Raw genomic sequence first — 72,089 nt, 5'->3', positions numbered from 1 at the left:
AACTTCCAAGACTGAACCAGGAAGAACTAGAAAATATGAACAGACCAATCACAAGTAATGAAATTGAAACTGTGATTAAAAATCTTCCAACAAACAAGGTCCAGGACCAGATGGCTTCACAGGTGAATTCTATCAAACATTTAAAGAAGAGCTAACACCCATCCTTCTCAAACTCTTCTAAAAAATTGCAGAAGAAGGAACACTCCCAAACTCATTCTGCGAGGCCACCATCACCCTGATACCAAAACCAGACAAAGATCCCACAAAAAAAGAAAATTACAGACCAATATCACTGATGAATATAGATACAAAAATCCTCAAAAAATACTAGCAAACAGAATCCAACAACACATTAAAAGGATCATACACCATGATCAAGTGGGATTTATCCCAGTGATGCAAGGATTCTTCAATATAAGCAAATCAGTCAATGTGATACACCATATTAACAAATTGAAGAATAAAAACCATATGATTGGGACTTCTCTGGTGGTGCAGTGGTTAAGAATCCGCCTGCCAAGGCAGGGGACACGAGTTTGAGCCCTGGTCCTGGAAGATCCCACATGCCACGGATCAATGAAGCCCATGCACCACAACTACTGGGCTTGCACTCTAGAGCCTGTGAGCCACAACTACTGAGCCCACGTGCCACGACTACTGAAGCCCACGTGCCTAGAGCCCATGCTCCACAACAAGAGAAGCCACCGCAATGAGAGGCCCACGTGCTACAACAAAGAGTAGTCCCTGCTCACCACAACTAGAGAAAGCCCACACGCAGCAACAAAGACCCAACGCAGCCACAAATACATAAATAAATAAATTTATTTTAAAAAATTTAAAATAACCCATTTGATCATCTCCATAGATGCAGAAAAATCTTTTAACAAAATTCAACACCTATTTATGATAAAAAACTCCCCAGAAAGTGGGCATGAGGGAACTTACCTCAACATAATAAAGACCATATATGACAAATCCACAGCAAACATCATTTTCAATGGTGAAAAACTGAAAGCATTTCCTCTAAGATCAGGAAGAAGACAAGGATGTCCACTCTTGCCACTATTATTCAACATAGTTTTGGAAGTCCTAGTCATAGCAATCAGAGAAGAAAAAGAAATAAAAGGAATCCAAATTGGAAAAGAAGTAAAACTGTCACTGTTTGCAGATGACATGATACTACACATATAAAATCCTAACAATGCCACCAGAAAACTACTAGTGCTAAGCAATGAATTTGGTAAAGTTGCAGGATACAAAATTAATGCATAGAAATCTCTTACATTCCTATACACTAACAAGGAAAGATCAGAAAGAGAAATTAAGGACATGATCCCATTCACCATTGCAATAAAAAGAATAAAATACCTAGGAATAAACCCACCTAAGGAGGTAAAAGACCTGTACTCAGAAAACTATAAGACACTGATGAAAGAAATCAAAGATGACACAAACAGATGAAGAGATATACCACTTTCTTGGACTGGAAGAATCAATATTGTGAAAATGACTATACTACCCAAAGCAATCTACAGATTCAATGCAATCCTTATCAAATTACCAATGGTATTTTTTACAGAACTTGAACAAAAAATCTTAAAATTTGTATGGAGGCACAAAAGATCCTGAATAGCCAAAGCAACCTTGAGAGAGAAAAAAAAAAAACAGAGCTGGAGAAATCAGACTCCCTGACTTCAGACTATACTACAAAGCTACAGTAATCAAGACAATATGGTACTGGCGCAAAAACAGAAATATAGATCAATGGAACAGGATAGAAAGCCCAGAAATAAACCCACACACCAATGGTCAGCTAAGCTCTGACAAAGGAGGCAAGGATATACAATGGAGAAAAGACAGCCTCTTCAATAAGTGGTGCTGGGAAAACTGGACAGCTACATGTAAAAGAATGAAATTAGAACACTACTTAACACCATACACAAAAATAAACTCAGAATGGATTAAAGACCTAAATGCAAGACCGGACACTATAAAACTCTTAGAGGAAAACATAGGCAGATCACTCTTTGACATAAATCACAGCAAGATCTTTTTTGACCCACTTCCTGGAGTAATGGAAATATAAACAAAAATAAACAAAGGGGACCTAATGAAACTTAAAAACTTTTGCACAGCAAAGGAAACTATAAACAAGATGAAAAGACAACCCTCAGAATGGGAGAAAATATTTGCAAATAAATCAACGGACAAATAATTAATCTCCAAAATATATAAACAACTCATGCAGCTCAATATGAAAAAAACCAAACAACCCAATCTAAAAATGGGCGAAAGACCTAAATAGACATTTCTCTAAAGAAGACATACAGATGGCCAAGAGGCACATGAAAAGCTGCTGAACATCACTAATTATTAGAGAAATGCAAATCAAAACTACAATAAGGTATCACCTCACACCTTTCTAGACTGGGCATCATCAGAAAATCTAAAAACAATAAATGCTGGAGAGGGTGTGGAGAAAAGAGAACGCTCTTGCACTGTTGGTGGGAATGTAAATTGATACAGCCACTAAGGAGAACAGCATGGAGGTTCCTTAAAAAACTAAAAATAGAACTACCATGTGACCCAGCAATCTCACTACTGGGCATATACCCTAAGAAAACCATAATTCAAAAAGACTCATGCACCCTAATGTTCATTGCAGCACTATTTTCAATTGCGAGGTCATGGAATCAACCTAAATGTCCATCAACAGACAACTGAATAAAGAAGATATGGTACATATATACAATGGAATATTACTCAGCCATAAAAGGGAATGAAATTGGGTCATTTGTAGAGATATGGATGGACCTAGAGACTGTCATACAGAGTGAAGTAAGTCAGAAAGAGAAAAACAAATATCGTATATTAATGCATATATGTGGAATCTAGAAAAATGGTACAGATGAACTGGTTTGCAAGGCAGAAATAGAGACACAGATGTAGAGAACAAACGTATGGACACCAAGGGGGGACAACAGGGTGGGGGTGGGATGAACTGGGATATTGGGATTGACATATATACACTAATATGTATAAAATAGATAACTGATAAGAACCTGCTGTATAGCACAGAGACCTCTACTTCACTTCGCTGTACAGTAGAAACTAACACAACACTGTAAAACAACTATACCCCAATTTAAAAAAATTAAAGAAAAAATAAATTAAAAAAAATTAAAAATTAAAATTATGAGTTGGACAATTGTTAGAAAAAAAAAGATGTTCATCTCAACATTTTTAAAATACTGTATAATGGCTATTTTATGGTATCTTCACATAGTGGACCTGTGTAATCATAAAAATGGTTTGGATGTTTATTGTCATGGAAAGCTACCATGCAATTTATTAAGTTAAAAATGCATGTTATCACTAATCATTAGAGAAATGCAAATCAAAACCACAACGAGGTATCAGCTCACACCAGTCAGAATGGTCATCATCAAAAAATCTACAAACAATAAATGCTGGAGAGGGTGTGGAGAAAAGGGAACCCTCTTGCACTGTTGGTGGGAATGTAAATTGATACAGCCACTATGGAGAACAGTATGGAGGTTCCTTAAAATGCTAAAAATAGAACTACCATATGACCCAGCAATCCCACTACTGGGCATACACCCTGAGAAAACCATAATTCAAAAAGAGTCATGTGCCTCAATGTTCATTGCAGCTCTATTTACAATAGCCAGGACGTGGAAGCAACCTAAGTGCCCATCGACAGATGAATGGATAAAGAAGATGTGGCACATATATACAGTGGAATATTACTCAGCCATAAAAAAGCAAAATTGAGTTATTTGTAGTGAGGTGGATGGACCTAGAATCTGTCATACAGAGTGAAGTAAGTCAGAAAGAGAAAAGCAAATACCGTATGTTTACACATATATATGGAATCTTAAAAAAAAATGGTTCTGATGAACCTAGGGACAGGATAGGAATAAGGAGGCAGATGTAGAGAATGAAGTTGAGGACACGGGGTTGGGGGAAGGGTAAGCTGGGACGAAGTGAGAGAGTGGCATTGACATATATACACTACCAAATGTAAAATAGATAGCTAGTGGGAAGCAGCTGCATAGCACAGGGAGATCAGCTCAGTGCCCTGTGACCACCTAGAGCAGTGGGATAGGGAAGGTGGGAGGGAGACACAAGAGGGAGGAGATATTGGGATATATGTATATGTATAGCTGATTCACTTTGTTATACAGCAGAAACTAACACACCATTGTAAAGCAATTGTACTCCAATAAAGATATTAAAATGCATGTTACAAAATAGTGATTCAATATATCATTTAAAGAATTTAACGATAGAAAAAGCATGGAAAATATTCACCAAAATGATGATTGTATCTAGATGACATGATTAATTGTTATTATTTTTTGGTTGTGTGATCTTGAGAAACAAATGTAACCACTCTGTACCTCTCGTTTTCTTCAGTAACAAATGGAGGCAATGAAACTTCATAATAATATATGTAAAGCACTTAGAAGAGTGTTGAGCACACAATAAGTACTCAAAATATGTTAGCTGTCATAATCATTATCCTGTCTGCGTTTTATAATTTTGTGAGTGCATATGTGTTAATGTTATAATCAGGAAAGATACTAAATTTTTTAAAAAGACGATTCACATGCGGGAGGAGGGAATTGGATTTGTTCCCCTCTATAACAATAGTAAATCAGTTTCCATTTACCAAAAAAATTCAATGGTCAGATCTTTTTAATGTTTAATTTTCTGACTATTCTAAACAAGAATTCACTTAGCATTTATGGTTTAAGTCCAGTATTAGGTTTCTTAGAGTCAATTCAGGCTAAAGTGTAAAAATTAAACATTATTAAGTCTGACATATAAGAGTTCAAAATATGTTGCAGGTGTAACAAAAGGCAATTAAAAAATCGTATTGACACTTTGCACCACAGCTTTTGGTAGGTAAGGGATTGTTTTTGTTTGGAACAAAGACACTTAGGTAAATGTTTGGGTAAATGGTGGATACTGAAGCTTGGAGCTTGGGTGTCGATTGGATCAGTGTTTTACAGAGGAAAGGAATTTGGTGCTCTTCAGTGTGAGGGGAAAGATGGGAAAAGGGGAAAATTTAGGGCAGGAGAAGAGAAGAGGGAAAGAGAGTGGAGGGGAGATTGAGGGCCGTGAGAAGAAGGGAGGGAAGAGGAGGGAAGAGGTAGAAAAAAGAGGCTGGTTGGAGGACTGGAGGAAGGGAGTCCGCACAGGACTTCACAGAAAGTCGTTATGGGCAGTCGGTGATAGGATGGACCCCGGTGATTCTGTAAAGTCTGTGTATTTTGGTTGGTGGAAAATGATGAAAAGGATAGAGTTCACGTCTATGTAGATGCTGGTTGGACAGAGACAACATGTGTAGATGCAGAATTTTGGGGTCATGAGATGGCATAAATTTCCAGAAATTAACAGAAATCTTGGATAACCCTGGGCCATGAAACTTGGTCTCAAGGCAATCTAGATCTCAAGGGACAAGGGAGGGAGGGCTCCAGGTAGCAGCATCCAGATTACATAAAGATGTGTGTGTGTGTGTGTGTGTGTGTGTGTGAGAGAGAGAGAGAGAGCGCACCTGCAAGTGAGAGCAAGAGAGGGAGAGAAATTCACATATGGGAAGAGAATTGGGGAATGGAGAGAGAAATCAGTTGTGCTTATGAAAAACCCAGCTACAGTTATATCTGTAATCCTGTAATAGTCACATTTCATGCAAATATAGACTCTCTTCTGGTTTCCTCCCTGCTTCCGATTAGTTGAATGTATTGCCCAATATCCCTGACAAGTAGATACCTCAAGTCGTAGGAAACTCAGTGCTTTTTGGGGTAGTCCTTTCCATTTTGAAAAACGTCTGTGATTAGGAAGTTCTTCATATTAAACTGAAATTTTCATTCATTCATTCATCTAACTAACGTTTATTAAGTGTGTACTACGTGCCAGGCATTGTTCTGTTTACTGGGGAGGCAGAGGAACTGCGGGGACAGTGCCCGGGCAGGAGTGGTGGCAACTGCAGCAACCTGCACCCACCAGCAGGGGCAGAGGCCACAGGGCAGCAATGCCAGATCAGTGCCAGCTACTGAGGAGACTTTTAGTGGCCACTGGGAGAAAGGGAAACCACCCAGAAGCTGCCCAGGGGAAGGGATTTGCAAGGGTCTAGAGTTCCAGCAACTACAATAACCGGAGGCTGCTGTTATCATGTCCCACTTTTCAGAAGCTATACACACTCCTTACATCCCATCCTATGCTGGTATGGTCAGGTTAACACAGGTTACACTACAAACCACATCTCTGCAATTCTATTCTTGCGCTATTTTATGCCATGGTGGGTCAATTTACATTACAAATCTCAACTGTCAAGATCTGAAGTTCTAAGACTCTTATCGTTTGCTGGTGTCAGTCCTAGATTTCTGCCGCTTTTAAAAGTGATGAGCAGTATCTTCATCCAATCTATTTTTCATTATATTCACTAAAATATTGCAAAAGAAGAATTTGAGATCAGATCCCGAGACATCATCAACATGTGCAGGGAGAAAAAAGATCTTTTTGACAAAATTTGGATTGAACATCAGATACAAATCAACACCACATATGCCATCATCCAGCCAGTTTCTGTTCATTTGCCACAAAGATATCATGAGAGACGTTGCCAAGGGCTTTGATGAAATTCAGACATTTGCAGTATTACCACCAGTCTCCAAAGCTTATCAAAACAGGAAGTGGGCGTGTCGGGCCCAGATCTTTCCTTGTGATTGCAGACTATCTCATGGTGATCACGTCTTCATTTTCTAAAAGCTTACACACCACTCTTTGACTAATTCATAATAGAATTTTGCTTAAGATGGTTATTACATTTATTTACCCTGAACTGTCTGCAGAAGTTTCTTTCTTTTATGAAAATTAGAAGTGTTAGCTCATTTTCAGTTCTTCCACTATTCTGTGTGATTTTCAAAAATAATTATGTCAATGGTTAAGTGATGTTCTGCAAGTTTTTTAAGGTCATATATCTAAGACAAGAAATAAGAATTTAGAGTTGCTACTTGCTTTTTATAGCCTCCTCATTATCTTGGCCTCTGTTTTCTTCTTACTAATGTTCAGCACATCCTATTCCCACCCTCCTCCATGGGATTCAGGCTTGACTGGGAGAAACACTAACCAAGTAGCTGCTGCCAGAGGATGGGACCAAAAAGCTGAAGCGAAGGCTTGATTGTCTGATTTAGATGAGAGCAGTGAAGGACAGTGAGATGAGGGCAAGCTAATTAATGTCCATCAGGAAAGACAGAGCTAATGCATAGCAAATAGAAGGTCAAAGTTGGGGTTCAAAAGCAAGCCAGGCCTGGACTTCCCTGGCAGTCCAGTGGTTAGGATTCGGCACTTTCACTGCCGTGGGCCCCAGTTCAATCCCTGGTCGGGGAACTAAGATCCCACAAACCGCACAGCACGGTCCCCCTCAAAAAAGCAAGCCAGGACCAGGAAAGAATGGTGTAAGGCTATTCTGTCAAATTCAGTGGCCACTAATCACGTGGGCTCCTGAGCACTTGAAATGTGGCTAGCACCACTGAGGAACTGAATTGTTAATTTCAGTTTAGTTTAAACTAATTTATTTTGAAATTTAATAATTGAACCAATGTAAAAATTTTTTCATTAAATACAACTCCATTGTTCTGAGAAGATTACATTGCACCTTAACCATCGAATCATGTAAATGTTACTGTAATGTTGTAGTGTGCACGGTGGGCCTGTGTCTTTTCTAGCATTACACATAAACACATCACCAATCTAGGTGGTGTCAACAAAATGATTTAAATGTTTTTTCCTACACATTGATGTAACATTGTAACACAATTATTTGGATGTTTATACAGAAAGCACCAGTTACAGTGATACCTATGTAAATTGTAATTGGTAATCAAATGGAAATACTTATTACTTCAATTAAAACATAGTTATATTATTGTTCTAATTTAAAAATTAAGTATGGACAAAATTTTAAGTTTAAAACTAGGGCATACTAGTGATGTAGAATCAAATGGAGATGCAGAAGCCAGTCCTACAACTAGAGCAATAAAGGAAAAAAAGACTAGGGGAAGATGTGTCCCAAATTTCACAAGTCATGGCAATTGCAGCTTTTTGTGGCCAAGCAAAACGAAAAAGTGGTTTGCTTGATGTATGAGTGTTCTTTAAGATAATAAAGCAGACAATATTAGAGACATTATCAGAAAATACATGGTGTATTTGATAAGTTTCCTCTCAACAGTCAAAAAGATTTGAAAAGAATAGACTAAATTAGTTGCCAGAAGTCAGAAATGAATATCCAACAGCAATTTAAAAAATCATGTCTAACAGGGTTTGAGCTTGTAACTTTAGCTAGATAATAAATGACTTAGATTCTTGCACAAAGGAGAAAATCATTTTTAGATGGAAACATGGTAAAAGAAATTATTATTTCACTTATGGAAATATTATAAAATTATTAGGAAAAGAGTAAAAATCATATTTCATAAAAAATAAACTATCTTCAATGAAGTCACCGAACAATTGCCCATGGAATACAAGCCCTTCTTAAGAATATCAAAGATCGATTGATTCAGAACTGGAAAGACTGCAAGTACTTTTCTTTAACACATTCCAAGTGCTTAGGATGTCATGCCTAATTAATACTTTGGTTATGTTTAGTCTCAGAGGACTTCCAAACTTATGAAGAAGTGTTGTCAACTCATAGACTAAAAAGCAAAATTTGTGGCATAGATATATTTGAAATTTTTATGACTGTCAAAGAAGAATTTCAGCTAAATATGAAAAAAATTTGTTTATATCATGATGGAGGTGCTTCAGCTCTTACGTCAAAAATCTGGATTTATAGGAATTTAAAAATAAGAGACTGATGTTTCCCTTATTGCTTTCTTCCACAAAATGATACATATTGAAAATATTTGTGCTCAGTTTTCTGAATCAGACTCATGGAAAGTGTCATGGATACAGTTATTAAAATTGTTCCATATATACATGCCAATGCTATGAATCAGCACCAGTTTATGGCACTGTTGAAAGAAGTAGAAGACCCTGAATTTAATGATCTTGTGTTATTTACCAATGCTCATTGGTTGAGTTGTAAAAGAATTTTACCAAGATTTACTATGCTGTTAACCCCAATTCAAGATTTTCTTGAAACAAAAGAATATTTGCCACATTTTCAATAATGGCAGACAAAACTTGGCAGTTATGATTTACGTTTTCTCAGTCATATCACGCTGCATGTGAACAGGCAAAACTTGAAGCTCCAAGGAATAGAACAGCTTATTTGTAATCTAGATCTATAGATATAAGAATTAATGTTGATATTGAAATTTTTCATAATACTAGTTAATAATGATTTTACACATTTTTCTAATATGAATTAATAGGCAGAATATTTTAATTATAACCAAGAGTGTTATATAAATTGTCTGAAAAAAAATCCAAAAAAATTTGAAGAACATTTTGTTTGCTAATGATAAATTTAGAGTTTCTTTGCTTCCTCCCCCTCCAACTTTATTGAGATATAATTGACGTATAACATTGTGTAAGTTTAAGGTGTACAATGTGAGGATTATGCAATGATTACCACAATAAGGTTAGTTAACACATCTATCACTTGACATAATTACCTTTTTTTTTCTTTTTGAGGAGGTGGTGTTGAGAACATTTAAGATCTAGTCTCTTAGCAACTTGCAAGTATACAATACAGTATTGTTAATGATAGTCACCACACTGTACATCAGATCCTCAGAACTTGTTCATTTTATAAGTGGAAGTTTTTACACTTTGACCAACAGAGTTGCTTTCAATTTACGCAATACCCCCTTTGAATTTGAAGTTAACACTGAATTGTCTTGTTAGTGAACTTACTAACCTTTGACATAGTTTTGAAATTGATATGCTTTTAAGGATGTCAAACCTTAGAGTTTGTTTTATTGCGTGATGTTTGTGTAAGAAAAATTATTGAAAACTGTAAGACATCATCAATCAGCTAATTATTAACTGTACACTTAAACTAGGTGGACATATAATCTAAAATTTAAAAACTAGTTTCAAAAAGTAGACAAAAATTTAAGATCATGAGCTTTTCAATATGGCTTATATTTGTAGTTTCATATTGTTAAAAAGTGCTTCAAATGTACAGCTGGAAAGTTGCTCTTTATACTGTAAATATTGCTGGGGGTAATATCAGATTGTAAACTGTAAAAACTAATTATTTTTATGGAATGATAAAGTTAACATTGTGATAACCAGTTTTCAATTCTCACTCGAACTGTTGATATAATTTTAATAATCTAAATAATCTGTTTTATAACCAACAACATTCTACTGAATTCAAGCTATGAATGTTGCATGATCATATCTCTGAGTGGGCCTGAATGGTGAGACCTGGAACCGATTCAGGTTGGTGTTAATGACCTGTACCTGCAGAGGACGTGTTCTCGGTAACCTAGTCTTTTGAGCACACTGCACATGAGAACTTAAAGGTTGGCATTCAGCTCTTTCCTGTTGTCTGACCGTGTAAACCAAACATCTCTCGTAACCTCTCTTCACTGATGGCTTCAGGTCTGTTGATCTTATTCCCAAGAATCGGTATAGACACATTAGAAATGGTTTCAACTGTCATTAGTGAATCAAGTTCTTCTTTTGATTCTAACAGCCTTTTATGATCTGCACAATCCACCAGAAGTGTAATGCCATTGATAGCAGGAAGGTAGTTTTTCCACACTCTTTGAGCTTGAACATGTTCACCCAGATCAAAAGTTGCAAAGGTCATGCCAGTAATCGTTAGTTCTTTTGAAAGGGGAGGTAACGTTGGGACATGTGTCCAAGTCTGTCATCTTTTAGCATATATAGCAATGTTGTTTTTCCCACATTATCCAATCCAAGAAATACCAATTTGCCAGTTCTCTTATATAATCCTAAAAACTGTAGCATTCTGCTGAAACCACTGTATATCCAACCAAATATGAAGGACCTATCCATACCTTAGAGTCTGCAACTGAAGACAATGCTATTCCTTGCTTGGCATTGGCCCTACAGCCTCTGAGACTGAACTGCAAATTGTGATGATTGCTTGATGTGCTTTTGCTTCAAAGTCAAATCAATTCCTCTTGGAAAAGATGAACAAGTTTTGTCAATGTGGATGCAAATATTAAAAGAAAAGAACTTTTCATATTCAATTTAGTTATTTGAAAAATTTTAAGTATGTTTGGAACAACTTGGGTATGTGATACTACCTTCTCAACTTTGAATTTTTAAAAATCTTAAAATTAAAAAAAATGTTAAGGGCTTACCAGGTGGCGCAGTGGTTGAGAGTCTGCCTGCCAATGCAGGGGACACGGGTTCGAGCCCTGGTCTGGGAAGATCCCACATGCCGCGGAGCAACTAGGCCCGTGAGCCACAACTACTGAGCCTGCGCATCTGGAGCCTGTGCTCCGCAACGGGAGAGGCCGCGACGGTGAGAGGCCCGTGCACCGCGATGAAGAGTGGCCCCCGCTCGCCGCAACTGGAAAAAGCCCTTGCACAGAAACGAAGACCCAACACATCCAAAAATAAATATAAATTAATTAATTAATTAAAGAAACATTAAAAAAAAATGTTAAAATCAACTCAAGTATTTTGATGTAAATTTACATCTGAATTGAGATGTGCTCTATGTGTAAAATACATATGGACATTGAAAATGTAGTACAAAAACAGTAAAATATTTTTATATTGACTCCATGTTGAAATGTTAATATTCTGGATATATTGAGTTACTTAAAATAAGTGACAATTTCACTGCTTTTCACTTTTTAAAAAGTGAAAAATTTTAAATTACATATATGGCTCACATTATATTTCCACTGGACAGCATGAGTCTAAGGCTCTTATCATGAACAGTGTAGGAGTGTCAAGAACTCACCTTTTCATATATACATGGGGATGTGAAGCTACTTCAAAGGACTAGAAGCAGAGTAGACAATTTTACACCTTTCCAGGTCTGTTGGATTGTCAGCTCAAAAGTGGGGTGCAGTACTGTGCTGGCACGTGTTTAACAATTGGTTCTCTGGGGTAAAAAAAAATCCCTGTTTTTTACTATTATCTACTTTCCATGGTATAAATATTCCCACCATGGCCCATTTCAAGCTACCAAGTGGACATCGCTGCGAGTTTGGAAGAAATACTGATAACTGGCTCTTGCCAGCAGGTAGCAGCCAGCTTCAGTACACCACTAGCTGGGACTATCTATTATTCTTCATTGTTTCTGCAGTATCTCGCATAGAGATCAACAAAGAGTAAGCCCATTTTAAGTATTTGTTGAATGAACAAATGCTTCTGCTAGCTACAAATCTCCTGTTGTTTCAGTTTTCCCCTGATCTTTTAACTTTTCTGAAATGTACATTCCTAAAGTTGAGGGTAGACGTATGACTACAATAAGCATTCTCTTATTGAATGTGTTGTGCTGTCCAGATCTCCCTTAGCTCTGAGTCATTCATTATCCCAGCTGTTGGGAGTATTATGTGCTGATGTTGTTCAGCTGAAACTCTCCGAAGGAATTCTACGGCTCTGAAAGAAGCTGCCTCCCCCATGGTTTCCCAGGCAGCTCTCTGCATCTAATGACTTGTTAATGTGGGAGTCCAGCTCTGGCCCCTTCAGTTAGAGACATTTTTGAAGAACCATCCAAGTTTGAAAGTTTCCTGTGAGACCTGCTGCGACCTCTGTTGCAACTATATTATGACTCAATCTATACCTCTGCTCAGCCCTGTTTCTTTCATTCCTTCGTGCAGGTGGTCTCTGAAAGCACTGCCCCATACCCCACCTGCACACCATCTCCAACTCAGGGTCTGTTTGTCAGAGAATGCAACCTACAACAGTCGTAACAAAAAACATCAAAGACAACTTTGCTCCTTTCACTCAGGGTCAGTGTGATTTTTAGTCAACCAGTTCTGCCATGTTGGTTACAATGAGGGCCAGATCTTACCACTTCCTCTGTCTTATAGAGATGAAATTTACAAGCAAGGTAAGTTAAGAAGTTCTATTTGAGAAGATTCCTAAGAATTTTCATTGTGGATGAATTTAAAAGCATGAGTTAGCAGTGGGGGGGGGGGACCTTCAAGATGGCACAGGAGTAAGACATGGAGATCACCTTCCTCCCCACAAATACATCAAAAATACATCTACATGTGGAGCAACTCCTACAGAACACCTACTGAATGCTGGCAGAAGACCTCAGACTTCCCAAAAGGCAAGAAACTCCCCACATACCTGGGTAGGGCAAAAGAAAAAGAAAAACAGAGACAAAAGAATAGGGACGGGACCTGCACCTCTGGGAGGGAGCTGTGAAGGAGGAAAAGTTTCCACACCCTAGGAAGCCTCTTCACTGGCAGAGATGGTGAGTGGGCGGGGTGAAGCTTTGGAGCCACGGAGGAGAGCTCAGCAACAGGGGTGCAGAGGGCAAAACGGAGAGATTCCCACACAGAGGTTAGGTGCCGACCAGCACTCACCAGTCTGAGAGGCTTGTCTGCTCACCTGCCAGGGTAGGTGGGGGCTGGGAGCTGAGGCTCGGGCTTCAGAGTTCAGATCCCAGGGAGAGGACTGGGGTTGGCTGCATGAACACAGCCTGAGGGGGCTAGTGTGCCACAGCTAGCTGGGAGGTAGTCCGGGGAAAAGTCTGGAACTGTCTAAGAGGCAAGAGACCATTGTTTTGGGGTGCACAAGGAGAGGGGATTCCCTCCCTGTGTGCCCACAGAAGGCAGAACACCACCTAAGCAAGCTCCAGAGACGGGCGTGAGCCGTGGCTGTCAGCTCGGAGCCCAGAGACAGGCATGAAATGCTAACGCTGCTGCTGCTGCCACCAAGAAGCCTGTGTGCAAGCACAGGTCGCTATCCACACCTCCCCTCCCAGGAGCCTGTGCAGCCCACCACTGCCAGGGTCCTGTGATCCAGGGACGACTTCGCTGGGAGAACACAAGGTGTGCCTCAGGCTGTTGCAATGTCACGCTGGCCTCTGCCACTGCAGGCTCACCCCGCATTCCAATTATGACTACCGTACCCCTCCCTCCCCTGGCCTGAGTGAGCAAGAGTGCCCTAACCAGACACTGCGTTAACTCCCTCCTTTCTGGGTGGGGAACAGATGCGTGAGGGCAACCTACATGCAGAGGTGGGGCCAAAACCAAAGCTGAACCACAGGACCTGTGTGAACAAAGAAAAGAAATGGAAATTTCTCCATGCAGCATCAGGAGCAGCAGATTAAATCCCCACAATCAACTTGATGAACCCTGCATCTGTGGAATACCTGAACAGAAAATGAATCATCCCAAAATTGAGGCGGTGGACTTTGGGAGCAAATGTAGACTTGGGGTTTGCTGTCTGCGACTGATTTGTTTCTGATTTTTCTGTTTATCTTAGTTTAGTTTTTAGCGCTTGTTATCATTGGTGGATTTGTTTATTGGTTTGGTTGCTCTCTTCTTTTTATTACTATTATTATTATTATTTAAGTAATTTTTTTCCTTTCTTTTTTCTCCTTTTCCTTCTGAGCCGTGTGGCTGACAGGGGCTTGGCGCTCCAGCCTGCTGTCAGGCCTGACCCTCCGAGGTGGGAGAACGAGTTCAGGATATTGGACCACCAGAGACCTCCCAGCCCCACATAATATCAATCGGCGAGAGCTCTACCAGAGATCTCTGTCTCAACACTAAGACCCAGCTCCACCTGACAGCCAGCAAGCTCCAGTGCTGGACGCCCCATGACAAACAACTAGCAAGACAGGAACACAACCCCACCCATTAGCACAGAGGCTGCCTAAAGTCACACTAACTTCACAGACACCCCAAAACACACCACTGGACGTGGCCCTGCCCACCAGAAAGACAAGATGCAGCCCCACCCACCAGAAAACAGGCACCAGTCCCCTCTACCAGGAAGCCTACACAAGCCACTGCACCAACCTCACCCACTGGGGGCAGACACCAAAAACAATGGGAACTACGAACCTGAAGCTTGTGAAAGTAGACCCCAAACACAGTCAGTTAAACGACATGAGAAGACAGAGAAATATGCAGCAGATGAAGGAGCAAGTTTAAAACCCACAGATCAAACACATGAAGAGGATTTAGGCAGTCTACCTGAAAAAGAATTCAGAGTAATGATAGTAAACATCATCCAAAATCTTGGAAACAGAATGGAGAAAATACAAGAAACATTTAACATGGACCTAGAAGAACGAAAGAGCAAACAAACAATGATGAACAACACAATATATGAAATTAAAAATTTTCTAGAAGGAATCAATAGCAGAATAACTGAGGCAGAAGAACAGATAAGTGACCTGGAAGATAAAATAGTGGCAATAACTACCACAGAGCAGAATAAAGAAAAAAGAATGAAAAGAATTGAGGACAGTCTCAGAGACGTCTGGGACAACATTAAACCCACCAACATTTGAATTATAGGGGTCCCAGAAGAAGAAGAGAAAAAGAAAGGGACTGAGAAAATATTTGAAGAGATTAGAGTTGAAAACTTCCCTAATATGGGAAAGGTAATAGTTAATCAAGTCCAGGAAGCACAGAGAGTCCCATACAGGATAAATCCAAGGAGAAACACGAAAAGACACTTATTATTCAAAGTATCAAAAATTAAATACAAAGAAAAAATATTAAAAGCAGCAAGGGAAAAGCAACAAATAACATACAAGGGAATCCCCATAAGATTAACTGTTGATCTTTCAGCAGAAACTGCAAGCCAGAAAGAAGTGGCAGTACATATTCAAAGTGATGAAAGGGGAAAAGCTACAACCAAGATTACTCTACCCAGCAAGGATCTCATTCAGATTTGATGGAGAAATTAAAACCTTTACAGATAAGCAAAAGTTAAGAAAATTCAGCACCACCAAACCAGCTTTACAACAAATCCTAAAGGAACTTCTCTAGGCAGGAAACACAAGAGAAGGAAAAGACCTACAAAAACAAACCCAAAACAATTAAGGAAGTGGTAATAGGAACATACATGTTGATAATTACCTTAAATGTAAATGGATTAAATTCTCCAACCAAAAGACACAGACTGGCTGAATGGATACAAAAACAAGATCCATATATATGCTGTCCACAAGAGACCCACTTCAGATCTAGGGACACATACACACTGAAAGTGAGGGGATGGAAAAAGATATTCCATGCAAATGGAGATCAAAAGAAAGCTGGAGTAGCAATTCTCATATCAGGCAAAATAGACTTTAATAAAGACTAAAAATAAAGAGACAAAGGAGGACACTACACAGTGATCAAGGGATCAATCCAAGAAGATATATCAATTGTAAATATTTATGCACCCAACATAGGAGCACCTCAATACATAAGGCAAAGGCTAACAGCCATAAAAGGGGAAATTGACAGGAACAAAATAATAGTAGGGGACTTTAACACCACACTTTTACCAATGGGTCAGATCATCCAAAATGAAAATAAATAAGGAAACACAGCTTTAAATGACACATTAGACAAGACGGACTTAATTGATATTTATAGGATTTTCCATCCAAAAACAACAGAATACACTTTCTTCTCAAGTGCTCATGGAACATTCTCCAGGATAGATCATATCTGGGTCACAAATCAAGCCTTGGTAAATTTAAGAAAATTGAAATCATATCAAGTATATTTTCTGACCACAACACTATGAGACTACATATAAATCACAGCAAAAAAACTGTAAAAAATACAAACACATAAAGCTAAACAATACGCTACTAAATAACCAAGAGACCACTGAAGAAATCAAAGAGGAAATCAAAAAATACTTAGAAACAAATGACACTGAAAACACAACCACCCAAAACCTATGGGATGTAGCAAAAGCAGTTCTAAGAGGGAAGTTTATAGCAATACAATCCTACCTCAGGAAACAAAAATATCTCAAATAAACATCATAACCATACAGCTAAAACAACTAGAGAAAGAAGAACAACAATTTAAAAAAAAACCCCAAAGTTAGCAGAAGGAAAGAAATCATAAAGGTTAGATCAGAAATAAATGAAAAAGAAATGAGGAAACGATAGCAAAGATCAATAAAACTAAAAGCTGGTACTTTGAGAAGATAAACAAAATTGATAAGCCATTAGCCAGACTCATCAAGAAAAAAATGGAGAAGACTCAAATCAACAGAATTAGAAATGAAAAAGGAGAAGTAACAACTGACACTGCAGAAATACAAAGGATCATGAGACATTACTACAAGTAACTATATGCCAGTACAATGGACAACCTGGAGGAAATGGACAAATTCTTACAAAAGCACAACGTTCCAAGACTGAACCAGTAAGAAATAGAAAATATAAACAGACCAATCACAAGCACTGAAATTGAAACTGTGATTAAAAATCTTCCAACAAACAAAAGCCCAGCACCAGATGGCTTCACAGGCAAATTCTATCAAACATTTAGAGAAGAGCTAACACCTACTCTTCTCAAACTTTCTAAAATATAAGAGAGGGAGGAACACTCCCAAACTCATTCTACAAGGCCACTATCACCCTGACACCAAAACCAGACAAAGATGTCACAAAAAAAGGAAACTACAGGCCAATATCACTGATGAATATAGATGCAAAAGTCCTCAACAAATTACTAGCAAACAGAATTCAGCAGCACATTAAAAGGATTATACACCATGATCAAGTGGGGTTTATTCCAGGAATGCAAGGATTCTTCAGTATATGCAAATCAATCAATGTGATACACCATACAAACAAACTGAAGGATAAAAACCATATGATCTTCTTAATAGATGCAGAAAAAGATTTTGACAGAATTCAACACCTATTTATGATAAAAACTCTCCAGAAAGTAGGCATACAGGGAACCTACCTCAACATAGTAAAGGCCATATATGACAAACCCACAGCCAGCATCATTCTCAATGGTGAAAAACTGAAAGCATTTCCTCTAAGATCAGGAACAAGACAAGGTTGCCCACTCTCACCACTATTATTCAAAATAGTTTTGGAAGTTTTAGCCACGGCAATCAGAGAAGCAAAAGAAATAAAAGGAATACATATCAGAAAAGAAGAAGTAAAACTGTCAATGTTTGCAGACGACATGATACTATATATAGAGAATCCTAAAGATGCTGCCAGAAAACTACTAGAGTTAATCAATTAATTTGGTAAAGTTGCAGGATACAAAATTAATGCACAGAAATCTCTTGCATTCCTATACACTAACGACAAAAAATCTGAATGAGAAATTAAGGAAACAGTCCCATTCACCATTGCACCAAAAAGAATAAAATATCTAGGAATAAACCTACCTAAGGAGACAAAAGACCTGTATGCAGAAAACTATAAGACACTGATGAAAGAAATTAAAGACAATACAAACAGATGGAGAGATATACCATGTTCTAGGATTGTAAGAATCAGCACTGTGAAAATGACTATACTACTGAAAGCAATCTACAGATTCAATGCAATTCCTGTCAAACTACCAATGGCATTTTTCACAGAAATAGAAGAAAAAATTTTACAATTTGTATGGAAACGCAAAAGACCCTGAATAGCCAAAGCAATCTTGAGAAAGAGAAATGGAGCTGGAGGAATCAGGCTCCCTGGCTTCAGGCTATACTACAAAGCTACAGTAACAAGACAGTATGGTACTGGCACAAAAACTGAAATATAGGTCAATGGAACAGGATAGAAAGCCCAGAGATAAACCCACGCACCTATGGTCTCCTTATCTTTGATAAAGGAGGCAATAATATACAATGGAGAAAAGACATCCTCTTCAATAAGTGGTGCTGGGAAAACTGGACAGCTACATGTAAAAGAATGAAATTAGAACACTCCGTAACACCATACACAAAAATAAACTCAAAATGGATTAAAGACCTAAATGTAAGGCCAGACACTATAAAACTCTTAGAGCAAAACATAGGCAGAACACTGTATGACATAAATCACAGCAAGATCATTTTTGACCCACCTCCTAGAGAAATGGGACCTAATGAAACTTAAAAGCTTTTGCACACCAAAGGAAACCATAAACAAGACGAAAAGACAACCCTCAGAATGGGAGAAAATATTTGTAAACGAAGCAACTGGCAAAGGATTAATCTCCAAAATATACAAGCAGCTCATGCAGCTCAATATTAAAAAAACAAACAACCCAATCCAAAAATGGGCAGAAGACCTAAATAGACATTTCTCCAAAGAAGATACACAGATTGCTAACAAACACATGAAGGATGCTCAACATCACTAATCATTAGAGAAATGCAAATCAAAACCACAATAAGGTATTGCCTCACACTGGTGAGAATGGCCATAATCAAAAAATCTACAAACAATAAATGTTGGAGAGGGTGTGGAGAAAAGGGAACCCTCTTGCACTGTTGGTGGGAATGTAAATTGATATAGCCACTATGGAGAACAGTATGGAGGTTCCTTAAGAAACTAAAAATAGAACTACCATATGACCCAGCAATCCCACTACTGGGCATACACCCTGAGAAAACCATAATTCAAAAAGAGTCATGTGCCACAATGTTCATTGCAGCTCTATTTACAATAGCCAGGACATGGAAGCAACCTAAGTGTCTATTGACAGATGAATGGATAAAGAAGACGTGGCACATATATACAATGGAATATTACTCAGCCATTAAAAGAAACAAAACTGAGTTATTTGTAGTGAGGTGGATGGACCTAGAATCTGTCATACAGAGTGAAGTAAGTCAGAAAGAGAAAAGCAAATACCGTATGTTTACACATATATATGGAATCTTAAAAAAAAATGGTTCTGATGAACCTAGGGACAGGATAGGAATAAGGAGGCAGATGTAGAGAATGAAGTTGAGGACACGGGGTTGGGGGAAGGGTAAGCTGGGACGAAGTGAGAGAGTGGCATTGACATATATACATCATCAAATGTAAAATAGATAGCTAGTGGGAAGCAGCCGCATAGCACAGGGAGATCAGCTCGGTGCTTTGTGACCACCTAGAGGGGTGGGATAAGGAGGGTGGGAGGGAGACGCCAGAGGGAGGAGATATGGGGATATATGTATACGTATAGCTGATTCACTTTGTTATACTGCAGCAACTAACACACCATTGTAAAGCAGTTATACTCCAATAAAGATGTTAAAAAGAAAAATAAATAAATAAATATAAGCATGAGATTGCTGTCTGAATAGTTAGAATCCTCATAACTAATATGTCTTAAAATTTTTGATTTACTACTTGGAATGTTGTGATTTTTACTATGTCATTGTAGGAAATACCGACTTACTGCGATGATTGACCTCAGCCCCATTCAGCATTTTTGCACCTATCAGAACAACAGGAATAATTGCCCAACGTTGAAGCACTCCTAATCATATAAGAGGGGGGCTATTTTCAAAACTCCTTTATTGATAAAACCTGACACCTCAAGTATTCTCAGTTTCTGAGCCAACATATTGTACTTTAATTTAATGCTTTTCATTTTATGAGAAAATTTCTCAATCTACCCAAAAAGCAAATTTATCTACTTTTTCCTTTCCAAATTCATGTTTTTTCAAGTATAAAAATAGAATAACATAAAGTCAGGTAGTTCTATCCAATTATTGAATAAAATTCTATAGACCATTTTAGAGAAGTCCATTGCATGAGTCAGAATTTTTTTTCTTTAACAATGCCTTTTGCCATATATTAGATTAAATTGTGTTTTCCTAATTTGATCTGCAGACTAAAACAAAAGCAAGTTATATGAAATGAAATAATAAGAATTTGCTTTATCTTGTAATTTCTGATCTTAATTAATCATAAATGAATATTACCTTCTAAACACTTAAAAATCATTTTGTCAACATATTTGCCAAACATCCAGAGGAGTAGTCTCTTATTTAAGGTTTTTTTCCTATAGTACCTGATATGCAAATACAGTCTAGTAAAATATGTCAAAATGTTCTTCATAAACTCACTTTATCATCACAATAGCTCCACATCTAACATTTATTCTCATTGTCATAATATACTTCTAGAGAAATCAAAATTTTTATTGGTAGTTGTAAATGACTTTTCAAGTATGTCTAAGGGATAATCTGTTATTGAATAATCACTGATGATTCCTATTTGGTTATGGGCACCTTAAACTACTGAATCTGAGGCTAGGTGTCTTTCAACATTTCTGGAAAAGTCTCAGCCACTACCTCTCTATTGGATTTTCCTGTCTCTTTATTATCTCTTTCTGGACCTTGAATTAGACAAACACAAGACCTGTCCTCCATGTTTAACAACATTTTCATTTTTCCACTTCTTCATCTCTCTATGCTACAATCTAGTAGTTTCTACAGGCTGCTTATCCAGTTCACTAATTATTTCTTCATTAGCAGTTTGAGTATTTCATCAAGGTTTTAATTTCAATGATTATTTTTCAGCTTCTAGAAGTTCTATTTTGTTCTTTTACAAATCTTCCTGTTTGTTTTTTTATAATCTCTTGCTCCTTACCCATGTTTTCAATTCCCTCTTTTATTTCTTTAAACATCTTAGATGTACTTCTTTTATATTTGGTGATTCTAATATGTCTTGTGACTTTTACGTGTAAGCTCATATTTGTTGGGGCTCCATCAATGGTTTTGTGAGACCTAGTGTGAGGATGCATTCCTCCAGAGAGAAACTGAGTTTGCTCCTGCTTTGCAATTTATTGTTTTTAAAATAGATATGTAATGTTTCATGGTCTTGACATATAATTTATTCATCACTTCTCTACTGGCAGAGATCATGGGGTGGGGCACAAAAGTACTGTGTATTTCTTCTTCTTAGTATGGATTACATTTTGAGGTTTTTTTTTTCCTCAGTTGAAGTGTTAGATAACTGTGAAACACTGATACAACCTAACACATTCCTGTGACTAATGATGTAAGATACTATCTTAGCCTGAGAAGCGTCATTCCCCAAACAACTGTACTAATTACCCATTCTGAAAATGTAAAGAACTGTCATATCTGTATATCAGACAGCATCAACCTCTCATAAGAGCTAAACTTACTGACTCTATGTGTCAGAAACTTTTTGAAGTACCCGTAAGTATCAAATCATTTAATCTTCACAACACTCTTAAAAAGTGTGTACTATTATCCCAATTTTACAGCTGAGTTGTAATGGGTAATTTGCTCTAGACACTACTGTGTTAGGCTTTCCGGAAGCAGAAGCTAGCACAGGGATTCAGGAACATAGTCTCCTGAGAGTGTACTTACCACTCTTCAAGAAAGCCTGCAGCAAATGCGGGCAGGGGGAATGAGCTGAGTCTAAGCCTGACCCACAGGCGAAGGGCAGGGGATGGTAATGGTAGCAGCTGTGGTAGTGGTCTCAGAGTCACGTCAACCAAGGGTAATTGTCTAAACTGGGACGCAGGTGTAAGCTGTTAGCAGCTCTGAACCATCTGGGGTTTAGGTGCAGAGGGACATAAGGGGGATCTGGGTTGAGTACCAGCAGTGTCTGCTGCAGTCACATAGCTGGGAAGGGGAAAGTGGGGTTCAAAGCCAGATCATCTGGCTCCAGTTTTGCACTATTGCCGCTACAGGGCCTCCTGAAAACTCTGCTTCTGCTGCCTTCAAACACCTCAGCACTGTCTACCAAGAAGCCCCTGACTTGCCAAGCCAAGCACTGCCTCCAATTTCCTAGACAGATAAGAGCTTTTTGACTGGAGAAAGTTTTGTGCCCATTTAATTCAGAGGTTTCAAGACCAATTCAACAAGAACTGTCTTGTTTCCATTGCTCCCAATTCAGAAAGGCCTATTAAATGCACATTTTGCACTTGCCCAGGGCCAGGACTAGGGTACACAAACCTGAGAGGAGTGCCTCCTGAAATTTTGTGTCCTACGTGCCTCTCTTGGCTTGCCCCAGTGCCATTGAGAGAGGAGCTATGATCCTACACCCTCTCTTCAGACAACAAAGAGTCTACTTGACCCTAAGTATCCTGGTACTTCCCTATGTTCCCTTCCTATACTTTATCCGCGGGGAAAATGGTAGAATGAGGGAGGTAGGCATCCTGATCACTTCAGTTTTTAAAGCTTCTGGGACTTAGGAACGTACTCAAACTTACATATGTATGGAGTCAGCCATGAAAGGCTGGAAAGAGCTGAGAATGAGGAAACAAGGCAACACCAGAGTCCTCCTATATTATCTCTCTTTGGATATTATCTCTCTCCTGCAACCTCTTCCGGTCTTCTTAGCCTGGTTCCTTTGCACTAAACAAGCTCCCCCAGGTCTGAGAGTGCTATTTCCTAGCTACCATAGGGAACTGTCCGTCCCAACATTTTCACCCTCGGAGGGATCGCGCATTCAGCTGGTTTGGCTCCTGTAATAATTGGTCAGGTCCTAGGGCAGACACCTAGTGGTTTTCAGCCTTTGATCATGAATTGGCCTGCTTTATCTCTCCATGCACCAAACCCCAAATGCTATGGGAGCTGCGAAGTGCTTTTCCCTGTGACCTACTCCAGAGCTTGGCTGATGTGAGTCTGGGCCCACTACCACAGCTGCTATGGCTCTAAAACTCTGCTAGTAAGTAATATTTACTTCATGGGATCAAATGTAATAAGTATATATTATCATGTGTTTCTCTTCATTCAGCTACACAGTAATAGTAATTAAAATAAATTGTTGACTTTTAATTAGTTCTTATCTTCTCTACCAAATTTAAATATTTTGTTGTAGTTATAGCCTATGTTCTCTTGGTATCTCAATTATCTTATTTCCATTTTTTCCCCCTCATTGCTCTTCTTTTCCAGCCTCAACTCAAAAATCCTAAACAAAATACTAGGAAATTAAATCCAGGAATATATAATAAGGATATAACACCATGGTCAAGTGGAGTTCATCTCAGCAGGGTAAGGCTTATGTAATACTTATAAATTAATGTATTTCTCCATATGAATGGAATAAAGGACAAAAATATATGGTCATATCTATAGATACAGCTTCCATTTATGATTTTAAAAGACTCCTAGTAAACTAAGAATAGAAAAATACTTATCTATGAGAAATCTATGGTTAACATCACTTTTTCCCTAAGATCAGGAATAAGGCAAGGAGGTTGACTCTAATCAAGCCTATTCTCCATTGTACTAGAGGTCTCAACTTGTACAATAAAGCAAGAAAAAAAAAAAAAAAGGAATGAAAATAGGAAAGGAAGAAATATGATTGTTTCTATAGATGACATTATAATTTACTGAAGAAAATATAGAAGAATCTAAGAAATGACTACAGTATGTGAATTAAGCAAGGTAGATCCTGATACTAAAATCAATTTTATTTCTCCATACTGACAACAAATAACTGAACATGGAATTTTAAAATATTATTAACAATTAAAAATCTAAATTTAAAAAATAGTATTTAAAATAACATCAAAAATATGAAACACTTAGGAATAAACAACAAAAGATGAGAAGGACCTTTGTGCTGAAAACAAAACAAAACAGAAAATTAAAGAAGACCAGATGGAGGGATATACCATGCTCATGGATTAGAAGACTCAATAACATTAAAATGTCACTAATTCTCAAACTGATCTATAGATTAAATATAATGCTAATCAAATTCCCAGGAACTTTAAAAAAGATATTCACAAAATAATTCTAAAAATTATACGAAAATTTAAAGGACTTAGAATAGCCAAGACAATTTTGAAGAACAAAGTTAGAGGACTTATTCTATCTGATATCAATGTTTACTATAAAGATACAGTAATCAATACAGTATGTTATTAGCATAAGGACAGATGGATTAATAGCCCAGAATAGAGAGTCCAGAAAGAAACCTCCACATGTAAGTTCAATTGATTTTTGATAAAGACATTAAAGCAATTCAATGAGGAAAGGTGTCTTTTCAATAAATTGTGTTGGGACAATATTTAGAGGAAAAGAATGAAACTTGCCCTCAGCTCACACCACATGCAAAAACTAACTCGAGATAAATCATACTCCCAAGTGTAAAAGCTAGTATCACAAAGCTTCTAAAAGAAAACACAGAAGAAAATCTTTATGATCTTGGGGTAGGTAAAGATTTCTTAAATGGGATATAAAATGCACTATACATAAAAGAAAAAATGTTAAATTAGATTTCATCAGACTTAAAACAGTCTACTCATTAAAAGAAACTGGTAAAAAAATGGCAAAAAGCAAGCCACCAGGTTGGAGAAAATATGCACAATGCACATATCAAAGGACTCATATTCAGAATATATAAAATACTCCTTTAAATCAATAATAAAGTCAATTGATTCAATTTAAAAATATACAGCAGATTTGAACAGGCATTTCACAGATGATGATGTCTAAACCATCAAAAACATATGAAAATATATTCAAAATCATTAATCACCAGGGAAATGAAAATTAAAAGTAGAGTGAGATACCGCTACATACACAAAGAAGAGGTCAAATTTAAAAGGTTGGCAATAGTAAGTCTTAGAAAGGATGTTCAGCAACTAGAATTTTTTAAAATTAATTAATTAATTAATTTATTTGTGGCTGTGTTGGGTCTTCGTTTCTGTGCGAGGGCTTTCTCTAGTTGTGGCGAGCGGGGACCCCTCTTCATCGCGGTGCACTGGCCTCTCACTCTCGCGGCCTCTCTTGTTGCGGAGCACAGGCTCCAGACGCGCAGGCTCAGTAATTGTGGCTCACGGGCCCAGTTGCTCCGCGGCATGTGGGATCTTCCCAGACCAGGGCTCGAACCCGTGTCCCCTGCATTGGCAGGCAGATTCTCAACCACTGCGCCACCAGTGATGCCCCCTAGAATTCTTATATATTGCTGGTGGGAGTGTAAAATGGTGCAAACACTTTGTAGAAGTTTTTGGCAGTTTCTAATAAAAATAAATATACGCCTACTCAATGGCAATTGCACGTCCAGATATTTATGCAACAGAAATGAATCCACAGGTTCACAAAAAGACTTGAACTGAAATCTTCATAACTTCACTCTTCATAAGGAATCAAACCAGGAAATAACCCAAATGTTTATCAGCAGGACAATGGATAAACAAACTATAGTATATTCGGCCAGTGGAATACTACTTGGCAATAAAAAGAACAAATTACTGGTACACGCTACAATGTGGATGAAACTAAAAATAGGTAAGTAAGCCACCATTTAAAAAGGGGCAAAATTCATCACACTGAGAACAGGCCTGTCTATATTAAATGATATTTCATTGTAAATTTCTTCATCAGGACTTGTTCAAGGCTGATCTAATTGTATTTTATTTGCAAGATACGAAGTTGTCAACAACCTAAGAAATTCCCAGAATTTACAATGACTCTCATATCTACTTTGGAATTAGAATGGCATGTTCCCTTTGTTAGATTTCACTTTTACTTTCAGTTCTAGGTTCCTGGTTAGAAGCTTTATGTATTTCTTTAATTAAAAATGTAAAAACTTACAATAGCAGTAGGCTGGAACTGAAGTTGTTACAACCATAGTATTATGTGGAATTCCTTCCAGAGAAAGAATGTTTTTTATCATGATTACCCTCAAGGAAAAAATACTTTAAAGTTGATTATTTAACAATAGGATATTGAGAACACACCACTGTTAAGAATTATAAAGTTCCAAACCAGGAATGGGATGGAAAACTCTTTCACACACTTCTCATACCTTGCTTGCACATTGCAAATAGAAGAAAACTGGCAGACAAGAGATAGTAATAGCCATATGTCTGTCTACCTTGTCACTTTCCTCAAATATTTCCTTGCTTATTTCTGTCTCTGAAGAGTATTTGGAGAGAAAATATATTTAGGAAAGTTGGACGTTGGGAGGAAAAGGGGAGTTTTTACATAAAATATTTGGGATAGTCAAAGGGTTACAGGGAAAAAGTAAGGTATTAAAAATTTGGGTGCAGGTTTAGGCTAGAGAAGCCCCAAGCAGCTAGACTGACTGCATTTTTGTCAGTCGGTCAACAAAGATTTATTGAGCACCTTCTGTTTGCAGGTTCCCCACTAGTGCTAGAATAATGCGGTTAATGAAATACATACAGTCCTTGATCATATGCAGCTCAGAATTACTACAGGAAAACAATTACTTTTAAAAAATCAGGGACTTCCCTGGTGGCGCAGTGGTTAAGAATCCGCCTGCCGATGCAGGGGACACGGGTTCAATCCCTCGTCCGTGAAGATCCCACACGCTGTGGAGCAACTAAGCCCGTGCCCCACAACTACTGAAGCCTGCGCGCCTAGAGCACGTGCTCCGCAACAAGAGAAGCCACCACAATGAGAAGCCAGTGCACCGCAACGAAGAGTAGCCCTCACTCACCGCAACTAGAGAAAGCCTGGGAGCAGCAATGAAAACCCAACGCAGCCAAAAAAAAAAAAAAAATCAATAATTAAAGTTGTGCAAAATTTTGCAGAGGAGACATATTGATCCACTTTAGGCCCTGACAGGTCTGATCCCAACTTTTATTACTAGTTTGAAGAATGTGGGAATCCTAGTTAGTTCAGGGTTTCTTAGGCCATGGTCTTTAAATTGGGATAAGTGATCCCTTGGGCAAACTTACCAAGTATTTACAAAAATTTAGCATTGGGTAAGCGGGAACTCAAATAGTTTTAAGGGAATTAACAACCTGATCCTCAATTTCTACAATGTAGTTTTTCCTAAAACTGATCTGAGTGAAAAGAAGAGCTGTCACGGCTGCCAGGCTTGTTCTGTCTTCTCACCAACCTTTTCACAATGGTTCTTTCTTCTTAAAAAAGACAGGCTCACCTCTCACCCATCTTGGGTTTTCAAATGGTATAGTATTGGCCATGGATATAAAATATTCCTGGACAATTAGAAATAACTGGTGTTAATGTTGAGAAAATGAATGACTCTAATATCTGGGTATAGAGTTATCAGATAAAATATAGGTCACCCAGTTAAATTTGAATTCTAGCTAATCAATGATTAATGTATTCAATGAATAATATATTACATGGAACATACTTACACTAAAAAATTATTTGTTGTTTATCTCAAATTTAAATTTAACTAGGTATCCTGTATTTTAATTGCTAACTCTGGCTACCCTATCTGGGTAAAATTCCTGTGGTTTCCAAGTCACTCAACAAAATTGAGTTGTCTACTGATAACTAATTACATTTTAGGATTAAAGATCACTAAAGAATTTTTGGGCTATAAAACAGATGTTAAAAAATTGTGAAAAAATCGATATAATAACATTTCTTCTGGGCCTATCTACTTATTTATGTGAAAAAGATTTTTCAACACTTACAATCTTTAGAAACTAAAAAAAAGGAAGAGAATCTATGCTGAACCCTATAATATTCTAGTAATAGGTAATATTCATGAACACACACTTGAACAAATTGTTCAAATATAAGCTGCCCCACTGAGATTGCATTTGTAAAAGAATTTTACTTTCTATCTTGAGTAATCATTAACATTTATATTTAGATTGTTTTGATCAACTGACTTTCAATATACGTACTGAAAGTAATATATGATAATGCAATCAAGGAGAAATTTTTCTTTAAGTTACAGCCTTATGATCACAGGAAAAAAGTTAAATTTCAATTTATACATATGTTTGTTTCAGAAATATGTGCCAGAGGGATCATAAAGATGTCCATTATAAACATATATTAAAATTCTGTGGGAGAAGTAGAATGTTCAAGGACAAAAAGCATTGATATAATATTTCCGATTATTAAAGATAAGCTGATATATAATGACGGGGGGTATCAAATGGCTATGGTATTTGTAGTCCATTGAATACATTTAAAAGACTGCTGATCAATTTTATTCTAAAACATCTATGTCTACATTTTGTAGTTCCTTAGCAACTACAACTTTTTTGTTTTAATCTTAAGTTAAAAATATGCAGAGGAATATAGTTTTTCAAAATTATTTTGGTAGGTACATGATCATAAGTATCACAAAATTTTTTCCACCATCTCAAGGGTGAGTTGAAAATGGCTTATAAGGTTTTGAAATAAGCAGGCTCAAAAATGAATTGAAATCTCCACATAAGTAAACTTAACCTTTTTGATATATTTCCAACTGGAACTCTAATTGCTATGGGCAGCCAAATCCACCTAATCCAGAAGATACGCCAGCTCACCCTGACTGTACTGCATTCTTGTTTCCATAGGATGTTGAAGTACTGAGTAATATTATGGGTTCTGCCTTTAGTGCTTGACATCTTTGATTTACTGGAAGGCAGGAAAATCAGGTGAGCTCTCCCAAGCCACCTGTTACCCTGGCATGTTACACTGTCTTTAGATAAATGTGCTTAAATTTACTGCTTAGGCAGGAAATGTTGAGGAAAATATGGCAGTGCAGTTAGACTCTGACTTCAGGTTTCTATGAGACTGTCATGGTCATTTAGACGTCTCCCCTGTGAGACAAAAGGCTGAAAGGCGGAATTTGTTTTATAGCCAACTCCACCCTGGTTATAAAGACAACCAACGAACCAAAAAAAAAAAAAAAAATTTCAATATAGCAAACTAAGATGGTAATCTCAATCTTTTAAAACGCTAAAAATAAACTGAAAAGGAGAATCTTGTGATTTTTTTTTTTACAAACCCTTACATTTCCATTCATGCTTTACAATTATAACAGAATTAGAACAAAAAGTAAAAATTATCAGAAAGAGTTCACAAAGTTTCGCGGTTTGTTTTTTTTTTTTAATTATGTGGGAGACGGACCTTTTCCAGTCAGGCTGACCAATGCTCATCTTCCCCCCTCACAGATTATCAAGATTTCCTCTGACCCACGAACAAAGAAGCAAAGGTATTTCAGTAAATGCCACGCCGATACGCCCCGGTTAAGAAACAGTCACGCTTTTCGGGTCATGGAAATCCCCGAGTGGGTCTGCCAGGCCACTGATTAAGGGGAAGTGTGTGTGGTTATTACCGCTGGAGTTCCCCTAAGTCTTAAGAGGAAAGCACCAGCGCACAAGCAAACCGCTGGGAGGAGTGCGGGACAAATGGAGCGGGGTGGGGGTGGGGAAGGGGAGGAGCGGGGTGGGGGGGGAGGGAGACGTTTAAAAGGCAGCGTGAGACTCCAGCCCGCACCGAACAGCGGGGCGACGGCTGTCACCCGCCAAGGCTCGGCCGGCACAACCCGACTGCCGCGCACCGGCCGGGGGCGGCAGGCCGGCCGGTAGACCTGAGGTGAGTGAGCGAGCGTGCGCGTGCGCGCGACCGTTTGTGTCTGCGCGCGTGTCCGTGCGCGCGACCCCCAACGTCTCCGCACTGCGTCCCGCGCGGGCGGGGGCTACGTCTGTCGCTCGCCTAGGGGCGCACGGTAATCAGACTTGCTGCAGGGCTCAGAGGTCGGCTCCAGGCCGGCTCTCGAGCCGACCAGGGACGGGAAGAGAGTGGGAGCCCGGGCGGCCCTTCCCGGCGCGGCCGCTCTGGTCCGGCCGGTCCTCGCCGCCGCCCAGACTTGCCCTCCAGCCCGTGGGGCCGCCGGGTCCGGCGCTGCCTCGCCGACACTCACTTAACGTCCGCCTTCCTGCCGGGTGTGCAGTTCCTGTTTTCCTTTTGCAGTGAGTCAGTGGAATGGGGAAGCTTTGACAGTTGGTTTAACTCGATTGCCAAGAGATATCACCGGGCCTTAGACGGTGCCAGATGAGCTTCAGCACAGAGCCTAAAGCAGAGCTTGGGCATAGTAAGGACTCAGTAAAATCTTTTTTTAATGGACAGATGGAGGAGTGTTCCCAAGTGGTGGCAGAAAGAGCAGATTTTTAGTGGTTTTCCTGGTGATCAGCATGGAAACCCTGTAGTGCTCTTAATCTAGTTAGTAAAGTGCTGGAGGTATTTACCCGATCCTAAACTAACAGTAATATTAACTTTGTTTGCCATTATTTGTTGCTAACATTAGGTGTTTCTAATACCCGCTATATTCAACGACTCCCTTAGAAGACTTTACATGTGTTTTCAGGTTTAATTCTCACAGTCCTAAGAAGCACTTGCCCAGGATCACACCCCTGGTATGCGGAGACTGAATGATATTGGAAACTCAAGATGTCTGACTCCAAAGCCTGGTATTAAACCATCACTGAGCAGACTTTGTAGTCATTAATGTAAAATTGATGTCCTTAACACCATGCAAATGAGGGTGCTGCAGTCCTGGGGGGCTCAGTCAAGTTAGCGAAATTCACTTCTCAGCAAAAAGTCTTAGTGTCTACATTATATGCCAGGCTGAATGGACGGTAGGAGTGGGAGGGCTGGTACAGATCTGAAACACGGTTCTGCTGTGAAGGAGCTCACAGACTAGGGGGAGGCAGAGAGAAAAGGCACCCAGAGGATAGACACACCCAACATCGCTGGCATCAGGGAGGTTGCCCACTAGAAATGAGTAAGAAGAGATGAGGTTGGGGACTTGAGCCAATCTGAGAAGGAGCCACAAGAAAGGAAAGAGGAATCCCAAGAGAGTGGTATCAGAAGCCAAGGGACTAGAACATTTCTTAGAGGAAGTGGACCCCAGTGTCAGGTGTGAAAAATTCCACTGGTTTTGGGAAAGAAAAGATTGGTGTGTTGCTCATACTGGGAGTGGTTTTCCACAGACGTAGAAAACAAACATGGTTACCAAAGGGAAAGGCGGGGGATGGATAAATTAGGAGGATGGGATTGACATATACACACTACTATATATAAAATAGATAACAAACAAGGACCTACTGTACAGCACAGGAACTATACTCACTATTTTATAATAACCTATAAGGGAAAAGAATCTGAAAAAGAATATATATATATATATATATATATAATTGAATCATTGTGCTGTACGCCTGAAGCTAACACAACATTGTAAATCAACTATACTTCAAATAAATAAAAGAAAAAGAGAGAGTGGTTTTAAGTGGTGCTGGCTAAAGCCAGTTGTATTGGGAGACCTTCACCGTAGACAGTTGTTCATTTCATTTGGTTGTGAAGTGAAGGTGAGATACAGGGTAAGTTGCTAGAGTGAAAAGTAGGGTTGAAAGAGGGTTTTTTGGTTTTGTTTTCATTTGAAAGCTGAGACAGAATTAAGCATGCTTGTTCTATTGAAGGAAAAGACCCAGTAGAGAGAGTTGAAGAAATGAAGAGGATGGGGTTAAGAGCAAGGTTTCTGAGGCCAGTGGGGGAGGATGGGATTCTTTTAAGTGAGGCAGTAAGTGGGTTGTGAGCAAAAAGGGCATGGATTTGAGAATGTGAAAGGAGTACTACTCAATGATGTCTCTTTTCTTTGAGAAATCGAAGGCAAAACAATCTACTGAAAGTGAGATGGGGAGTTGTGGAGGAGAAATTTGAGGAAGGTATTGAAGGGTTAGAAGAGTTGCATAGGCCAGTGGGCTAGGCTTAAGAAGAATTGCTGAGAGATAGTGAAGGGCCATCCGAGGTGGAGTCTGACGTCATGCCGGTCTCTGTCTACAAGGTTGTAGATCTTCCCCAGTAGCATTTATAATTCTAGGTGTCGGAAATGGTTAAGACAGAGTTTGAATGGATCCAGGGTTGGCATCTTGGCATATTTTTGTATATTTATTGTATAACTGTTGCCTAAATGTCCACAGACATGCCTTGTTTCCACATCAAAGCTTCTTTAGGGTAAGATCTGTGTAAGGGGTTTGAAATCTCAACTGCATAGGGGCCAGGCAGGTGATATAAATGAACAAAACTAGGGGTGTCTTTTTTAAACAAAAGCACACTTTGCTTACATATTTAACATGTAGGAATAGTCTCCCTTTCCACAAAGAAATATGTCACTCTCATTTTTCTCAAAAAATGTCCCTCTTTGTTTACCTTTCATTTTTGTTACTTTTGATAGACACAGGTATTAGAACAATTCCATTTTTTTCATATTTCTACTGTGAGAAAAACAACAGTGCCAGCCCAGTGACAAAAAGCAACTGACAGTCTCCGTATCAGAGTGCCAGAGGGGAGAGCGTGTGCCTTCCCTAAAGGGTGCAGCCGCTGCTCGGCACTAGCTGATTGTTGCCATGCAGGAATATATGCCCGCTGTAGCCAGATCTTCTGACTTTTCAGGATAAGGTTGGGATCTAGAATGTCATGGGAAATCTCTTACTTTTTTTTTTTTTGGCCCCTCCATGTGTGGCATGTGGGATCTTAGTTCACTGTCCAGGGATTGAACCCTCGCCCCCTGCAGTGGAAGCACGGAGTCTTAACCACTGGACCACCAGGTAAGTCCAGAAATCTCTTATTTATTACTTTTTTTTAAACAGAAATCCCTTTTTAAAAAAATTTATTTATTTTATTTTTATTTATTTTTGGCTGCGTTGGGTCTTTGTTGCAGTGCGCGGGCTTCTCCTTGCAGTGACTTCTCTTGCTGCGGAGCACGGGCTCTAGGCGCGCGGGCTTCAGTAGTTGTGGCTCGTGAGCTCTAGAGCACAGGGTCAGTAGTTGTGGCGCACAGGCTTAGTTGCTCCGCGGCATGTGGGACCTTCCTGGACCAGGGCTCAAACCCATGTCCCCTGCATTGGCAGGCGGATTCTTAACCACTGAGCCACCAGGGAAGCCCAGAAATCTCTTACTTTTAAATAATGTTGGTAAGGGACTTCCCTGGTGGCACAGGTGTTAAGAATCCACCTGCCAGTGCAGGGGACATGGGTTCGATCCCTGGTCCGGGAAGATCCCACATGCCGCGGAGCAACTAAGCCTGTACGCCACAACTACTGAGCCTGCGCTCTAGAGCCCACGAGCCACAACTACTGAAGCCCGAGCACCTAAAGCCCGAGCTCCGCAACAAGAGAAACCACTGCAATGAGAAGCCCGCTCACCGCAACGAAGAGTAGCCCGGCTCGATGCAACTAGAGAAAGCCCGTATGCAGCAACGAAGACCCAATGCAACCAAATAAATAAATAAATAAAAATAAAATAAATTTAAAAAAATGTTGGTAATTAACTAAAACATTTAAACGTACTGTGGTATTTTTCCAAGAAAAATCTTACTTGGAAAACTGGTGAAATTCAAATAAGGCCTATAGATTAATTAACAGCATTGTATCAGTGTTACTTTCCTGGTTTCTATGGTTATACGTGGATATGTAAGTGCAGGATATGTGGGAACTCTTATTTTTATAAGTTTTCTCTATGTATAAATTAATTGCAAAATAAAAAGTTAAAAAAATTAGTGAAATGCTGGAGTCCAATTCTGTACAAGCCAAACTTAATACCTCTGCTGGCCACCAGTTTGAGCCTTCTGGTTTTCATGTGGGATTTCTTGGCCTCTGCAGTACCTAATACAGCACCTTGTATGTCACAGACATTCAGTAAATACTAGTGCTCTGCTTTGGAAAAAATGTTTAAAAAGAGATCATGGTGTTACATCTATGAATTATTTGACTTTTAAAACTGTCTTTTTTTTTTTTTTTAACAGGTTTTACAAAAGAGACGAACTGTTCTACTTCTTCTAGGTTTATTCCAGTTTTTTCTATAAGTCAAAACATCTCAAAATGGAGGCCTAAAACTCTTAAAAGGGACTTAGTCTAATCTCCGGGAGGTAGTTTTGTGCATGAATAAACAAAGTAGTTAACAGGAGTTTTTGGTATCCAAAGAATGTTAATTTTAAAAATATGATCTGGTTATAAGAGGTATAACTATAAAGTAATAATAAGTTTGATTCTGAATTTGATTTGTGGATATAAAGAAATGATTGTAGCTGGGACATATTGTTGAACTACTTTTTTCAAAGTTGGCCAGGCAGTCTCCCACTGGCTGCTGTGTAGAATAGAAAAAAGTGCCTGTGTTTGGTAAAGATTTAAAAATGAGTGACAGTTATCTAGAACAAAGAGTTAATATTCAACCCTCTGCTAAATTAGAGAAACATGCATATAAAACCTTTGGCATGTTAAAAGATTTCTGCGATGACAAAGAAATGTCAAGAACAAAACTTTTTGATAGGTGCAACAAATTTAGAGCAAGTATGAAAGATAAACGTGATGATTGGTAAAGAAATTAACCATTTATAAGACTGTTGATATTTTGAAAGTCAAAACTTTAGTTTGTTCAAATGGGCTGTTATTTCTGAGAATAATTAGAATGAGAATGATGACTGGATGGTTACATTTTGGTAAATGAACAAACTTATTCCAAAAAAAAATTCACACAGAGACAGTAGTAACACCAAGAATGAAAGGAATACTGAAGTTAGACATAATAATTCACCTTTGAGGGCAATTTTCACTGGTATTTAGATATGTTTCTTCTCCCACCTGGAAATAAAGCATTGAAGTCTGCAGTAAAAAGCCCCAACATACGTGGGACCCAGGACGCATGCTTGCAAAACACTTCTAGAAAAAAAAACCATGGTGACTTTTTTATTGGTTATTACTGACATTATTGACACAGAACCTACTTACTAAAAGTTACTTATAATTGAGAAATTCTGAATTTTGAGATCTCTGCTGTTCAAAAGAAGTGGATTATGACAAAATAAATTTATTATTTTTTGTCATGATAAATTCTGGTTCAAGGTATGCTACCTGTGAAATAATTTCTGACGAAAGCCAGATTTTTTTATCCATCTTTTTTTTTTTTTTTTTTGATTATTTATCTTAGCTTGCAGACTCAGCACTCTGACTTTTGACTGTTTTTAAAAGTAAATCCATTATCAGGAGATTTGATATTGGTTCTCAACAGCATGAAACTGAGTCTAAAAGACCAAGTGAGCAAATATATTCATCTCTGATAATTTATTTGAAATGCAATGTTTAATTTGCTAAGATCTAGTGGTATTGCTATGACTAAGCAATCAGGTACCTATCTATGGGAAGTAATTATTATTTAATAAATCTTGAAACCAGGTCTTGAGATGTATGAACCAATTCTGATACTACTTAAGCTCTTTATTTGGAAGAAAATTTTGAATTGTTTTGTTCTCCCTAATAAGATGGTTGTAGGAAGAAAAATTAATTTGAGCAAGATTTTGGATAGACTGTATTTCATTGAATCTAAGATGTCATCATTTGTAAAGCACACCATTATTTTATGTACCTCTAAGAAATAAAAATGCTGTTAATTAAAATGTGACATGCCATTCATTAATTGTAAGATACCTCTCCATAGCAGAGATATTAAAACATGCATCTTAGAATCACTGAAATATGATAGTCCATTCTTTCCCTCTTTTGAGGTAGGTCTTATGCTTTTTTTTTTTCTGGATACCAAATTTCACAATTTAAAAAAAGCAAAATAAACATAGTTTGAATATTTTTGTGTGTATAGAACACTTACACAGCATAGCTTTCCACCAAAACAAACTAGGTATGTGAGACATTTTACCTTCAGGCTGACTGGATGTCACTGAAGCATACTAGTGGAGAGGGTGACCTACCTGTGGAGATACCTGACACTAAATGGCATCTTGATAACCTAAAGCACTCTACACTTTTATGAAGGGTTTTAATTTTCATCACAAGGTACTGTGTAGCATCATGTTTACATTGTATGCAAGAGTATACAAAGGTGCAGGTACTTAATTGGCCCTTAGAATGTATCAATATAGGATTTAGAATCTTGCCATTCTGTAACCCTAAATGCATAGAAGAAAAAAGAATGAAAGATTTCCTGTTCTTAGTGTTCAATCTAGTACTAAAATTAATAAAAATCAAAACCCATGCACAAAACTACCTCCCCAGAGAAAGGCTAGTCCCTTTTCCTCCCCATCCATTTCATTATGAACATAGTAGAAAATAGCATATTCTTATCAAATTTGATGAAAAGTGCCAACATGTTTGAATTGAAGTATGACTTTTCATGTGAGCTGTACCGAATGTCTACCTATTCGGCTTTCCCCGCCGGTGTTCCTGTCTCAGAAAGGAGTCTCGCTCGTGCTGGTTTTTATTATACTGGTGTGAATGACAAGGTCAAATGCTTCTGTTGCGGCCTGATGCTGGATAACTGGAAACAAGGAGATAATCCTATTGAAAAGCATAAAAAGTTGTATCCTAGCTGTAGCTTTGTTCAAAATCTGAATTCAGCTAACATCTCGGGAGCCACTTCTCAGCCTACTTTTCCTTCTTCAGTAACAAATTCCACGCACTCATTACTTCCAAGTTTGGAAAACAGTGGCTATTTCAGTGGCTCTTATTCAAGCTTTCCATCAAATCTTTTGAACTCTGGACCAAATCAAGATTTTGCTGCCTTGAGGATAAGTCCCTACCGTTGTGCAATGAATACCGAAAAAGCCAGATTACTTACTTTCCAGATGTGGCCATTGACTTTTCTGTCACCAACAGATCTGGCAAAAGCAGGCTTTTACTACATAGGACCTGGAGATAGAGTGGCCTGCTTTGCCTGTGGTGGAAAATTGAGCAACTGGGAACCGAAGGATGATGCTGTGTCAGAACACCTGAGACATTTCCCCAACTGCCCATTTTTAGGAAATCAGCTTCAAGGCACTTCAAGATACACTGTTTCTAATCTGAGCATGCAGACATATGCAGCCCGCTTCAAAACATTCTGTAACTGGCCCTCTAGTGTTCCAGTTCATCCTGAGCAGCTTGCAAGTGCAGGTTTTTATTATATGGGTAAGAAAATCTGATAATAAAAAACAAATATTCAACATGTGTTATCTCATACATTTTAGTGGCCAAATTATATGTATTCATAAGTTTTGGTCCAAAATTAATTTTAGGTCACAGTGATGATGTGAAATGCTTTTGCTGTGATGGTGGGCTGAGGTGTTGGGAATCTGGAGATGATCCATGGGTGGAACATGCCAAGTGGTTTCCAAGGTAATTGTTTTGAAATTTTCTTTTCAAGTGTGTGTGATTATTGTGAGAGGAGTTATATGTGTTTACCTTATAATCAACTGTTACTTTATTCTGTCTTTGTTTCAAAAGTACTTTTATGAATAAACTTAGGAGGGATTACTTAGAAAAATAATTACTTAAAAGGTTTCGATGGAAATTTAAGATAAAGAGGAAATAATTTAGGGTTTCTTTGTGTGTGTAATTAATATATATACATGTATATTAAAATAACATATGCTCATTATAAAACCAAAGTTACACATTGTAGGAAAGTACAGAGACAAAAAAAATTTAAATGTCCAGAAATCTCACCACCTAAAAATGACCACAGTCACCATTTTAGTGAACATCCCTCCAGAGACATCTCTTTATGCATATGTACATATATAGATAAATGTATACAATTTTACATGAATTAGATATATTTACTGTTTTGAAACTTTTTTCAGTCAACATGCTTTGAACATATTTCCATTTATTCAACACTCAATAATATTAACTGATTACCTATTATCAGGCACTATTGTAGATGCTTAATATACTCAGTTGAACAAAACCAAGACTCCTGGTCTCATATGCTAAACTTACAGCAGGAGAGGACAGACAATGAATAAAAACTTAATAAATAAGTTATATAGCATGTTGGAAGATAATATGTGCTATGGATAAAAAGAAAAAAGGGAGCTCACTAAGGGAGATCAGAGGCACCAGTCTGGTTACAATGTTAAGTAGGGTCATCAGAGTAAATATAGACCCATCTCATCTGTTTTGATCACTACATAGCATTTTGTTGTCAACACTTCTGATTATTCTATACTTGTTTACACTCTCCCTTTTTTACTAAAATCAGGTAGCCTATAATTATATTTTTCATGGTCAACACTTTTAGTATTTTTAGTGTTGATTACTAAACTTAGTATCCTAACATTTGCATTATATAATTTTTTATATATACTATGTCTTCATTTATAGCAACTTTGCACTCCCCAAATATTTCAGAGTTCAAAAATTATGAAGATTAAAAAGAACACCTTACATTGACATTTTTAAAAAGTGCTGCTAGCTTTCTATTGTGGTAATTTTGTGAATATATAAAAAGAACAGTAAATTTGCTTTGGTAATGTCATGAATTCATTTTGTACTTAAATTTGACCATGGATGTATATTACCTAGAAACTACCAAACTTGTGAATGTCTGACTTCTTAGAAAATGTGTTCAGCTTCCTCATTCTTTCTATGTATATTTTCAGCTTTTAAACATACAAAGCTTATGTATGAACAGTATCATTTATTAGGGAACTTTCTACCTGTCTCCTTGGCTCGTTATGAATGTTCAGAATGTTTTTAGGAATCTTAGAATAGTTGAAGAGAGCAGCAAGGACCTCGGAGTGGAGACAGCCTTACTTATCTCAGTGGACTGAGAGCCTCACAACCCTTATCCACATCAGCCTTGGCCGATTACCAGTTACAGCCTTCCTCTTGCTTACATCATCTTGCCTTTGAGTGCAGTATCTCTTATCACTGCCTATATGCTAAATGAATAGTCAAGTGGTTATAATTATGTTTATGTTCATTTGAAATATTTAGTAGTCTACAAATGACCAGATTAAAATAACCCCCCAGATTTAATTTCGCTTACATTTTAGGTGTGAGTACTTGATACGAATTAAAGGACAAGAGTTCATCAGTCGAGTTCAAGCCAGTTACCCTCATCTACTTGAACAGGTAGGGACAGTTTTTTTGTTTTTTAAATCATTCATTAAATTGATTTTCTGATAAATTATTTTCTGATAATTACAGAGAGTAGTATTTTAGTGAAAAGACAAGTCAATTTAAAAATACATTTTCTTTTTTCAACACCCAGCATGATCTTAGAGAGTGCTAGTCTTTGGATAACAGCAGATCCAGAATTAGAAACCTTCTGAAAAATAATATTTAAGTTATGTTTCTGAGTATTTCTTCAACTAAGTTGCAATAAATTAAATTATTTGAGGAAAAAAATTGACTGGATAGTAGCATTTAATAGTTTTACTATATAAATTTTTCTTAAAAGGATTTGAGGAAGATAATTGTATTGCTCTTTCTAATCTTCCCAGAAAAGCAAGTAAGAACTTAGAGAATAGTTTGAGGATCAAACACTTCCTAGCCACAGTCAATGGAAATAAAGGGTCCAGCTTATCCCAAAGGAGCACCCAGAAAATGGAAGATCTTTGGGATGATAGGCAAACAGTGATTGTCTTACAGGTCACTGAAAAGGTGTAGCCCTTTTCCTGCCTTAATGAAAATGGATTTTATTTGTTAATACACACATACACACGCACACACGAAGAAACTCTATTGGTTTGTGGCCTACAGAAATGCTGTTGAATGTAAATGAAATTCTGCTTTTGACATAAAAAATTATGTTGCCAGTAAACAAGTCAGTTTGCAATAAATTGAATAAATTAGGTCTCTTGATTAATTTTTGTTGCAATGAACAAGATTTACATTTTAATTTATATACATTTTTTTGTAGCTGTTATCTACTTCAGACAATCCAGAAGATGAAAATGCAGAGTCACCAAGTATGTATACTAATACTAATTACTACATTTAAATATTAGAACCATTTGCTACTGTTAAGATTGAAAGTTGATAATTATAATAATGTACATTTATATTATGATTTATAATTTACAATGAATTTTCAAATACATTATTGGTATTTTTCAAATTTTAGTGCATATCATAATTGCCTGAGGAACTCTAAAAAATATTACAGATTTCTAGTCTCCACTTTAACCCTACTAAGTTGAATCATAGTATCTGAAGGTGGGGCTTGAGCATCTATAGTTTTAACAAGCTTCAGACATCCAGCCTAACCCTTGTTCTCAGACCAGTGTGGGAACGGGTGCACTATGACATTAGATTGCATACATATTCTTTCCATGAAACGGAGAGAGTAGAAAATAATATTCTCATTTTTCAATAGGCACTCAGAGGCTCAGAGAGGTTAAGTGACTTGTCCACCACCTTAAACTTGAAAGGTGATAGAGCCAATATTTGAACAAGCTCTTTTCCCTTATCTAGTGTTAAATTCAATTCAATAAATATTTGTTGTGCTTCTGCTATTCTGGGGAAAGAATAGAGAACAGGATAAACATAACACCTGCTCTCATGAGCTAGTGGTCTAAGGAATACAGGCAAATACACAGATAGGAGAACAGTATGGAAAGTAAAGTGTGCTCTGAGAGCACATGCGGGACAATTAGCCCAGACTTGGAAGATCAGAAAAGGCTTTCCAGAGGAAGTATTTGTCTTAGCACAGAATCAAAAGGAAGAATAGTAGTTAACCAAATAACAACGGGAGGAAAAGAATATTCTTGGCAGAGAGAACAGCACATGAAAGACTTAAGTGACAAAAGAGAACAGGCACACTTGAAGAACTGAACAAAATTCTGTATGGCTAGAAGTAGGATTTGTGAACAGATAAATGAATGAAGCAGGCTAGCTTAAGAGTGGTCAGCACTGTAGGCAGAATTTGACCCAAGAGCCGTCAGTTTGTGGCTTCTGGGATAGAAGGCGAATGAGTAAGTGGCAAGAGATGAGGCTGAAGGGGTAAACAGGGTCCAGATTGCATAAGATATTGTAAGGCACAGTTGAATGTTATCCTAAAAGCAAAGGAATTGTTGTTGGAATTTAAGAAGGAATGTGACACATTCAGATTTGTGTTTTTAAAAAGTCATTCTGGTTACAATGTTGAGAATGAATTAGACAGGAGCAATATTTTAGGAGGCCATTGCAGTAATAGATATGAGTGATTACAATTGGCCTCTTTCAAAATTATGTTAAACATATTTGATTTAGAAAGCTCATTTGTTCATTCAACATGGGGAAAAAGGAATCTCAGTGCTGGTGGGGATGATCCCAACATTCTGTTTCTTTCTCCCACTCATATTTATGCCAGATAATGCATATTTTGAATCTGAATGCAATATTCCATATTCCTATTTTAGTGACTGAACATGTATATCATTATTTTAAATTTAAGAAAGGTAATACAAAATAGTACCTACACATTTTCTGGGCCTTATGTTTTTGATATTGTAATAACTCGCAATTTAGAAAATATACAGACTATCCCAATATGTTTTAAATTCTTTATTCCGTATAGTTATTCATTTTGGACCTGGAGAAAACCATTCAGAAGATGCAGTCATGATGAATACACCTGTTGTTAAAGCTGCTTTGGAAATGGGCTTTAGTAGAAGGCTGGTAAAGCAGACAGTTCAGAGTAAAATCCTAACAACTGGAGAGAATTACAAAACTGTCAGTGATCTTGTATTAGATTTACTTAATGCAGAAGATGAAATAAGGGAAGAGGAGAAAGAAAGAGCAACTGAGGAAAAAGAATCAGGTACACATATTTACTTACAGTCTCCATTTCCGTAAGGATGTCACTGTACATAAGTTATTGAAAATATAGTCAATCCAGTGGATTTTAAGTTCAATATTCTGCATTTGAATTCTGAAAACTTTTTTCACATTAAAATATATTTGAGTTGCTTATTAGTAAATTGAAAATATAAGTAAATATATTGAGTGAAAGCATTGTTTCCTGCTTTTTCTTAATTTCTATTTTTATTCTGGGTAATTGACTGTATATGTAATTATTCATGGCACATTTTTGATCCCAGACTAGTTGCTCACTCCTCTTTGCTATAAATTGGGGTGGGATCAGGGACAATTACTAATTTTAATATTAGCGTAACAGTGTATCTCAGCCTGTGACTATAAATTAATGTACAAATTATGATTAAGTTTCCTATTTGCCCACACAAGAACCGAGTTCCCCTTTGGAGTGCCCCTCTGTTATTTAGGGGAGCTCTAAGACACTGTTTCACATTCTCCCAAGACAAGTTATCCATGCCCTTCCATGCTAGCCTTGTCTGCTCCCTGTTGCCTCTACTGTGTTGAGGCTCATCCCCTCCTCTGGATGAGCATGTTCATTCTCATCTGGTTGCTCCACTGCCATCATCACTCTGGCCTGGACAAAGAGAAATGTTGATCTCTCCTTTGCCACTCCTTCCGAAGCATGGACCAGATCCAAGAGTCCTTTCAACACAGCTGAAAACAGACTACAACTTTTAACAAGCTCTTACTGGAGATTTAGGGATAACAGAAGGGCATTACATCACAGATGGCAGTTGACAGCTATAACTGTATGTGGCCTCTCTTGGTGCCCCTAAGCCCGTCCTCATGAATCTCTTTGCCTAGCTCCTGATTCATCTCTCTAGCTCTGGCCAGTTTTAACAAATGACTAGGAAAGTCCCAAGCAAAGCTCAGGCCCCCAAATATCCACAAAGCCCAGAATGAGAAAGGTTTGCCCCATATCCTTGTCCAAGGCCATCTGGGACCTCTTTCTTCCCAGAATGGTTGACGGTGAGATTGTCCACTCCATTCCCGGAAAAATCTACCCCTGGCCAACCCAGACAAACATATCAGATCATAGGAATACAGCATCCTCTATTTACCAAAGTGTGAATTATTCAGTTCTACATGTCACCAGTATAGCAGCAACGTAGTCCAAGTTCATCTTTGCCCAGCCAAGTTCTCCTTTTCATTGTGAAGTGAAGATAGGGCTGCATGTCCTTCCTGTAGTCCTCTCAGTCTTACCACTGGTTGTCAGTGAACACCTGCTCAAAGAAGAGAACACCCATTTCCACAATTGTTTATAGACCCTTAGAAGTCTAAAGCCATCCAGCTATAAAATACTTATTTTTCTTCCAAAAAAAAAAATCAACAGTTTCCAGAGATGACTCCAAGTCAACAGTATACAATAACTTGGATTATCAAAAATACCCATTAGCTTCTCAGCTCACTGTTATATCCATACTACCTAGCACAGTATCTGTATATAGTCTGTGCTCAAGAAATATTTTTTTGAATGACAATGAAAATACTTACGTTTATGTTACTGATTATAGTTTCCCAGAACAGTAAGTGAGTGATTTCTTGACAGATGAGTAAATAAAGAGGCAACTTAGGATATTTTTTCCAGGATAAAAGAATAATATGCTTCAAAGGTTTATTCAAGTCTTCACCTCTTATAAACCAGAATACAGTCTATGACTTTGAAGTGAGACTATTTTCTGCAGCTACTAGCAATCCAATTTTAGAAATCTTAAGAATTTCAGAGAACTTCTTACATTAGTTCAAGTGAAATGTAATTAAAAAATTAAAAAATTAATATACTTTAACATCAAGTATAAATTATATTTTAATTTTCTAAAATATCACTACTTCTTAACCATAGATTACTTAACAATATGTTAAGTTCTAATTCTTCCATCCCTCTGGCTGTTATTTCTTTGTTCCTACTACTGTTGAAATTGCCAAGGCCTGATGGTTCATTTGTTCAACAGGTATTTGTGGAACATTGACTTTGTGCCAGACACGGTTCTAGGTCCTGATCCTTTTCTCATTTATTCTCAGAGCTTCAATTCTCTTCAGAATGTATATCTCGAGGCTGGACTTTCTGACTAAGCACTGTTTTTTATTCCTTACTAAACAGTTCTATTTATATGTCCTATTATTTGACAAAGTGAGAGTTTCTAAAATCTAACGATCATCTCCCCTCAAATAATTCTTCTTTAGACAGCCCAACTTCTCTTTTTATTTTATAGAAAAGCTTTATGGATCATGGTAAAACTATATGATAGTTAATTAATAAACTTGGAATCATAAGTCATATTCCAAAGAGATAATAAAATTGCAGAGTTTCAAATGTAAAATATTTTACCACTAGATACAAAATCTAGATTTGGAAGAAGAATACAGAGATCGTATAGGACAGGAAGGTATTGACAAGTAGGATTTATTTTTCAAAATGCTGTTAGTGCCTTTCCCCCCTTACTATAAAACATTGAGGTAATAGCAATATCATGTCTAATTTTGGGAAATAATAATTAATTAATAATTTCATCTTAAAATAGAATTTTAAAGAAGTTTTATGGGTGACTGATAATTTAAGAAAAAAATGTTCTATCATTTTAATTCCCTTGATTTTGCCTTTCCCCACTTTGACTAGATTGGATTAAAATTTCAATTTTATTTGGTTCTAAGTTTTATTTGGTTAAAGGATTGGCAGTATTGCAGAATGGTAGAGAGCATAGATTATGAAACCAAATTGCCTCAGTTTGACTTTTGCTAGTTGTGCATCCTTTAGCAATTTACTTGCCTCACTGTACCTCTATTTTCTTATCTGCTAAATAAGGGTACTAGTACCTACCTCAAAGGGCTGTTGTGAAGATGAAATGAGTTAATACATGGAAAGTGCCTACCACAGTGCTCAGTGTTAGTTCTTATTATAAGTAGAGTTATTATCAAGCACGGGGCATCAGGTACCCCCAAAGCTAGCAATCAACTTCAGTGCCAACTGATTATGAATTATGGTTTTTTCATTCAGTTATATGTGTATATGTGGAAGGAAGTTTGTGGGCAGAGTTTGAACGTGATTGTGTTTGTGTTCTTTTCTATAAAGATGACCTATCATTAATTCGGAAGAATAGAATGGCACTTTTTCAACATTTGACTTGTGCGCTTCCAATCCTGGATAGTCTACTAACTGCCAGAGTGATTAGCGAGCAAGAACGTGATGTTATTAAACAAAAAACACAGACATCCTTACAAGCAAGAGAACTGATTGATACTATCTTAGTAAAAGGAAATTTTGCAGCCACCATATTCAAAAACTCTCTACAAGAAATTGACCCCATGTTATACCAGCATTTATTTGGTGAGTGCTGGAAAATTACTTTTGGAACTTCCTAGGTCAATTGAAAATACGCTTTTATTAATGATTTGTGATTATTGAAAATAATTCAACCTAATTTATAAACTATTAATTGTACAAAAAGATTGAAGGCTTTCATTGCCTTGACATTATGAAAATTATCTATAGTATTTGGCCAGAGTCTAAACTGTTAGTTTAAAAATATATATTCTGTGACTAAATATTGTTAATCTTATTTGTCATAGTAATGCTTTTGCTTTTTCTCCCTTAGTGCAACAAGACATAAAATACATTCCCACAGAAAATGTTTCAGGTAAAATAGTATTAATAATTTAAATCAGTAGAAAACATTGTTTTTTATTTTCTTGGCTTTTCATTGGAGGAGAAGCAGCAAATTGCCTTTTATTAAAATTTTTTTTCTCTTCTTAGATTTACCAATGGAAGAACAATTGAGGAGACTACAAGAAGAAAGAACATGTAAAGTGTGTATGGACAAAGAAGTGTCCATAGTGTTTATTCCTTGCGGTCACCTAGTAGTTTGCAAAGATTGTGCCCCTTCTCTAAGAAAATGCCCTATTTGTAGAGGTACAATCAAGGGTACAGTTCGTACATTTCTTTCATGAAGAAGATCTAAAACTTTGTCTAAACTTTAGAATTAGTAGATTACATGTATTGTAATTTTAACTTTGATACTGATTTGGTTTCTTTAAGACTTCTTATTTATTTACAACAATTTTGTTTTATGTAAATATTTATGTAAAACATGAACATACATATTTTATGTAGCAAGGGAATGATAGGCTTTTGTTTTTGTGAACAAAAAACAGGGATAGCACTGTAAGCACAATACTAAAGGAAAATTTCAGCACTATTGAAATTGTAAGTGAAGTAAAATTTAAGATTTTGAACTGAACTTTCAGAATTTTAAATATTTTGGAGCTGTATTAAGGATCAGGAACATGGATTCTCTTGCTTTTTCCATCAATGTCCTATACATAGAAGGTCTTGATGTTTGTTGAATGACTTTTTCAGGACATGATGTTTTTATAAAGAATGCTGTGAGGAACATTTTAATAAAGCAATCAAAATTACGCTTGTTCTTAATACCTTCATTTCTATGATAATCGGATAGTTTACTGACTCCCAGCCTCCTTCCATCCCTCCCTAAGACCTCTTGAATATTGAACTACAGTTTAGATCCCTTTCTGTAAGATGCTTCTTCATTTATACTTGTAGAGCACAGGGGTCAACCACACCTGGCTTTAATCTATAGGATTTTATAGGATGTCTGAGTCAAAAATCAAATAATCTTCCCAGTAAATTTCTTTATTCATTTGTCTGTTGATTCATTCAAGGAAGTCTCATGCCTGCCCTACCCATTGGGAAAAGCCCCTAGTTTTATTCTCTCCACTTTGGTATTAATTCTGGGACTTGAAAAGTACACTGGTTAGCAGTGTTTGGAACAAACAGCTTGTTCTCATAAATCAATTTGTTCTGTACTGCCAGTGCAGAAAAATTTCCTTCTTTGCATTACTTTTTGGTACTCAACATGTCCAATTCATAATTCTCTATCCTTTGCTTCCTGTAGAGTTTTTAGGGCTTTAAAACCAGAAGTGACACTATAGTTGGGAATAGTCTGGAGAGACAAGCAAAGGCCAATCATCTAAACCAGTTCTAGATGTCTGCTGGAGTTCTACAGAAAGATTAGGAACCAAGCAAGAGGGGGAGATTCCATCTCTTCATTCTGATGCTGGGAGACTACTTAGGATGCAACTGATTTTGCCTCTTTGTTAGAAGATTCAGTTGGCTAGCCTCACGCTAACCACAGTGTCCTGCTGGAGTGCAAGGCTGAATCCATTGTATTATTGCTTAGGTGATTTGTAACTCAGCTTGAAGATAAATATTTAGATAGTATATACCCTTCTTGCAGCAGCTATTTTTTATCTGGTTTTTAGTTCATACTACATTTAATATTTGAACTTTGCCATCTCCACTGTGAAACTCTTGCTCATTTCTCATTTTGGTAATATATGTATAGCTAACATAACCAACTTATTTATCCAAATATTTTGTTATCTGCCTAAGTGTTAGTTAAATTGAAATTTTGTTTTGGAAAAAAAAAGTCACTGTAGATAATAATGGTAGCTTCACTTGCTGATGGCATGTTTTTAGGTGCTTGACATTAGGCATGCTTTTAGGTGCTTGACATGCATTCATTCATTTGATTCTCTCCCAACTTCACCCACCATCCAACCTGGACTTCAGTCCCCAGAATTGGGTAGATAATTCAAACCTCAATATACAGTATATAATAAGCGTTATAATTCAGAACTTTGCAATGGGCTTAATTTCATACTTACGTTATGCTCCTTATAACTTCCATCCATTCTTTTTATCCATTTCCTTATATTACTTGATACTATTAGCCATTAAATTCCTTTGCAGTCACAGGCAATGTCATTCAACCATCTTTACCTCTTTTTCACGTCTTGCACATCATAGTAGACAGTGTGGATGTTACCATGTAAGTTCCAGTCAAAACTATCAGATGGGATGTTTAAGAGATTCACTATTTTAGAAGCAACACTAGTACCCTTGAAACAAAGAGTATTAGTAGGTCAGGATTACTCATTCTTTTGAAAACTGTGCCGACCCCTACTCTTCTAGTAAAGAAGAGATAGGCAAGGTCCAATCTCTGGAGTTTGTACCGTGCAAATACAATAATAGGTATTTTGCTCTTTATCAGGTTCTGACATGGCCCTGTATAGTTTTCAACCTCATTTGCTACTACTTTCCTCTTGTTCACTATATCTCGGCTACCTTGGCTTTCTTCAGTGTCTAAATAAATATGGCAAGCTCTTTTGCTTCAGGGTCTTTGACTGGACTGTTCTTTCATTCACTCTTTCCCTGACAAATTTCGGCTCATTCTTCAGGTCTTACTTAGCTTAGATGTTACTTCTTCAGAGAGGCCTTCTCTGACTTCCTCCATCTAAATTACACCCCTTAGACCGTCTTTCTGATGGCCTATTTGTTCTTTTTCTTCATGACATTTATCACAATTTGTATTTTTACATTTATTTGTTTAATGTCATGTTCTATTGTCAAAATTTCCATGAGAAAAGGAACCATGTGTTTGTTCACCAGTACGTGTCTAGCATCTAGCTCAAAGCCTGACATAGAATAGGCCCTTACTGAAAAAAATGAGTGAATAAATGACTTTCTATGAGTGGGGGTGGGATGTGAGAGGGAATTTCTTCCTCCTTAATTACCACTGTTGTTAAAGTAATAAGGCATAATCATTGGTGGAGAATCATGGGCCAAATTCTGCACTTCTTTAGATATCAAAGGGAATTTCTGGCGAAGAGCGATCAACTTAGTTAAAAAAAGATATACGTAGGAGGTGGGACTTGGAATTATTTTCAGAATGATGAGGCAAGGCATTTCCAGTTAGGGAAGAGCGTTTTAAAAAGGTACAAATATGGGCATTAGAATCTTAAAAATAACAATAATAAACTGACACTGAACTTGCATGTACTAAGTGTCTGTGTGTATTATCTCATTTGAGAATCACTGTAACTTAAAGACAGTATATAGCACGGGTATTAAAATTGCAGGTTTTGGGTTCAAATTACAGCTGAGTAATCTTGGACAAATTATTTAACATCTCTGTGCCTCTGAGTGCATCTGTGTGGAATGGGGATAATATAGCAACATCTCATGGGATTGCGGTGAGGATTTAAAGAGCTGATGCATGTAAGATGCCTAGAGTGCTCAACAAATATTAAGTAGATACTGTTCTTGTTTTTTAAAGATGAAAAAACAAAGGTTTAGAAAGGTTTAGTATATTGCCTAAGGTCTTACAGCTGGTAAGTAAGAGAGTTGGGAGAAGAACCCATATTAAATACTACCATCAACTGGAAGAGACCTTAGGAATTCTTTAACAATCATCTTGCTGCCAGGGTATTTGAATCATATCTATAAGGAACCTCTCAAAAAGTGCTCATCTATCAGCTTTATTGATGTTACTGTAATAGGGGTGGATACAATAGAACTTAGGTGATGCCTAAAAATAGTGATCTACATGTTTTGTCAGGCCAAAATCCAATTCAAATTAGCTTAAGCACATTATGTGATATCATACTATGATATGGGATGATATATAATACCATATCTTAGGGTACCATTTTTCAAACACATGTAGACACTGTTATACAAAATCAACATACATGGAAAAGCATTGTTAAATTTGCTCAAAAGAGCTTTTTCAATATGATTTATCAGTTGATGGATATTAAAAGTGTCAAACTATAATGTGGATATCCTCAAAGTATTTTGAGAGGTCTTCATACTTTAAGATATTGGGAACTGTTAGTTCAAAATAGATCTGTGTTAGCTGATATGTTAGTCCCATGTCAGCCCATTGAGCACTTGAAATGTGGCTTAGTTTGAATTGAGATGTGTGGTAAGTATAAAATACAAAATAAATTTAGAAAACCTAGAATAATATAAAATATCTCAATAATTTATATTGATTACATGTTGAAATGATAATATTTTAGATATTTAGGTATGTTGGGTTATATAAATATATTATTAAAATAAATTTCACTTGTTTCTTTTTACTCTCTTAATATGGTTACTAGAAAATTTTAAATTAATTATGTATATCACATTACATTTCTGTTGGACAGTACTGATCTAGATAATATAATTGCTCTTAATTTTATCATTTCAAGACATTACAGACTCATCAGAAATTATTAAAAGGTAATATGTAACTATAAAAATATCTTCTCTAGAAAGCTACTCTCTCCATCCACCATCCACCCCCTTTCCTCTGGGCTGAGTTAAAAGTTTTCTTCATGCTCCATATTTTTAAATTTTTAATTTTATTGAAGTATAGTTGATTTTCCTTCACGATCGTTTATTGCCCCTGTACTTGACTTTATGCTAGTGCTTATCACATTGTACAGGGTTCATTTATTGGTCTCTTTTGCTAGTTTGTGAGCTCTTGGGAAGGGACTGTTTTTTATTTGCACTGTCCTTAGAATTTGTGCACATGGTATGTACTCCACGATTCTTTTTTTTTTCCAGGTTTATTGAGATATAATTGACATACAGTACTATATAAGTTTAAGATATCCAGCATAATGATTTGCTTTACATACATCATGAAGTGACTATGACAACTTTAATAAACATCCATCATCTCCCATAGGTGCAAAATTAAAGAAATAGAAAAAAAATTTTCTTCTTGTGATGAGAACTCCAGGAATTTACTCTAACTTTCATATATAACATACAACAGTGTTGATTATATTTACCCTGTTGTATGTTACATCCCTAGTACTTAGGTATAATACATTTAATACATTTAATACCATGACTCATTTATTTTGCAACTAGAAATTTGTGTTTCTCAACTTCCCTCGCCTAGTTCTTTCCTCCCCCTGCCCTCCTCCCCTCTGGCATATACCTCCTTGTTCTCTGTACTATAACTCTGTTTATGTTTTGTTATGTTTGTTCATTTGTTTTGTGTTTTTAGATTACACATATAAGTGAAATCATATGGTATTTGTCTTTGTCTGTCTAAATTTTTTCACTTAGCATAATACCCTCTAGGTCCATCCATGTCACAAATAACAAGATTTCCTTCTTTTTTATGGCTTAGTAGTATTCCATTGTATGTATATATAGTACATCTTCTTTATCCAGTCATCTCTTGATGGACACTTAGGTTGCTTCCATATCTCAACTACTGTAAGTAATGCTGCAATGAACATAGGAGTGCATATATACTCTAGTGTTTTTGTTTTCTTCGGATAAATGTCCAGAAGTGCTGTTGCTGGATCATATGGTAGTTCTAGTCTTAATTTTTTGAGGAATCTCCATACTGTTTTCTATAGTAGCTGTACCAATTTACATTGCCACCAACAGTGTACAGGATTCCTTTTTCTCCAAATTCTCACCAACATTTATTTGTGGTTTTTTTTTTTTATAAATTTATTTTTATTTATTTATTTTCGGCTGCATTGGGTCTTTGTTGCTGTGCGCGGGCTCTTCTCTAGTTGTGGGGAGCGGGGGTTGCTCAGCAGTTGTGGTGCAGGGGCTTAGCCGCTCCACAGCATGTGGGATCCTCCCGGGCCAGTGCTTGAACCCGTGTCTCCCGCATTGGCAGGCAGATTCTTAACCACTGTGCCACCAGGGAAGTCCCTATTTGTGGTTATTTTGATGATAGCCATTCTGACAGGTGTGAGGTGATATTTCATTGTTGTTTTGATTTACATTTCACTAATAATTGGCAATGTTGAACATTTTTTCATATGCTTGTTGGCCATCTGTATATCTTCCTTGGAAAAATGTTTATTCAGATCCTCTGCCCATTTTTAAATGGATTGTTTGTGGTTTTTTTTTTTTTTTTTTGATGTTTAGTTGTATGAGTTATTTGCATATTTTGCATAGTAACTCCTTATCAGTATATCATTTGCAAATATTTTCTCCCATTCAGTAAGTGGCCTTTTTGTTTTCTTGATTGTTTCCTTTGCTGTGCAAAGGCTTTTTAATTTGATGTAGTGCCATTTGTTTATTTTTGCCTTTGTTTCTTTTGCCCAAGGAGACAGATCCAAAAAATATTACAAAGACTGCTGTCAAAGAGTATACTGCCTATGTTTTCTTCTAGAAGTTTTACGATTTCAAGTCTTACATTTAAGTCTTTAGTCCATTTTGAATTTATTTTTGTGTATAGAGTGAGAGAGTAGTCCAGTTTGATTCTTTTGCATGTAGCAGTCCAGTTTTCACAAATGTATTGAAGAGGCTGTCTTTTCCCCATTGTATATTCTTGCCTCCTTTGTCATACATTAATTGCCCATATAAGTTTGGGTTCATTTCTGAGCTCTCTATTTTGTTCCATTGATCTATGTGTCTGTTTTTGTGCTAGTGCCATACTGTTTTGATAACTGTAGCTTTGTAGTGTAGTTTGAAATCCGGGAGCTTGATACCTGTAGCTTTGTTCTTCTTTCTTAAGATTGTTTTAGCTATTCGAAGTCTTTTGTGTTTTCATACAAATTTTAGATTTATTTGTTATAGTTCTGTGAAAATGCCATTGGTATTTTGATAGTGATTGCATTGAATCTGTAGATTGCCTTGAATAGTACGGGCATTTTAACAATATTAATTCTTCCAATCCATGAACATAGTATATCTTTCCATTTGGTGTCATTTTCAATTTCTCTCATCAGTGTCTTATAGTTTTCCAAGCACAGGTCTTTTATTTCCTTAGTTAGATTAGTTAGACTTATTCCTAGGTATTTTATTCTTTTTAATGTGATGGTAAATGGGATTGTTTTCTTAATTCCTCTTGTTCATTGTTAGTGTAAAGAAATGCAACAGATTTCTATCTGTTGATTTTGTATCCTACAATTTCACCAAATTGTTGATGAGCTCAAGTAGTTTTTGGGGGGTGTCTTTAGAATTTTCTATGTATAGTATCATATCATCTGCAAACAGTGACAGTTTCACTTCTTCCTTTCAAATTGGACTCCTTTTATTTATTTTTCTTCTCTGATTGCTGTGGCTAGGACTTCTATTGATAATACTATGTTGAATAAAAGTGGTGAGAGTGGGCATCCTTGTCATGTTCCTGTTCTTAGAGGAAATGCTTTCAGCTTTTCACCATTGAGTATGATGTTAGCTGTCAGTTTGTTATATATGGCCTTTATTATGTTGAGGTATGTTCCATCTATACCCACTTTCTGGAGAGTTTTTTTTGTAAATGGATGTTGAACTTTGTCAAAAGCTTTTTCTGCATCTATTGAGATGATAATATGATTTTTTATTCTTCAGTTTGTTAATGTGATCTGTCACATTGACTTGTGGTTATTGAATCATCCTTGCATCTGTGGTATAAATCCCACTTGATAATGATCCTTTTAATGTATTGTTAGATTTGGTTTGCTAGTATTTTGTTGAGGATTTTTGCACCTATGTTCACCAGTGATATTGGCCTGTAATTTTCTTTTTTTGTAATATCTTTGTCTGGTTTGATATCAGGGTGATGCTGGCCTCATAAATTAGTTGGGAAGTGTCCCTGCCTCTGTAAGTTTTTGGAATAGTTTGAGAAGGATAGGTGTTAATTCTTCTTTAAACGTTTGGTAGAATTCACATATGAAGTCACCTGGTCCTGGACTTTTGTTTGTTGGGAGCTTTTTTTTTCTTTAATTACTGATTCAATTTCATTACTAGTAATTGGTCTGTCCTTATTTTCTACTTTTTCCTGATTCAGTCTTGGGAGATTGTGCGTTTCTAGGAATTTGTCCATTTCTTCTAGGTTATCCATTTTATTGGTGTATAATTCTTCATAGTAATCTCTTACAATCTTTTGTGATTTCTGTGGTATCATTTGTAACATCTCTTTTTTTTCTGATTTTATTGATTTGGGTCCTCTCTTTGTTTCTTGCAAGTCTGGCTAACAGTTTATCAATTTTGTTTATCTTTTCAAGGAACCAACTCTTAGTTTTACTGATCTTTTCTATTGTTTTTTCCATCTCTATTTACTTTATTTATGCTCTGATCTTTATGATTTCTTTCCTTATATTAACTTTGGATTTTGTTTGTTCTTCTTTTTCTAGTTCTTTTAGGTGTAAGGTTAGGTAGTTTATTAGATTTTTCTTGTTTCCTGAGGTAGGCTTTTATCGCTGTAAACTTCCCTCTTAGAAATGTTTTTCCTACATGCCATAGATTTTGGATCATCATGTTTTTTTCATTTGTCTCCTGGTATTTAAAAATTTTTCTTCTCTTATCCTTTTTTTGTTTAGTAGCATGCTGTTTAATCTCCACATATTTGTGGTTTTTTTGCAGTTTTTTGTCTTGTAGTTGATTTCTAGTCTTATAGCATTGTGGTTGGAAAAGATGCTTGGTATAATTTCAGTTTTTAAAAATTTATTGAGACTTGTTTTGTGGCCTGGCATGTGATCTATCCTGGAGAATGTCCCATCTGTACTTGAAAAGAATGTATATTCTGCCACTGTTGGCTAGAATGTTCTATATCTATCTATTAAGTCAATTTGGTCTAATGTGTCATTTAAGGCCAGTGTTTCCTTATTGATTTTGTGTCTGGATGATCTGTTGATTGATGTAAATGGGGTGTTAAAGTCCCTTACTAATATTGTGTTACTGTCAGTTTCTCTCTTTATGTCTGTTAATATTTTCTTTATGTATTTAGGTGCTCCTATGTTGGATACATATATATTTACAATTGTTATATCTTCTTCTTGTATTGGTCCCTTGAACATTATGTAATGTCCTTCTTTGTCTCTTGTTACACTCTTTATTTTAAAGTCCACTTTGTCTGACATAAATATTGCTACCCCAGCTTTCTTTTCATTTCCATTTGCATGGAATACCTTTTTCCATGCTCTCATTTTCAGTCTGTGTGTGCCTTTAGATCTGAAATGTGTCTCTTGTAGACCACATAAATATGGGTTTTGTTTTTGTATCTATTCAGCCACTCTATGTCTTTTGATTGAAGTATTTAGTCCATTTACATTTAACATAATTATTGATAGGTATGTACTTCTTGCCATTTTGTTAATTTTGGGGGGTTGTTTTTGTAGTTTTTGTTGTTGTTCTTTCTTCTTCTTTTGTTCTCTTTCTTTGTGATTTGATGACTATCTTTAGTGCTATGTTTGGATTCCTTTCTTTTGTGTGTGTGTATCTATTATAGATTTTTGGTTTGTGGTTACCATGAGGTTTATATGTAGCAATCTATCTATCTATCTATCATCTATCTATACATATGTATATATATATAATCATATATGTGATTATATTAAGTTGTGATCTCTTAATTTCAAATGCATTTTAACAACCCTGCATTTTTACTCCTCTTTCCCCCATTTACTCTTTTTGACATCATATTTTATATATTTTTATTTTGTGTATCCCTTAACCACTTATTACAGATATAGATGACTTTACTACTTTTGTCTTTTAGCCTTCCTGCTAGCTTTATACATGGTTGATTTCCTACCTTTACTGTATATTTGCTTTTACCAATGAGATTTTTTCTTTCATAATTTTCATGTTTCTAGTTGTGGCCTCTTCTTTTTCACTTAGAGAGGTCCTTTTAACATTTCTCGTACAGCTGGTTTGGTGGTGCTGAACTCTTAGCTTTTGCTTGTCTGTAAAGATTTTGATCTCGCCATCAAATCTGAATGAGAGCCTTGAGGGGTAGAGTATTCTTGGTTGTAGGTTTCTCCCTTTCATCACTTTAAATATATCATGCCAGGGACTTCCCTGATGGTCCAGTGCTTAAGAATCCATGCTTCCAATGCAGGGGGCATGGGTTTGATCCCTGGTTGGGCAACTAAGATCACACAAGCTGTGCAGCACAACCAAATAAATAAATGAATGAATAAATAAATAAATCATGCCACTTCATTCTGGCCTGCAGGGTTTCTGTTGAAAAGTCAGCTGATAGCCTTAGGGGAATTCCTTTGTATTTGTTGCTTTTCCCTTGCTACTTTTAATATTCTCTCTTTAATTTTTGACATTTTAATTATGTCTTGGTGTGGTCCTCTTTGGGTTAATCCTGCTTGTGACTATCTGTGCTTCTTGGACCTGTGTGCCTGTTTCCTTTCCCAGGTTGGGGAATTTTTCAGCTATTATGTCTTCAAATATGTTTTCTGCCCCTTTCTCTCTCTTTTCCTTCTGGGACCCCTGTAATGTGAATATTAGTGCACTTGATGTTGTCTCAGAGATCTCTTAAACTGTCCTCATTTCTTTTTATTGTTTTCTTTTTTCTTTTCAGCATCAGTGATTTCCATTATTCTGTCTTCCAGCTCACTGATTTGTTCCTCTATTGCATCTAATCTACTCTTGATTCCTTCTACTATATTTTTCATTTCAGTTTTTGTATTCACCTCTGGTTCTTCTTTATATTTTCTAACTAACTCTTTGTTAAAAACGTCTAACATCTCACTCTGTCCATTCTGTCTTCTCCTGAGTTCTTTGATCATCTTTATGTTCCTCTGTCACCTCATTTTGCCTAATTTGCTATTTTTATTTCTGTGTATCTGATAGGTTGGTTATGTTTCCTAACCTTGGAGAAGTGGCCTTTTGTAGGAGTCATCTGACACATCCCAGCAGCACACTCCTCTCTGGTCACGAGAGCTATTCGCTCTAGGGGTGCCCCCAATGTGGGCCGCATTCGTCCTCTGTTGTGGTGGGCTGACTACTTTGTGTGGTCTAGTAGGTGTGGCTGGCCCCCAGTTTGGTTGGTTGCCAAGTTCTTCCCAGTATGTAGACTGCTGGCCACTGGTTGGTGGGGCTGGGTCATGGGGCGGCTGGCTGCAGAGCCTCATGGGGTTCCCAGGGCTAATACAGGCTCACTGGTGGGTAGAATCAGGTTACAGGGCCAGGGTTCCTAGATCTAGTGTCAGCCTGCTGGTGGGTGAGGCCAGTTCCTGACGTGGTTTGCTGCGAGTTCTGTGGGCTGCTGGCCCACCTGTGAGTGGGACTGGATCCCAGGGTGGCTGGCTGAGGGGTTCAAAGTCTCTTGGAGCTGGTGTTGGCCTGCTGGTGGGCAGAGCCTGGGCTCAGGATGTCCTGGGGCTTGTGCTGGTCACTCTTAGTCAGAGCCATGTCCTGGGTTCTCTGGGTGCAAAACCCTGGGGTCCTGAAACTAGTGTCAGCCCCCTGGTAGCGGGGGCCAGATCCTGGGTCCACTGGCTGATTGGCCCAAGGTTCCCAGATTGGTGTTGACCTAATGGTGGGCAGGGCCAGGGCACATGGGGTCCTGGGGCTGGGGCAGGTCTGCTGGTGGGTTGACTGGGTGCTGACAAGACAGTATGCATGTTGTTGTGTTCCTTGGACTAGTGCCGGCCGACTGGTGGGCAGAACAGTGTCCTGGGATTATTGGCTGTAGGACCCTAAGGGTTCTGGAGCTTGTTTGGTCTGCTGGTGGGTGGGTGCTGCCTGTGGGGTCTGGGGTGCCCTGAAGGCTTGTGTCAGCCCACTGGTGGATGGGGCCAGATCCTGGGGCAGCTGGCTAATTGGCCCAATGTGTCTCAGAGCTGGTGTTGGCTTGTTGGTGGATGGGCTGGGTCCTGCTATGGCAGGCTGTGGGGCTGCAGTGGTCCTGGGGCTTGTGCCCACCTACTCGTGGGTAAGGCCAAGGCCAAGGGGTTCCTGGGGCTGGTTCTGGCCTGGTAGATGGAGCTTGGTCCTGACATCTCTGGCTGCAGGGCACTGGGGTTCTGAAGTTGGTGTATTGACCCACTGATGGGTGGAGCCAGGTCCCAGGGGGTCCTGGGGCTAGTGTCTGCTCGCTGGTGGGTGGCTGGTTCCAAGGCTAGTGCCAGCTCCCTGGTGGGCAGGTTTGGAGATCCTGGGACTGGTGCCTGCCCACTGGTGGGTGAGGCTGGTCCCAAGGCTAGTACAGGCCCACTGGTGGGTGGAGCTGTGTCCCACGGTCTCTAGCTGCAGGGTCCTGGGGTTCTCGGGGCTAGTGCTGGCTCACTGGTGTGTGGAGCCAGGTCCTGGACCCTCTGTTGGATATGACCATATCTCAGGATGTCTGTGGGCTCAGTGGGTCTTAAGGCAGCCTGCCTTATTAGTCCTGATGCTAAGAAGCTAGAGCGAGGATTCCAAAATGGCACTTGCCAGCACCAGTGTCCTAGGGGTAGAATGAGCTGCCAAAAGTGGTTGTCTATGTCTCAAGGGTGAGCTCCATTTGCCTCCTGCCTCTCCAGGAGGCTCTCCAAGATCATCAGGTGGCTCTGACCCAGGCTCCTTTCAAATTACTGCTTCTGCCCTGGGTCCTGGAACATGTAAGATTTTGTATGTGCCTTTTGAGTGTGGAGTCTCTATTTCCCACAACCCTCTGGTTCTCCCCAAAGTAAGCCCCACTAGCCTTCAAAGCCAAATATTCTGGAGGTCCATCTTCCAGGTATAGGACTCCTGGGATGGGGAGCCCTATGTGGGGTTCAGACCCCTTGTTCCTTGGGGAGAACCTCTGTAATTGTAATCATCCTCCCATTTGTGGATCACCCACCAGGGGGTATGGGTCATGACTATACTGTGTCTCCTCCCATCCTACCCATCTCATTGTGGTTCCTTCTTTATTGCTTTAGTTGTAGACAATCTTTTCTTCTAGATTCCAGTCTTTCTTATCAATAGTTGCTCTGTAAATAGCTGTAATTTTGGTTTGCCCGTGGGACGAGATGAGCTCAGGGTCTTCCTACTCTGTTATCTTGGCCACTCAGCTCCATGATTCTTAAATGAATGAAAGAGTTAAATAATTTGTTCAAAGGCATGTAACTCAAGGAGAAACAGCAGAGATTAAAGCAAAATCTGTTTCACTGTAATGCCCAAGTTTTTGTGACATATTGCACATATTTCAAAGATTAGAATGATTTTGCACTGTCATCTATAAAAGGGTATGTTTTCACTAACATAGTTTACCTATGTTATGAAGAGAGCTCAAATTTCTAAGTCACCTAAAGTTGTATTTATTTATCGCACTTTACTAAGGCTTTCAAATAATTCTACTACAGATTCAACTTCTCAGTTTCTCTCACATGATTATTTTCAGGAAAACCACAGGAAAAACTTTCCCTAGATCTGCATCAGCTTTCTGGATCTTAGAAGTCTTTTATCTTCTCCTCCCTTGACAGGAAATACGCATAGAAAGAACAAGGTCCTCTATGCCTTGTGTTTGCCAACATGACTTCTTGTGACTATTTTTTCTCCAATCGTTAAGGCTTTTCCTTTTGTTATGAGTTCGAGGATTTCGGGACTTTAATTAAAGAAAAGACCACCAGGTGGCAGTAGCACACAACAAGCTTTATTTTGGTGTGCTTGGCAGGTTCAGGCAAGGGGAAATCCCTCACAGCAGGCGACCTTCCAGAGTCAGGTGGGGGCCCACCACCAGAAGGGGAAGAGGACAAGGGAACTCCCAGGCAAGAGGGGAACCAGAGAGGAGGCTTACATAGCTAGGTGATGTTGCAGACAGCTTAGTCATGGATCTCGGAAGGGTAGCAGTGACTTGGGTTCTTAGGCTGAGGTTTGTCTTGCGGATGCTGGGCATGCAAAACAGGCAGGCTCTAAATGGCTTAAAATATGGTTATTTAGGATATAGTCAAAGCAATTCGATGTGTAAAAATTTGAGTTTGGCAGAGGCAAGCTTTTGAGCTAGTGGTCCCAATCTGCTATGAAGTAAACAATATAGGGCCAATATGCAGGGGCCATTTTTAATCCATTTATGTAAACCTTTATCATCCTAACTTTTAACTCATTGATTTTTTGCAATTAGAGCTGCTGAGATTCTACTTTATATTAAATAAAGTTCACTAATTAAGCTTTTAAATATTTCTGATATTTAAAAATTTTGACTTTTGCTACAGACAACAAAATTTTAAAGCTGTCATGATTAAGACAGATATATAGTGATTTTTTTTCAACAGATAGAAAGGTAATGCTTGGGATGTTTTAAGTAACTAGACGTTGGGGAAGAAAATTGTGATGTGGCCAAAATTTCCAAGTTCTTTATGTGTTGGGTTTTGTTTATTGAATTTTTTAAATAAAATACTTCAAAAATTCAGGAAAGTATACATTTCATTCATGTACTGAGGGGTAACAGAGTATGCCACCCCAAAATGTACTTTTGGCAAATGGATTATTTTGAGCTAAAGGGTATTGAGATCTATCATGAAAAGCTCTAAAGTAAATTTTCATTTGTAGAGGTGTCTCCCTCTTCAGTATCTGGAAGAGAAGTACTATTAAAACTCTTATCAAAGGAGAAGGCAAGGACTCAGATCTGCATAACAAACCTTACTAAACAGCTCCTTTACCATGCTTTTCTTGGTCACCTTCCTATAACTTGCTTCACTCACCCAGAAGCTCCAAACCTCTTTTCCTTTGTTGGTATTAAAACCCAAGTTCTAACCCTCTCTTTAAGGTTACTCATCACTGAGGGTTCTTATTCGTACATGTGCAATGCACATGTTAATTAGCTTGTTTTTCTCTTGCTAATCTATTTTTGGCCAGTCTAGTTTACAGGACCCCAGCTGGAGAACCTAAGTTGGGCATAGGAAGAGATTTTTCCTTTCCTACGGTATATACTAATGTAGGGGAGAAAAAAATACTTTTCCTTCTACCTTTCTGAGTTCTTGGCTGACACCCCTGTAATAAAAGACTGATTAACAAGAGAAACAAACAGAAGTTTCATGTATATACCTCATGTATACATGGGAGATACCCAGGGAAAAATGAGTAACTCCCTGAGGTGGACTAAGCCACAGGCTTAAATACCATTTTCAGCTCAAGACAAAAGAGAGAAAGAAGGGTGTGAGGAAGCCGGTTATGCAGAAGTTACCAGGAAAGGCATGGTAAACCAGGGTAAAGTTTGTTATGTAGATTTAAGTCAGTGCCTTCTCCATTTGTCACCCCCCACCCCATCTTTGGCCTGTCTAGCCCAGTCTTAGCAAGAATCCTGCTAAGTCAGGTTAGTGAGAATGCTCCCACCCTTGATATCTGACTAAATTCTTTATCTTCCACTTTTGATGTATCAGCCCTTGGCCAATCTTCAGCAAGAATCCACCTGCCCTGATGTCTCCACTAAGTAATTTTTCTTCCACTGACCCCTTCATTCCATTGTTTGGCTACAAATCCTCAGCTATCTTTGCTGTATTCAGAGTTGAGCCTGATCTCTCTCCCCCATTGCAATGCTCTTATTGCAATAGTCTTGAATAAAGTCTTCCTTACTTGTAGTTCCTTACTTGTTAATGTTTTAACAAGTGTCAGAATAATTTTTCTTTAATAATACCACATAATCAATCCTAACATTCCTTTATACTTTTAAAAAGATAAACCATTACATATGCAATTGATACACTAAAAAGATTATCGATCTTATTCATAACACAGCAATGAAATTAAAACCACACTGAGATTCTATTTAACAGACTGGCAAAAATCCAAAAGTTTGACAACACATTCCCCTGATGAAGCTGTGTAGAAAAAAGGAATTTACATACATTGCTGACTGGGTTGCAAAATGCCAACAGTTCAATGGAGGGGGAGGGGTATTTGATCATACTTAGCAAAATTACGTATGAATTTGCTATTTGACCTAAGAACCCAACTTCTGGAACATATCCTAAAACAAGATATCCATAACTATTCATTACGGCATTATTTGTAATAGCAAAAGATTGGAAACCACCCAGATGTCCATCAATAGGGAAGTAGTTGAATACATTATGGTATATGAAATAAAATTACATTTTATGGCAAGACAAGAAAAATTTAAACATAAAAAAATTTTCTCTGCTCTTTTGTCCCCTCTTCCCACCTCTACTGTGCATTGTGTATCTGCATTATGCATCGACCAAACCTCTCCATTGGCAGGAATACCTGCTCAACAATAAAAAGCAACATTCTCCTAGCACCAAGCCAACTCCTTACAAGGTAACAGTCCTTCTTAATCTTGTATGGGGCCACAATGACCCATGACCCACTACACGCTAGATTACATTAACTGTCAATAATACATCATTTAACATACAGCCCTCTGTCTCAAAAACATATAACTGTGCTTTGACCTGTAAAAGGCAGAACCGTTCTTGGAGCTTTCTGAGAGACTGTTCCTGGGTTATAACCCTCAATTTGGCACAAGTGGGCTTCCCTGGTGGCGCAGTGGTTAAGAGTCTGCCTGCCAATGCAGGGGACACGGGTTCGAGCCCTGGTCTGGGAAGATCCCACATTCCACGGAGCAACTAAGCCCGTGCGCCGCAACTACTGAGCCTGTGCTCTAGTGTCCACGTGCCAAAACTACTGAAGCCCGCGTGCCCAGAGCCCGTGCTCCGCAACGAGAAGCCACCGCAATGAGAAGCCCGTGCACCGCAACGAAGAGTAGCCCCCCCACCACTCACCACAACCAGAGAAAGCCTGCACGCAGCAATGAAGACCCAGTGCAGCCAAAAATAAATAAATAAATTTATTAAAAAAAAATTTGGCTCAAGTAAAATTTCCATTTCTTTCTTCCATCAACTGATCTTTTCATCAACAGGGACTAGTTGAATATATTGTGCTACATCTACACTGTGCAGAGTAGCACTGTGCTACACTGGAGTACTGTGCAGAAATGAGGAATCTCTCTCTCTATATACTAGTATTGAGTGATCGCCATAATTTATTAGTAAGTAAAAAAAAGGTGGAAAAAAGTATGCTACCAGTTATCTAAGAAAAAGGGATATATGGATAAATGTACATAAACTATATTTTTAGAATAAAAAAAATTTACAAAATGTTTAAATCATTGCCTACAGGGCAGGAAGGGAGTACAGGTGACAATAAGGATTTTTCAGTGTGAAGAAAGGGAGTTGTACAATCAATGAGGATAAATAAAACCTTGAATTCCTGAATTTGAATTGGAAGTTAGAGTTCATGATGCTTTTTATTAAAAAAACCAGAAGGCCGTATTTACCCAACTGTGTCCACAGAACAGGTTATAAAAACAATACAACTTAATAACAATTAGTACCACAAACATTCAGATTATGGTCTTTAAATACCATTTCCCACTAAAGGAACCAGAGCACTTTGAATAAATGGCTAATTATAGGTATTGGGTAAGAAATGTACAAAGCCAGCCTCCAAAGCAATCAAAGACTACTACGGCCATGTCAAAAGGACTCAGGAGCCAATGTGAATAAGCTCCCATTGGCCTACTGACAATAACTGCAATGGATTATAACTCAAAAAATATGTTTAAAACCCTGGATTCTCAATCATAGCTGTTCACTTTTAGGGTTTTTATCCATCAGGAATTTTTTTTAACAGTTAGGTGATTATCTAATTTTATTTTTCATTAGAATAACCATTCATTCAGTATTACTTATTGACCAGTTAATCCTTTTCTCACTGATATGTAATACCAATGTCATGTATCAAATTCACATATACATATATATCTTTTCTGGGCTATTTATCTTGTTCCTTTATTTGTCCATCCTTGTGTTAATACAATACTATCTGAATTACTATGACTTTACTATATAACTCATTATCTAGTGGACAAGCCCCTTCAGTCTTATATTCCTCCTCAAATTGTCTTGGATCCTGTAAATATTTTTCTACATAAATGTGAAAAATATTAGTATAGCAACCTCAGCAGAAAAACACAACTTATTTTTAAAAATCACCAGCAATTCTACACTGGAAATATGAAAAAGATTAACTGAATAAGTGGGTAACTGAATAAATTTAACACTCAACTACAAGGTTATATAGGATTAAAAGTTATAAAGTAGTATTTATTACACCTGAATGTTATTACGTGGGTTCTTGGGGAAAATATATAAGGACTTTGAGTTTTTTGTTTTTTGTTTTTAAATTCATTTATTTATTTTACTTATTTTTGGCTGTGTTGAGTCTTCGTTTCTGTGCGAGGGCTTTCTCTAGTTGTGGCAAGTGGGGGCCACTCTTCATCGCGGTGCGCGGGCCTCTCACTGTCCTGGCCTCTCTTGTTGCGGAGCACAGGCTCCAGACGCGCAGGCTCAGTAGTTGTGGCTCACGGGCCTAGTTGCTCCGCGGCATGTAGGATCTTCCCAGACCAGGGCTCGAACCCGCGTCCCCTGCATTGGCAGGCAGATTCTCAACCACTGTGCCACCAGGGAAGCCCCGGACTTTGAGTTTTTGAAATATGAATTTTCCCCTATACTTTTTTGGTCAGGACAAGAACTGAAAAAGAGAAATAATCTTGAATAATCTTGAATCCAGAATGAACAATTCTTGCTAATGTATATTTTCCCGCACATAAAAAGAAAGTCCTGTAACTTTCCCAGAAATTGTAACTTGAACTACATACTGAACTACTATCAAAATTCATGTGCATATTTGGAAGTTTTTAGTCATTGGGAGCCATGGCATTTCGTTTCTCTGTATCACAAACTGTTACAAATACTTTCTTTTTACTATTAACACTGGAACAGAAGCCCTCCTATTCTGTGACTGATTGGCAAGCAGAAATGACAGGGACAGGAAATGGGAAATGGTTCAGGGTCTTGGAATTCCCCCGGCTGCCTAATTAAGTGGCTTGTTATTTGGAAGTTTTTGAAATATTTGCCCCCTGGAGTTCCCCTGAAAGAAGAAAACATCTGATTTCATTGACAAAGAGTGTCTTCACAGAACATAAACTAAAAAAATTCTCTCGCTGCAATGCAGCAAATATTTACTGTGTTCACCGCACTGCTAGAGAGGGGGGAGAAAAACGTCCCTGACTAGGAAAACCAAGATTTTGTATTTACAATTTTTCTATCAGTTAACTATTTAAACATGTCATTGATACAGGGCTCCTCTGTGGTTCACGTATGATTTATATATACACACGTATATGAATGTATACACTCCATCCTAGTCACATTCAGGGAAAAAAACGGGGAGTGAAGCCCGTTGCTAGTGATGAGCTTCTGAAATCAGGACACTTTCGTCAGTGCATTCGCCTCCAGAACAGAAAAACAAAAGTTTAAAAATAAAAGATACAGTGGTTGATTATAAAATAGATATACTCCCCAAAAGACTATAAAATCAAAGCTTCAAAATTAATCCTCTGATGCTGTTCTGCTTTCCAACACTCGTCTTTTTTCATTTACACGGCCAGCTGTTGAAGGTTGACATCACAGAGCTGCTGAGGAAAACGGTTACAACTGTACACTTAATCGAAGCCGAAACGCCGCCGGATTGACTCCACCCCCGGACGCGGTCACCCACGCCGAGGGGAGGCCCCACTAGAGGAATCCGGCTGGGGCTAGACCCCAACGGGGTGACGCGCGGGAGACGCTCACCGCCCGCGCTGGGGCGTTTCCGCAGGGCTTCCCGCGATTCAAAATCTACGGCTCACGCTTCGCCACGTCCCCCTCAGGAGAATGTCAGGGACGGCGAGGGAAGAAAACGTCAAAAGTGCTCACGCGGCGAAATTAAAGGTTGGAACGCTGAGGGGACGCCCAGCCCCGCCGCCCCCGCGGGCTGACCGACTGCGCACGGCCTAGCGCGCGCTTCGGGCCACTCTCCGCCTGCAGATTCCCCGGCGCCCTCGCGCGGCGTGACGTGATCCCGGCCGGCGCGCTGTCGTCACTGTGCGTCGGCGTGGGCCCTGCGCGGGCGGGGGGGGCTTTGGGAGCACAGGAGCCGAGCCGCCCGGCTCCCTATTCTGTCGGCGTAGCAGCTCTCGGGGCTGTGGAGGATCCAGACTGCCGCGCCGTTTCCGCGTTTGCTCCACCGGCCCAGCGCTGAGTGCAGCTCCTTCCGGGCCCCGGCCGCGCGAGGCGGGTAGGGGCGCGCGGGCCACGGGGGCCCGCTTCCTTGAGGCTGAAGCTGGGTGAGGGAAGACAGGGCCGGGGGCCGAGGCTGGGGGTCGCAGTGAGCTCTCTGCTCTCTACTCTTCACTCTCGCCGAGGCTGTTTAATTCGGAAGCTCCAGCTCCAAGACTTGCGGTCGAAAATAATTTTTTTTCAATTGATCTGTTTGCAAGTCATCTTTGGGCGCCGCCCACTTCTCCGGCCCTTGGACTCTGACCAAGATGTTGGTCAAGTTTTTGCAGGGTTTTAAACTTAACCCTCGGTGTTCCTTTGTTTAGTATGTTCAAACAGAGACAGTTGTGTGGCGGCGAGATTTCCTATATCAGATAGTTCCAACCGCGCTCTGCCACTTCAGTGGTCTGTTGTGTATTGTGAGAAATAGCTCCGGGAAATTAATGGGTAAATTCCATAGTTTCTCTTATCTTCCCTTGCCGTCTGTCTCCCGCCTTCAACCCCCAAAGCCACAGTTTGCCTAAAGAGGGCAAATCCACCGTACGGTGCTTGTAGGTAAAAATCTGTAAAGATAGGACACCAAGTTCTGGTGTAACGAAAGTATTCATGCAAGTCGTCACATTCCCAAGGCCAGTGTTTCACAAGCCATTTTACTGTATATTGTTTTAAAGTTGCTTTCTGTGGTTGTCGCTTTGGAATTGTGAGGGCATTGTAGAGTTGTAGGGTTTTTTTGGTGGGTTCCTGATGCATTTACTCTCACTGGTCAGTTTGCCTAGTCCTGGAGAGACTTGACATTAAAAAATAACGTTACAGTCTATTATGCCATCTAAATAACTGCTGCACTGTTGCTGATGGGTGCAGTCTCTTTTTCACCACTAGTCCCCCTTTGCCTCTAGCAAAATGCCGGAGATATTATCCTTAAACTATTAAAAGTTGTCACCAGAAGAGGGGAGGAGACCAAGGCCAAAATATGTTTCTATGTCCATCTGTCTTCAAAGTTGTGCATTAAAAAAAGTATTCTTAGTGCTACGGGGAGTATATTGTGTTTATTTTGATTAAAAGCTTTTCTAATTAGTTTTGTTGACAAACAGCTGGAATGAAGATGTATTATCTAAAGAGTAAATCACTTTTAGAATTTACTGAATAAATTGAAAAGAATATAAATTGTATTCATCGTGAAAATACAGTTTTCTAAAATAGCGTTTGTTTTTTCTTTTCAGATTTACAGCCCTGAAGAGTCTACTTTTTCCCCCTCATTTTTCCCCCTGCAGTAATAAATCCCATTATGGAGACTCAGAAACTTTATAAAGGGATATAGTTTGAATTCTGTGGAGTGTAACTTTGTGTATGAATTATACTTTTAAGATATGAAGGGTTTTCAGAAAGAAGGCTAGTAGAGTTAATTACTGGTTTATTATGCATGAGTAGTAATTTTGTTGGTAATACAGTACCTTAGGCATTTGTGATAACACTAGAAAGGACAAGCTGTATCCTGATAAATTGATTTACCTTTAATTACAAAATGAATGATATTATAGATGTATGATTCTTAAATGACAGACAAGTTATTTAATATTTTTGTAAGAAGTTTCAGCTGTGGAAATTTTATGGTTAACTAGTTTATGAAGAAAATACCTTCATTTGATCAAGTATACTAAAGTGGTATACAAAGTTAGGAAGAAGGACAGCATAATAAGGATGCTGCAGGAAATGGAAACAAATACAGACAATATTTAACAAAGGCAGAAGAGTTAGCAGTTTGTGAGTTTTAAGCAAAATTCATTTCATTTGACATTGTACACAGTATAACAGGTTTAGGTTCAACAACAACGCTTGTAGGTGTTGACATCTCCAAAAGTTGTTAGCTGAAGCTAGTTTAACCTTCTTAAGTAAATACTATGATGATAAACTTTGTGAAATTGGCCTTTAGATAATGTGACCATATGAAGACTTTAATTCTTTTTGTTTACTAGAATAAAAGAAGATTTTTAAAAAATATGTTAAAGTGCTCATAGGGAAAGAAGCCTGCATATAGTTTTTTCCTCTTGTAGCATAGTCGTTAATTGGCTTGATATCCCGGCTTTGTAGCTTGTAACTGAAAGCAAATTAAAGGCATAATTTAGGTATTCTATCCTTGTTTAGAATTTTTGGAATATAAGCCTCCTTGAAAAGTCAAGGAGTCTTAGCATATTTTTGGAAGTGTGTCAACTTCTTTCAGGCTATTAGGTCAGTATTACACCAAATAACGAACAAATAGCATTTGAGTTAATATAATCCCAGAGAGTATTAAATAGTATCTTGGTAATTTAGGAGAGATAGTCATCCTACCTGAGTATCAACTCAGGTATAAATCCAGTAAAGAAGGTGTAGTGAATTTTACATAAGTAGGGGCCTATCATTTGATTCTTTTTTATGGCAAAAATCTAATGTGAAAGGAAGAGAATTGCCTTGTGAAGGATTTTAGCAGTCAAAAAGTAAAATGACTCATGCACAAAACTACCTCCCAAAGACTTTTCCCAGATCTCTCGTATCAAAAAATTAAGAGTACGATGGAAGATAGCACGATCTTGTCAAATTGGACAATCGTCAACAAACAAAAAATGAAATATGACTTTTCATGTGAACTCTACAGAATGTCTACATATTCAGCTTTCCCCGTTGGTGTTCCTGTCTCAGAAAGGAGTCTTGCTCGTGCTGGTTTTTATTACACTGGTGTGAATGACAAGGTCAAATGCTTTTGTTGTGGCCTGATGCTGGATAACTGGAAACAAGGAGACAGTCCTATTGAAAAGCATAAACAACTATATCCTAGCTGTAGCTTTATTCAGAATCTAGTTTCTGTTACTAGTCTGGAATCCACCTCTAAGAATGTTTCTTCTCCAGTGAGAAACAGTTTTACACATTCATTATTACCTACTTTGGAACATAGTAGCTCATTCAGTGGTTCTTATTCCAACCTTTCACCAAACCCTGTTAATTCTAGAGCAGTTGAAGACTTTTCCCCAATGAGGACTAACCCCTACAGTTATGCCATGAGTACTGAAGAAGCGAGATTTCTTACTTACCAGATGTGGCCATTAACCTTTTTGTCACCATCAGAATTGGCAAGAGCTGGCTTTTATTATATAGGACCTGGAGATAGAGTAGCCTGCTTTGCCTGTGGTGGGACTCTAAGTAACTGGGAACCAAAGGATGATGCTATGTCAGAACACCGGAGACATTTCCCCAACTGTCCATTTTTGGAAAATTCTCTGGAAACGCTGAGGTTTAACATTTCAAATTTGAGCATGCAGACACATGCAGCTCGACTGAGAACATTTATGTACTGGCCTTCAACTGTACCAGTTCAGCCTGAGCAGCTTGCAAGTGCTGGTTTCTATTATGTGGGTAAGAAAATGTATAGCTATACATTTTATCTAGTTCATTTTGATTTATATATTAGGACACGTATGTATTCAGTTTTATTATTGTGTTTACTTTAGGTCGCAGTGATGATGTCAAATGCTTTTGTTGTGATGGTGGCTTAAGGTGTTGGGAATCTGGAGATGACCCATGGGTTGAACACGCCAAGTGGTTTCCAAGGTAATTGTTTTGAAAGGTATTTCTACACAAATTCTGTGCTTAAAAGAAGTAGGCATGCTTGCATGATTAAGTTTACATTTCAATATAACAAAGCTTCTTTATACCATTAGGGAATTAGCCTTTTAAAAACACCAAACTGTAACATTAATTGTTTTGGTACAAAATGTTGTAGAATGTTGTATGATTTCTTCTTTTGTAAGCCATGTGTTCAGGATGTAATTTAACTTATTCTTGATGACTCACTTACAATTATGGCCATACGTTTCATTTATGTTTTCCACTTTGCTTTAAAGAAAACTTAAGTATTATAAAAATATGTAAAATAGAACAAAAAGGAGATAAGTAAGAAAAAGATAAAAAGGAAAAAGGAAAATAAGAAGGGACGTGAAATGATCTAGGAATAGGACAAATACAAAAATGCATATAATAAAAGCTGATTGTACAATCAGTATTAAGTCTGATTATAATTGTAAATTATTTTTTCTCTGTACAATTTTATCTTGTCACGATATGTCAAATATCTCCCTTTAGTCACTGTTTCTACCACTATGTCCTGTTTTTTACTATAGCCTAGAAAGAATTTAGAGGCAGTGCTGTTGATGGAAATAGAATTAGAAATTAATTCTGTCTTTGTTACTGAGTAGCTGTGTGAACTTGGACAAGTCATGTGACACCTTTGAGCCTTTCCTCATCTGTAAAATGAGGGAGTTGAAATAGATAATATGGTCTTTTAAAAAAATTGTAAAATGTACCTAACATAAAATTTGCCATTTTAACCATTTTTAAGTATACAGTTCTGTGACATTAAGTACATTCACATTATTCCTCATTCATTACCACCATCCATTTCCAGAATTTTTTTTTAATCTTCCCAGACTGAATCTTGTACTCATTTCATTAATTCCTCATCCCTCCCTCCCCGCAGCCCCTAGCAACCACCATTCTGCTTTCTGTCTCTATGAATTCGACTATTCTAGGTACTTTACATAAAAGTGGAATCGTATCATGTAGGTAATGTTTTGACTGGTGAGTGCCTTTCACAATAATGAGGAATCTCTTGAACCTCTTTAATATTCATAATGTATCAAGATAAATTGTTACTTTTTAATTCTCAAAAGTGATACATATTTTGTTTACTTTAAATTATTTTTGTAGGAAAAAAGCATGTTCCATTGTCAGAATTGTATTTTATTTTATAAAATACACCACACGGCTTGCGGGATCTTAGTTCCCCGACCAGGCTTGGAACCCAGGCCACAGCAGTGAAAGGGCCGAGTCCTAACCATTGGACCACCAGGGAATTCCTGATTTTCAGAATTTTAAATGATTTGATTGTGCTTGGCTCTCTGAGAGTATGTACATATAATTTGAAATTTAATACTGTATTAAAAAGACAGAAACAGTTTTCCAGTTACAGTGTTTCAGTTGCTGCATTTTGTCCTTTATAAAACAAAACCAAACAAAATCTTGGTTTACTTCTGTAATTTATGTTTTGTTTTCGATGGTTAAGTAAGGGAAAAGGTCAGCGGTGCTTTTTGTAAGCAACAAATTTCAATTGTGGATAATCTTTAATCTCAGAAAATGAAAAACCAAAGTGGATAATCATTATCACCGTATTTTTTTTTTTTATTATCACTGTATTTTAACACAGTTTATTTATTCATTTATTAAATATTTGTATGCCTACTGGATACTGTTTTATTTTATTTTTTCCCTCTTAACATTTTTAGTAATAATCATTCAAAAGAAGAGATAATAGGGTTTACATTTCTATATACAAAAGGAATTTCCTATTTTCATCAGTATTGGTATTTACATGACAGTGTGGAATCAAATAAAAAATCAAGCCAAAGCAAAGGAAAGAAGAACCAAATTAAAGTGAAAGGCAAAAATTGTGGTACCATTACGTATGAGGTTGAAAATGAAATTAATAGGCAGACAAATGCAGATTTTGCAGCACACCAGGAAGAATACTGGGATTCATTTCGATTGAGCATGATAATTCATGACAGTAACAGCATTGTCTGAAGGCAAGAGTCCTAGAAATAAGTAGTTGTAAGTAGTGATGGGAAATCAAACATCATCATGAGGATCTTTTTTTCCCTTCTAATATCTTTTTTTTTAATTGAAATATGTGACATACAATATTATGTTAGTTTCAGGTGTACTACATGGTGATTTGATATTTGCATACATTATGAAATTGTTACCATGATAAGCCTAGTAACCATCTGTCCCCATACAGAGTTATTGCAATGTTATGACCATATTCTTTATGCTGTATATTACATCCCCATGGCTTATTTATTTTATAACTCAAGTTTGTACCTGTTAATCCCTTTCACCTATTTCCCTATATCCCCCTGATAACTATTTTATTTATCTGTCCTCATAGAATTTATTGGAGAAGGGGGAAATACGGGGCAGCCAATGTTCATTATACCTCCTGTCTTTAGTCGTTATGAATATAAGTTAGTCCCAGAATAAAAATAATTTAGAACTATATTAAGATCATGAACAATGACAAGCTGTGTTCTCTGCATGATGAACGTGAGTCTTGAGCATGCGTACATGATCTCTACTAAATCTACCCATTTACCAGTTGAAGGACATTTGGGTTGTTTCCAGTTTGGAGCAATAATGAATAAAGCCACTCTAAACATTAATAAACCTTTGTGAACGTATGTTTTTGTT

General features: G+C 37.8%; 2 protein-coding genes and 1 pseudogene across 8 annotated transcripts in view; 2 read left to right on the top strand and 1 right to left on the bottom strand.

Annotated features, from left to right (window-relative positions):
- Positions 1-10,421: 10,421 nt before the first annotated feature.
- LOC137772172 (small COPII coat GTPase SAR1B pseudogene) lies at positions 10,422-11,007 on the bottom strand (annotated as a pseudogene).
- Positions 11,008-30,028: 19,021 nt separating this feature from the next.
- On the top strand, positions 30,029-46,595 carry BIRC3 (baculoviral IAP repeat containing 3). Of its 3 annotated transcripts, none has more exons than XM_068554591.1 (11): positions 30,029-30,144; positions 30,917-30,965; positions 33,089-33,158; positions 34,355-37,505; positions 37,613-37,712; positions 39,377-39,455; positions 40,246-40,294; positions 41,884-42,126; positions 45,253-45,507; positions 45,776-45,817; positions 45,934-46,595. In XM_068554591.1, the coding sequence occupies exons 4-11, from the start codon at positions 36,653-36,655 to the stop codon at positions 46,125-46,127; spliced, it is 1,815 nt and encodes a 604-aa protein (XP_068410692.1). In that variant the 5' UTR covers positions 30,029-30,144; positions 30,917-30,965; positions 33,089-33,158; positions 34,355-36,652; the 3' UTR covers positions 46,128-46,595. The 3 variants fall into 3 exon arrangements, with proteins under 3 accessions (XP_068410692.1, XP_068410691.1, XP_068410693.1); XM_068554590.1 differs by having other exon boundaries at positions 30,917-31,019; XM_068554592.1 differs by lacking the exon at positions 30,917-30,965.
- Positions 46,596-65,288: 18,693 nt separating this feature from the next.
- BIRC2 (baculoviral IAP repeat containing 2) overlaps positions 65,289-72,089 on the top strand; it is a 20,155-nt gene continuing 13,354 nt past the window's right edge. The window contains exons 1-3 of one of the 5 annotated variants that reach the window (XM_068554769.1): positions 65,289-65,486; positions 67,034-69,200; positions 69,296-69,395. In XM_068554769.1, the coding sequence (XP_068410870.1) occupies positions 68,300-69,200; positions 69,296-69,395 (1,001 nt within the window). In that variant the 5' untranslated portion in view covers positions 65,289-65,486; positions 67,034-68,299. Of the gene's footprint in view, positions 65,487-65,514; positions 65,882-67,033; positions 69,201-69,295; positions 69,396-72,089 lie in introns of those variants that run through there. The other 4 variants (XM_068554772.1, XM_068554768.1, XM_068554770.1 and 1 more) reach the window with 4 other exon arrangements.

The sequence above is a fragment of the Eschrichtius robustus genome, chromosome 11 (assembly GCF_028021215.1).
Source record: "Eschrichtius robustus isolate mEscRob2 chromosome 11, mEscRob2.pri, whole genome shotgun sequence".
NCBI lineage: Eukaryota > Metazoa > Chordata > Mammalia > Artiodactyla > Eschrichtiidae > Eschrichtius > Eschrichtius robustus.
This window is presented reverse-complemented; position numbering and strand designations above follow the sequence as displayed.

Excerpts from the sequence above, each read along its gene's own strand:
- BIRC3 (XM_068554592.1), top strand. The coding sequence starts at position 36,653 with ATGAACATAGTAGAAAATAGCATATTCTTATCAAATTTGATGAAAAGT. Across the intron at positions 37,713-39,376 it reads CATGCCAAGTGGTTTCCAAG|GTGTGAGTACTTGATACGAA; the intron begins GTAATTGTTTTG and ends CTTACATTTTAG. Across the intron at positions 45,508-45,775 it reads GTTATACCAGCATTTATTTG|TGCAACAAGACATAAAATAC; the intron begins GTGAGTGCTGGA and ends TTTCTCCCTTAG.